This window comes from Odontesthes bonariensis, chromosome 4 (genome assembly GCF_027942865.1).
Source record: "Odontesthes bonariensis isolate fOdoBon6 chromosome 4, fOdoBon6.hap1, whole genome shotgun sequence".
Lineage (NCBI taxonomy): Eukaryota > Metazoa > Chordata > Actinopteri > Atheriniformes > Atherinopsidae > Odontesthes > Odontesthes bonariensis.
Window position 1 is genome coordinate 24076914 of NC_134509.1, and position 69938 is coordinate 24146851.

Below are 69938 nucleotides of genomic sequence, written 5' to 3' on the forward strand. Positions count from 1 at the left end.
TTTGCTGTGTGAACAACTTACAAGGTGCTAGATTTACAACCTTGTTCATGAGTTAATTTGGGTTTAATCAAAGCATTTTGATTATTAATCAATACAGGAAAATGAGTGCTGAGAGCAGTGAAGAGGGAACCAGACAAAAAAAACAAAAAAAAACCAAACTAAAACGATCAGAGAAAAATGCACAAACTGAAAGAAAGTGCAGAGTTGGGTTAAAACTACCTTTGGATTTGCAGAGGTGGGACTCATTTATCAGTAGAAAATAATTTGGTTGATTTGTGATTGATAAATATTGATAACAGCAGCTCTAAAGATGTGTTTTGCTTGAAAAAAGCAGCAACAGAACACAGCAACAACTATATTAATTGAATATGTTTTAATTATAATCTATCATTAAATATTACATACAAATTATACAGTGCATTGTCATAATAGATTTCATGTCATAGATCAGATCAGTACAGCAGGAGGTTACTTCTTTGTTTACTCGGGTCCACCCAGGAGCCAGAAAATGAACAGAAATCAACATGGCCAAAAAAAGAAAAAACGGTAGCTGGTGGGAGCCTCCTCTGCTTAGTTTCAGATGCAGAGGTTTTTGTCTTCTGAACCCACGACAAAAAAACTCTTCTATGGGCGAAGACAAAATTTGGTGAACTACTCATACGTTTTTTATTTTAAAAGCTTTGACCAAAAGTACCTCAGGCTTTGCAGTTTATTCACAAATGACTTGTAGATCCTAATCTTTAGAAGGGCAATGAATAACGTGAAACCAGTTCACATGGCTTGTGTTCGATGTGCGACGACATACATGCCACTCAGGGCTCACTTCCTAAATTTGTAACACGAAACCAGAATAAACACTTCTCACAAAATGCTGATCTGGTGGCACTGCTTTCACCAGCCTGTTGTTTTTTTTTACTGTGTGAGGGAATATGCATGTGAGTATTAAAAAAGGCAAAGAGGTGTGACAAAAGAAAACAAAATAAAACAAAATATGGAATGCAAACCCCCGCCCATCGTTAAACAAACATATGAGAGGCCTCTGACTGGCACGCATGTGTACGTGAATGAACAATATGCACCCAGGGGTGCACAGAAATGTCATCCCACCGATATCCCTCTCAGGAGAGCACAGAATCTTCATCACCTAAATTTATCAATCATATTCACACAAGGCACAGAAGCAAACAGGGAGGATATGCTGTGAAATCCTTCCTCTTTTAGCCTCATCTCTGCACCCACTAACTCGCCCTCTGTACCAAAATATCCATGAGGAGGGGAGATGGGGTGAGGATCATTTCCAGGACAAAAACCTGTGCTCTCAGATTCTGTCTTCTCCTCTATTCGCACACAGATGCTCCAGCTTCCTGCTGTTTCTCGCCTTCTGCTTCGCTGCTCCTCTTCCTACCACCAGGTGAAGAAGGGTCTTCTGCTCTGGAAACTCTGCGTATAGGACTCGCTGTTTGCTCTCTGAGGTGCTCTAGCCGTTTCGACGATGACTGGGGGCATCTGAACCAACTGGAGGGGTGTTTTACCGTCCTTCACGGCTTGGCACAAGTTCAAAATCTTTTCACAGAAAGGGAGAGGTTTGTCAGAACACAATCATTCATCTGAGGGTGAATCAGGAAGAACAGTTGCATGATAAACTGCTGAAAGAAAACGGAAGACACTCTCTTTCAGTGTGTAGCTTTAAGATTTCAGGTAAAGAATTTTAGCAAGGAATAAACTTACCTGCCCCCTCATAACAGCTACTTGTTTGTGAAACTGTCCCCTGTCGAAACCGGGATCTTTCTGTGAGATGCAGCAGAAAATAAAAAATACATGCATGTTGTTTATGTTTATAGAAACAAGACATTGTCCTCGTATTGGCATTTTCCCTTGTTTCAACCTCTGATGGTCTATTCCTCCCATTCACATGACTCCTCATCACTCTCCACCTCTATGTCAATGATGAAGCTTTCCTTGCCTTAAATAGCTCGTAGAGGTCCTCTTCTAGGTCTTTGATGAAGTTTGGGTCCGACAGTTTTGGTATGACTAGCTCTCTGATTTCCTGGGAGAAAGGAACTTTGGCTTGAGGCAGCCATGCCCAGTAGAAGGGGTCTGGTGATCATACAACATAATCATTCCTTAAAAGTTATGTTTATTACTTTTTAAATACCTGGGCAGCTATAAACACTGACTGAATGCATTAAAAAAAAAAACTAAAAAAAAAAAAAAAAAAAAACTGTTTTTGTTGCAGAAAAGAAGTGAAACGCAAGGAACAGAAACAGACATTTTGCTGGATGCAAAAAAACAGAAGCTGTTTTTCTCTTTAAATGCAATCTCGATCCGAGCACTGATTATTCATAAATTCAAGAGTGCAAGTGCTTACAAGCTCTCCAGGAGTCAGGGTGCTTAAGGGGAAAGGCGAGGCCGTTGTCTATAGCTGCCAACTTAATGATGGGATCCTTTACTACCACCCAGTCAGTGTCCTGGAGAGATACACGACGTAAAAATAACACAAAAACAATAAGTTTCCCAATTAATCATGAAACAGCATGCATGATACCGTATGTATGAAGCCAACATTAATTAGAGCCTAACTCATTTCTTAATTAGCTTGTAACGTAGTGGTATGTCTGTGTTTTAACATTACATTACACTGAAAAAGAAACTTCCTTGTTAACACACTTGGTACAATCTGCAGCACATGTAGCGGAGTAGGCATCAGACCGTGGAGCTGAAGCAATTAAAGGGGACAATATACACTTTGGTGCATGTACTTTGGATTCATAAGACATGACTTACTCCTAACTTAGAAAAAACACAACCTTGGCACTTCGTCAGAGATGAACATTTACCTACATATCTTTATTTCCACCCAACTTCCAAGTTTAAATCAAGCTGCACTGACTGGCTTTCAAGTGGGACGTTGAGGGTATTTTGCTTTCTTTTTCTTCAGCAGTTATATAACCAGCTTAACTTAAAAATAGATAACCTATCAATGCCTTATCCTTACTCTGCTTTATATCAGCAACATTGCCTAACATTAGCTTCTACAAACTTTAAAAAAAAAAAACAGCAATGGACAGACAGCGAAACCCAGGGTTTATGGAACAGAGATATGACAGAGGAGTTACTATGGGATTTTTCAGTGATTAACCAGCTGGACGGTTGGGGAGCTGTGTTTTAACAAGCTGGGCCAGTTGAAATATTGACACGTGACCGTGCCTAAAAGATGGATCAGCATCAACTGTGAGTAGCCAAACTGCAACTGGCAGTCAATTGTTTTAGTTTAATTGTGGTAGTCTGAGCTTGGTTTACTGTCATAAGATATGTGACGGGGCAAGCCGTTGCACATCAGTCTGAATACACAAGTACCTAAGACTATTATTTCACCTACGTGTGAGTGTGTACCACTACTGGTGGCAACAGGTTTGAAGGTTCAGACTGACAAACAGGAAGTGGATAGCACAAACACAATAGTTGACCTACAGAGTGGACCATTTTGATGGGAATATAGGGGAAATTGTCATGGTTTCAGTGAGTTGTTTTCTGAACCCTTGCACAAAGGAATTGTAAACATTTCTATGTCAGAGCAATTGCAATGATTGGATTTGTTGTGATGTTGGGCAGATAAATATTAATTTCACAGTTTGATCAATAATTCTCACGGTTTGTTCTTGTAGGAGGAGTATATAAGGACTGGAAAAGAGGTCCTCTGAAAGTTCAGTTCAGAGTCGTGTTTCATGGATGGATGAATGTTGCCTGCAATTCTACTTATGTTCTTTTGCCATTTGTTTTTCAAGTTATTTGTTCTTTTACACCCCAACCCACTGAAAATTAAACATACACCAGAAGGAAATTACTCCACACTTTGTGTGTGCGTACTCCACCTCTTGGCCAATTGTGACATGATAATAATATGCTTATTGGTTATTGAGTATTGCTGATCTCATTAGAGGCAGACCCTATGGAAGAGAGGGGTGGAGTGTAGTGAGCGGGTCACTACATGCCTAAAACATGTCAATGTGAATAGAAGTGTAAATACATGGATGAAAAGGGAGCGACTATACCGTCCTTCTGTGGTATTCTGACCAAAGGATGTTATAGAAATTACAGAAAAGTGTGTCATGGGATCAGCATTTAAACCAAATAAAGTTAAAGACAATTATGTAGCTTTCTCACCTTATTTCCAACAGCATCCATTGGATAGTCATATTTCAGCAACCAGTTGTCATTTCCTCTGTCTAGATAATAAAAGAAGACACAAATCCAGACTAAATCTATCCAATCAGACCAATAAATAAAAATAAAAAAAACAAGTCTGCAAAAAGCACAAGAGCTTTATACAGAAGCAATACTCGTTGTGTGGCTACCTGTGTTCCTGATGATGTAATCGAGGACAACAAGCCGCTCAAACTGCAGCTGGAGCTGACGGTTGGTGTTCTCAGGCAAAGGCTCTGCTTCAAACCTCCGCAGCCAGAAATCTGCATCTTTGTATCCATCAACGAAGATCTGAAAGGAGCCAACCTGTTGGCAGAGAAACAGAAGTCCCAACTAGGCACGGGCCGGTATGAGATTTTGACGGTATGATAACCTTAGGCAAAAATATCACGGTTTCACTGTATTATGATTACAGCTCTAAAATGTGTATTTTGAATGTCTGTATTTAAAAAACAGAAGAAAAAATAAATAAATTCCATTCGTTATGAATTAGTGTGCTTCAGTGGACACACTTGGGAATTATCTTATTACTTTCAGGATGCAATAATGATATTAATAGATCAGTTTTATTTAGCGCTTTTCATAATACTCAAAGCCACTTCCAGTGAATGAAACAACAGCAAATTCCCCAAAGTTCTGCCAATCTCCGTCAACGAGTTCTGGGAGTTAACGTGGTCACTATTAGGGATGTCCCGATCCGATCACGTGGTTTCAGACTTGATCGAAATCGGACGTTACATCCCGATCAGGGATCGAATATATAGCCTATCTATATATGTATATTTATTCTCATTATTTTATTTTTTAATCAGAACTATAGTATTTCAAAACAAATAGGAAAAAATAAGTCAGACCATCTCAACCATAGACAAAATATACGCAGATGCCTCATAGACTGACGCTGCCTGTTGGAGCTGACGTATCAGCGCGGCCGCCATCTTGGATGGGTCTCCAATGCCTCCACATTGCATTTATTTCGACTGAGAAAGGTGTATATCCCCAACTACAACAATCATAACTCCCCGAATGTGAATTTTATGTCTATGGTCTCAACTGTACACAGAAACAACGCACATGGCATGACGTCACTTTGCTGCGTGCCATAAAGCGAAGCAGAACACGGCAGCAGCTTGAAGGCCTCGGTATGCTTCTCCGTCGCTATGCGTCAATCCGACTCCGTGGTCACGCAGAGGCTATTAAACCTTTCGAAGTTCTCCGTGCTCTTTTGATGCTTAGCAGTTTGAGAAAATATGCAACAGCTTGGTGTATTTCTGGTATTTATCTGGAGTATTTTTGGCATTGCTAAGCTAAATATAGATTTGTGTTAGCAGATCTGTTCATTTCCACTTCATCTAAAAAGCGCATTTGAGACAAAGGTAATTAACAGTGAATAAGACAATTAAACCCTTTTATAGATTAACTTAACAGGGGTAAATTAATGAAATAATATATCAAATAACAGACTTAAATGAACATCTAGAAACAATAAAAGTGAAGTCTATTTTTTCAGGACTTTTAAGGGCGAATATTCCTTTACCATTCAATTGTACTATATGTAAATAATTTGAATTAAAATGACTTCTGTAGTAAAAACTTATCAGTTTACCTTGGGCGGCAGTCCAATCCTGTGGAAGCGTTGACCCACTTTGGGGACCTTCTCCAGAGCTAGCCTTTTTCCTCGAGACTTGACCCTGTCTATGGCACTGTAGTTGAATGTTTCGCTCGCCAAATACACCACCTGAAGCGGGAATGTCGATTAAGAGGGACTGTTTGCAAAATGGCTTCTTTCTTTGTGGACATTCCATGTCAACTTTACCGTATGTAAGTCTTTTTTTTCTTCTTTGTGTTGGTTAAAGACCAAATATTGGAGTTACAGGGCAACTTTCAGTTACGTTAGAGCCACTTTTAAACACATTTAAAACTGTGACCTAAATTAGACAAAAAAAGTTAGAGGTGGAACTTTGAGATTTGAAGTCATTTTGCTGCTACAAAAAAATCCTGACAATTCCTTTTTTTTTTTTTTTAATTCATCCCACAGCTTTTGAACTTGAAACTGCACCAATTCTCTAAAGATATCACTACAAAGTACCAGCTTGAATATAAGGTGGATATCTGAAAGAGCTGTTGAGTGGACGGATATATTCTCTGCTGTAGTCCATGAGGCTGTACACTAAGTGGGAGGAAGGCCAGTGAGTGTCAGAGCCACTATCTGCTGAGTGAGTGCCACGGGCAGCTGAAATCCAATGAAGAAGAGAAAGAACCATCAAAGATGGACAGGCTCCTGCACAGAATGCCTCACCAAAAGATTCAAGAAGTGGCTGTTATCGAGAAGTCTTACCAGTGGCGTTGAGGTCACAATCATGGCGAGGATGAGATTTTAGTACACAATTATTTGCCAAACAAATGATTGCAATTAACAGTTACCCTAACCCTGGAAAAAGCTGGTCGGAAAGCCGGCAAGGAGGCAAGAATCATGACTGCACAAGAACAGGTGCTTAGTACAAGAGCAAAACAGGCCATCATCTGACACACTAGACAGAACCCCGGGTACAAGCTGTGCAAAGAGGCCTCCGAGACACTCCAGCGCATAGTAGCGGGGATGTAAGATGCAGGCAGGTACAGCTACATGGACCAACATTATCAAGTACCAGGGAAATTCGTGCAAAGTATCGTTAGGAAGTCCCAAAATCGAAGTGAGAGATACTAGTAAAGGTGGTGGAGAATGACAGAGCTGATGCAGACTGATAAACAGGTGTTGGTTAACTAAGAAGGCAGTAATGACAGATGAAGCAATCCCATGTTACAGCAAGATAAAAAAAATAAGGAACACAAGAAGCTCAAAAAATAGCTTCAAAGGCTGTTAGCCCACATGTGGGAAAATTTTAGTAGTAGTAACCCTCCCACTTTAACAGTGACTCCAACTTAAAAATAGTTCCCTTTGGGCTCTAATACATAGCATGCAGATTCATTTTCAACCAGCACAAAAAACGTATTAAGGAATTTATTTTAAAAATCACAAGTCTGTAAGTGGTAAACTTTAAAAAAAAAAAAAAAACATGGTAGAGATGACATGGAATAGCCCTTTTGTAATGTTGATGCAGCATGGTGTGATTATACCTTCGTCCTGGGGACAATATTGAGCTCCAGCTTCTGATCGACCAGGCTGGCCCCGGCCTCTGAAAGGTAACCTTGGTTCAAAACCAAACAGTCTCGGCCAAAACAACAGGGACAACACAGTTTCTGGAGCCACTTAGTCCATTTAGGATTCAGCTGGCCGTAGGGCTCTTCATTTTTAGGTTTGAACACTCCGATGATCTTCTGCGAAGGGAGAAGAAGTGGAAGAAAGTGAGAAACAAAGGCTCACAGAAGGTTCACAGAAGAAAAAGCTCAGGAAGGTGTGGTTGCATACAAGTTGAATATTTTTTTTATTTAATGATAACATCATCTTTTAATAGCCTGAAAATACCACTGAATCCTACAGCACTCAAAGGAGAGCAATAGAAAGTGGGATTAGAATACAAGAGTGCTTTCAATTACACTTCTAATAGAGTTAAAACCTACACATGCACTTGAACTGAAATGGATTAAACTTACACTCATTCACCATGTTCTCCACTAAAACTTTTCCTTAAACCCAACAGCCATAGAGTTTGATAAAGAAGAAGACAGATATTGGGTGTGGTGCCATTTCACAGTTGTATACAGAAATCACATGTCACGTTACGCTAGTATCACACACACACTCCCACACACACACCGATTACAACGTGAAACTTGGTCATTGAGGAGAATTATGTCCTCAGAGAAGTAGCACATGACTACTTAGCACAGTGGTGACTAACCTAAAAAACTGGAGAGGTGGGGGGAGTCAAAAAAAAACTCAACTATTCCACCCAGAATAGCTCTTTTTGTTTCAAACACCAGTAAGTGGTAACGAAAGAGGCACATAAGAGGCTTGAGCTTTCCTGTGGTGAACAGATAGAAAGTGAAAACTGCGAGGATCCAAGCCAAAGTCCACACAATCACTTCCTTTTTTCCCTGTCACACAGCTCAAGATACATTGTCAAAGCTGGATCCAGTGGTGCCGATCAAACTTTACTGTCATTAAGCTGGAAGGAACCTTTTACAACTACCCCATGTTGGTTCCCTGCTTTATTTGAGTCACTGCGTATCAATTTGTAAACCAAATTAGAAGCGTGCGCTCAACATCTTCTATTTTATTACATATTTAACGGTTTGTTTTTAGCACAGTCGACTAACAGGCGTTTTATCTCTAAGTCTGTGCTGATGTCAAACATCACTGTGACAGCAGGCCTGCACAGACGGCTGCTGACATGATACCTTCCTCAGCAGATGGATCCACAATGATGGACACCTGCCTGCACAGCTGTAGTCACATTGGTGACTAAAGCATTTTAGTGGAGGAGCTAAGCAACCTGAGCTAACTGGGTCAAAAGAAAAAACCAACATACAAAAATGTGACTTGTACTGTTGTTTACTTTAAAATCTATTTGTTTACTCAGCTGTTTTTTTTGTTTTGTTTTTTGTCGAAGCCTTTAAAGGGTCACAGACCTATTTCATGACTCTTTGTAAACAGAAGATGAAGAAGTGTGGGAAGAGGAGCTCTAAAAGGAAACAATCCAGCAAAACAGCAATTGTTCTGCTTATATTATGGACTTTTTTTGTTTAAATCAAACTTTATGCGTTGTTCTTTCGTTAAGTGAAAGACTCATAGGGGCTACCAGATGGCAGACAGCTTTCATCTTGGCTGACATATTTGTAGTGTTTTATATTTGTTTGAAAAAAATAGCCGCTTAAATGTTTATCTGGGTCAAAGCAGGCACATGTTGTGTTTCATCGTGTACCTTACAGTTTATCTGCCAAGTCATCACAGGCTAGTTAGATAAGGCCTCTCCTACTACAAGCGACTAACACTACCAAAACACTTGTGCGTCAGTCTTTCAGACATGCCATCTCCCACAACACATCAGATTTTCATATTTGTGGCGAGACAGCTAACCATACCAGTAAGTAATGGGTGGATGTTGGTTAGTAGCAGCTCCTCTTACCCCTTGTGAGTCTTTGACAAAGTAGCTTCCACTGGAGCCCTGGTAGATCCTCTCCGGGTATATGCCCTCCTCTATGGCTCGCTCGGCCTTTCGGATGATCTCTCTGAACTCGGGATCTTCTGGGAATTCGTTCCTGTGCGGTTCCCGAGGCGTGTTTCCACGGTCGCGATCCAGGAGCGGCTGTCTCTCCCGGTTGCGTCCCGGACTGCCCGCCGGGATGCGCACCACAGAGCCCGGTGTGCTTCCAAACGCACCCCGGGGGCTGGTGGGCTCTGTGGGGCAGTAGCTAAAATCACCGGAATCCCGGAGCGGAGAGACAAGCGGACTCGTCTCGTCCATGACTTCGGAGGTAGACGATTAGTTATTTTATCCTCTGTGACGAAATGAAGAAAAAGGAAATCATTAAAAATGGGGAAAACAGAAGGTGGGACGGTTGTTTTGTTGGCTAGCAGTGACGCTGGCTATCAAACAAACACGGGAAAAAAAGAAAATCAGATGACTGTCAGCTTCCGGGAAAAGGCGGAAACTGTTGAGTGTTTTGCTCTGTAACCAATCTGCGTCCAGATCTCCCTGTCAGCAACCCAATCTCCTGCGCTGATTGGACATAATCATCCCGCCCACGGATGACACGTGAGAGTGAGGTTAACCCAATCAATTAACTACACAAAACAGCTTTTGATAAACATTTTGAGTTTATAGGGAGTACATTATGAAACTGAAGACATTTTATTTATCATCAGATGGCAGAGGGGTAAATCTAGTCCATTTATTCTCATCCAATTTACATGTTCTAGAAAGCTATATCAAGCAGCACATTACACGGAGCACATACATTTAGAAAAATCCAAGGCAGGAATTTCACGACTTTGGCCTTGTGCCCTTGGAAATTATATCTGCCATAAGGCCACAGTGGCCTTGATGCTCTCTCTGACTAAGTTTTGCGGTTTAGCAGTCTGCCTCTTTTCTGACACGGCTTCAATGATCAATCTGGCATCTGGTGGAGAAAAAAAAAATCAGCGGTGCGCTTGATTCGAGCCTGGAATACACCGCTCGGACGGTCTATGATGACAGTTGACATCAGTCTATCTCCGCCCACCCCCTCACGCGTCCGTGTGCGTAGCCAGCTGATTCTCCGCTCAAGAAAAGGCTGAGGTGAGGTAAGGTTTTGTGATGATCCTGTTTGCCGTTAAGTTTTTCATTTGTCCAGCTTTAACCCTTTGATGCGCAACATATGCACACCCCCTCTAATGCACAACATGGGTCAAAAATGACCCGCATTCATTTCCAAGGTAATTTCATGCTGGCTGAGTTTCTCTTTGTTCTATCTTTTGAAATCAATTTAATTTATGATTGAATATTCCAAGTATTCTTTAAATATCTTGTTTTTGATCACCACTGATCATTATTTTCATTTTTACTTTCATACTTTATAAGCAAAAGTAGTTTTTATATTATTATCGAATTTACACACATGGGTCAAAAATGACCCATTCATCCAAGTGTGACATAAAATAAAGTAACTTAATACTATTTAATTCTTTTCAAGTAGTTACTTTAGTAGTGAGTGGGGCCAAACAATTATTTAGTATTTGCAACATGTTTGTAATTTTTTCACACGTAGGCCTACATACTGTCAGGTTATTGGGGTGGCAAAGCAGGTGGACCCGAATGCAGACACTGCAGGCTGAGGGACTTTGAACAAAGCATCTTTAATATAACCAAAAAGGGTTATAGGCAAGATCCAAAAACAGAAAATGGAAGAACAAGGCAAATAGGGAAAACATGACTATGACTATGACTTTTGACTATGACGACTACAATACAAATACAACTACCAGACAAAGACCAGAACGGCAAGACTTACTTTGGAAGACTAATGACGCAACAACAAAATAAATAACTTAAATACAAAGGAGAAGAAGAACAGGTGAAGAGAGGGAGGAGAAGCTCAGGTGAGGGGAGTGAGCAGAACATGGATTGGTGGGGAAAACACTAGCAGGCAGGGATGAACAAACAATACAACAAGACAGAGGTGTGAGCAATCAAAAACAAGCAGGAAAAAGACAAAGACAGTAAGTGAATTTGGAACAGAACACAAGAGGACAACCACTACAAAAATAAAACAGGAACTAAATAACAGAACCAAGACAGGAAATAACACATGATAACAGATAACACATAACACATAACCCTACCCTAACCCTAACTAAAATAGAATATGTCAACAGCTAGCTAATAATAATTATTTGTAACTTTCTGACAATGTACTCACTCTCAAGGTAACCTAAACTTAATCATCATATAATGTAATGTAATGTTATCTTTCACTACTGTCATCACGAAATCTCTAAAGTAATAATTGAAAAACAAAACTTAGTGTACTTAGATGTCTGATGGGAGCTGTGCTGAGCTGTGAAATGGTAAATGCATGCGGGTCCTGTCTGACCCATGTGTGTAAACTAGATGTAGAAATACCAAAGCTGTGCTTCTTCATAAAATAAGAGAGGAAAATAAAAATAAAGATTTGTGCTGAACAAAAACAAGATATTTACTGCATACTTGGAATAGAAAATGATTAATTTATTTCAGAGATATATCATAGAAACCCTCAGCCATACATGAAGTAACATAGAAAATGAATGCGGGTCATTTTTGACCCATGTTGCGCATTATTGGATACTGTTTTTCCTAGATTGTACGTTCTAGAGGCCACTAAAACTTTTCATATTTGTGTCAAAACTTTTAATTAATTGGTTGCAATGGGGGTCCATCCATCCATCCATCCATTATCTTCCGCTGGTCCGGGGATCGGGTCGCGGGGGCAGCAGCTTGAGCAAAGAGACCCAGACGTCCCTGTCCCCGGCCACTTCCTCCAGCTCTTCTGGGGGGACCCCGAGGCGTTCCCAGGCCAGCCGAGAGACATAGTCTCTCCAACGTGTCCTGGGTCTTCCCCGGGGCCTCCTCCCAGTGGGACGGGCCCGGAACACCTCACCGGGGAGGCGTCCAGGAGGCATTCTCACCAGATGCCCGAGCCACCTCATCTGACTCCTCTCGATGCGGAGGAGCAGCGGTTCTACTCCGAGCCCCTCCCGGATGACCGAGCTTCTCACCCTATCTCTAAGGGAGAGCCCAGACACCCTGCGGAGGAAACTCATTTCGGCCGCTTGTATTCGCGATCTCGTTCTTTCGGTCACTACCCACAGCTCGTGACCATAGGTGAGGGTAGGAACATAGATTGACCGGTAAATCGAGAGCTTCGCCTTCTGGCTCAGCTCCTTCTTCACCACGACGGGCCGGTGCAGAGCCCGCATCACTGCAGACGCCGCACCGATCCGCCTGTCAATCTCCTGCTCCATTCGTCCCTCACTCGTGAACAAGACCCCGAGATACTTGAACTCCTCCACTTGGGGAAGGATCTCAATGGGGGTGTGAAGAGTATTTCAAGCAATATGTAAAAAAATGTTCCAGAAAAAGATCCCCTACCCCGCCTTTAATTACTCTCCAAGTTGAGATGATTTCAAACAGTAAATATTTTCAATTATCACACAAGCACATCCTTCAGGTTTAGTAAATCCAGTGATCAAACTTTAATTTTAATGTGTAATAATACACACGTTTACTTAAAGGGATATGCCACCCCCAGGCCAAATTAAGTGTGTCCCCGCATTCCCGAGACATAAATAAGTGTGTGGGAGCGTTTTCCTGGCGACCCAGGCATTGTCCCAATCCCACAGCACTGACCACTGCTTGGTTGCGGGTAATACATACATGCTAGCGTCGCCAGCGTCGCCAATCGAAATATTTCGCCCAACGTGAATTAATTTACTTGATGTACCTTCTAATTACTGTGTGAGTGGTGTACTTTCACATCGAGTGCAAATGACTGTGTAAATCTACACGGAAGGTTTGGTTTGCTCATGTCGGTTTGGGAACTAGTTTCCGGTGCGGAAAACACAGCCGAAGCACACTCCCCGCTACGTCATTGGGAATCCCCACCCCCGACTTCCTCAAACAAAACAGCGTGAAGCAGCCAGGGGGGGGGGGTTCCCAATGACAATGCAAATACTTTTATATCTATATAGATGCTCATTACTTACATATTTACATCTATTTTGACAAAAACTTGGAAATTTGCTTTTACTGCAACTTAAAAATGTGATCAAGCTTCTATGTTAAATTAAAAAAAAAAAAAAAACAACAACTTAGAGCTCAGACAGAATCAGATCCTAAATAAGAGTAGTTTTTTAAAGCAAGAAGTCAATTCTTAAAGGTTGGGTAGGGGATCTTTTTCTGGAACATTTTTTTACATATTGCTTGAAATACTCTTCACACCCCCATTGCAACCAATTAATTAAAAGCTTTGACACAAATATGAAAAGTTTTAGTGGCCTCTAGAACGTACAATCTAGGAAAAACAGTATCCAATCATTGTGAACGGACCGTTCACAATGATTGGATACTGATGCCGTCTATCAAACTGCAATCTGCTCCTCCCTCCCCCTCCCCCTCCTTCCCCCTGTGCGCGTACCCTGCTCCGTGAACGAAGCTTGGCAGGAAGCTAAACTAGAGCCAGCTTGGCTAGCACCTAGCATTATTAAACGTATAGTTAGCATAAACTAAATACTAAATACGGCAACGATCGATGCTTGCTGTCAGAACAGCGCTCGTGCACCTTCGTGCTCGTGCGCGTTCATGTACTCTAGAGGCGTGCCTTCGGGGGAAAAGTGAAGAAAAGGGTTGGGACTTTTTACCTGTGTATTTTCAAAATGCAGCTTCGCTGGACTCAAAATCCAGGATCTCCTACCCTACCTTTAAACATAAAGCTATATAAAAACTTGATCTTATTAATAAATTAAGGTATGGTCCTAACGAGCTCTTAAAATGAGGTAGATATAACCTCAGATGAACAGCAACACATAATATACACTGCTTACATAGGAATTAATGGGGTAAGTAGCAGCCAGGTGCTGCGAATCAAATGTACTAGATCAACTGACCATCAGCAACTCATTAAAAGCAGAAGTTTTTTTCCATCTGTTGCTCTGGAGCATTCAGGTGTGTAGTAACACAATGCCAAGGAGGAAAGACGTCAGCAATGATCATAGAGAAGCAACTGTTGCTGCCCATCAATCTGAGATGGGTTATAAGGCCATTTCAAAACAATTTGGAGTCCATCCTTCTACAGAGAGAAAAATTATTAACAAGTGGAAAACATTCAGGACAGCTGTCAATCTTCTCAGGAGTGGACGTCCCAGCAAGTTCACCCCAAGGTCAAAACCCAAGAGCTACATCTCAGACTCTACAGGCCTCAGGTAGCATGTTAAATGTTAAAGTTCATGACGGCACAATTAGAAAAAGACTGAACAAGGATGGCTTGTTTTGAAGAGTTGCAGGAGAAAGCCTCTTCTCTCTAAAAAGAACATGGCTGCACAGCTTAGGTTTGTAAAGTTTAATCTGAACAAACCACAAGACTTCTGGAACAATGTCCTTTGGACAGAGCAGACCAAAGTGGAGATGTTTGCTCATAATGCACAGCAGCACGTTTGGAGAAAACCAAACACAGCATATCAGCATAAACACCTCATACCAGCTGTCAAGCACGGTGAAGTGATCCATGGTCAAAGAGATGGAGGTGAACCCAAAATCAGACTGGTGAACTAAAGAAGTCTTTATTAAATCAAACTAAGGGGGCTTTAGAACAGACATGACAAAAACTCCCAACTCCAAATGAACAAAAGTGAAGGATGAAGATGACGCAGGACTGGAAACCCATGAGGCTGAAACAACAGAATGCTGGCAAACATTGAGATAATCAGAGAGTTATTTATATTCGGACGGTTGATGAGTAGAGTTATTAATGGGAAACAAGTGTGCATGGAGACCTGGGAACAAGGCCAACCCAACTGAGGACCTCCAGAGATAATGACAGAAATAGAGGGAAAACTACACTAAACCAAACATCGAAAGTAACCAGAAACTAAACAGAACACAAACAGAATACAAACTCTTCTGGCAAAAAAAAGACTAAAACAGGAACACAAAGAATAAAGCTCGAACAAAATACCAAAACTTAAACAGGATCTGAACCAAAATATGGAACAGACTAAATGAAGCCACTAAGAATAACTAAAGCACAGCATAGAACAAAAAACAAAGCAATTATGATATTCAGATAATTGAAATGAACATAAAATGGGAAAGCAAGAGCCTAAACGGCCAAGATTCCTTCAGCACGATGTGACAGACTGATAACATCAAACAAAAAAACAGTAGGATAGGATGGGGTAAAAGTAGAAAAGTTATCGAGTACATTTACTTTCATTCAGACCCTGTGACTGATATTTCAGTATACAGTACGTGTACCGCCATGCTTAAATGCCTGTGGTGATTATCTATGATATTTTTAGGCATTTTGACCGGTCTCTCCATGTGAAGCACCAAGGCCAGCCCGCAGGACGCACAGCTGCGGGGTGTGTGGACGTGCCGCTGTGCGCATCCTCCTGCCTCCCTCCTCCTCCGGCGCGTGCAGCTCTTCCTCTGATTGGTGGAAACCAGCAGAAAGAGAGGAAGGAAACTCGCTCCTAGACCTGTCAAAAACACGACCAGAGTAACCAACTCTTCAATCCTCTCCCGCAACAGACTCCCCATCACTACAGAATATCAAAAATACCGCGCCCATTTCTTTATAGCCGTCTGTGCGGTTTCGGCGCAGTCAGGTCTAATCAGAAAGCGTCGCTGCCGCCTTCCTGGAAGAATCCCTCAGCTCAAAGTTACCGGAAATACAGCGCAGAGGGCATTAGTGTGAGGATGGCTGCATATAAACTGGTGCTGATCCGCCATGGAGAGAGCTGCTGGAACCAGGAGAACCGCTTCTGCGGCTGGTTCGACGCGGACCTGAGTGAGACCGGGGAGCACGAGGCAAAGCGGGGAGGACAGGCCCTGAAAGGTACGCCGGCAGACAATGTCACCGGGCCTAATCGGGCTTTCTTTCTCGGGTGTTGTTTTAAGCCGCTGAAAGACAGTGCTTATGCAACTCTGACGGGTGGGGAAACAAGTAGCCCATAGCCCTCTGAGGCACGAAAAGGCTCAGTAGCACGAGACGCACGGAAGTGTCTGTATGATAGTATAACCGTCTGGCCAATCGGTTGCTGTTTCAAATAAAACTATATAGGGACCGTAAGAGATGTTGCAAATAGTATGAAATGTTTAGCTAATCCAGCCCAGATAAAGTCCTTATTTATAGATGTTCCACTTCCCTCTATCATTTCCCAATAGCCTAAGTAGATCAGTACATATTTGTGTTTTCCAAATGAATAGCTTTACACCTCCATTTGTGACACCAGTGGATGAAGTTTGTTCCTTCTGCCTCTGATTTCCATTAAGATTTTAAGAGGAAATTCTGAGATGCACACATGAACACGTAAAGCTGTCTCAAAAATTGTAATCCTCTAAATAAAGCCTGTCTGGTTGTGTTTTTAATTTAGCACCTAATAACTCAGCTTCAAGGGAGAAGGCAGACTGTCAAGCACAAAAAAAACTCAGTTTACTGGGATTTACAAGTGAAGTCTTCTGATGCCTCATGCTGAATTTTCTAGCATTGTATTTGGGCACACGTGCACACACTCCTCTTGGTTTTCTGTGACCCAGAAATCCCCCACTGGTCCTACATCCTGCAGAGCTCATAGTCAGCTAGTGCTATGTGGCTGATGACTAAACAGAAGTAAATGTTAGTAGGGGTGAAATATATCCTGCAGATAACTATTTTGTTATGTGAAGCGTACAACAAGGGTAATTATGCTTCCTATATCACAAAACTAATTCAATATGTCACCTTCTGTGCATTTATATATTAATGACATTACAATTTGATGAAATTTTTTTTTTTTTTTTTCTTTGTCATCTCTCTGATTTACCTCAGATGCTGGCTATGAGTTTGATATTTGCTACACCTCTGTCCTAAAGAGGGCCATCCGTACCCTGTGGTATGTCCTGGACAGCATTGACCAGATGTGGCTGCCCGTCCACCGAACCTGGCGACTCAATGAGCGTCACTACGGTGGCCTGACTGGACTGAACAAGGCTGAGACCGCTGCCAAGCACGGCGAGGCACAGGTCAAGATCTGGAGGCGTTCCTTTGATATTCCTCCCCCATCCATGGATGAAGGGCATGACTTCTACGAGAACATAAGCAAGGTGACAGCTCAGCAAAACTCTGACACATTGAGTCTTTTTCTCCAACAAGTGCCAGCATCTCTGTTACATCAGAGTTGGTCTACATGACTGAGATGCAGCTGACGTCAATGATCTTTCTTTTTTTTGGTAGGATCGGCGTTACGCTGACCTGACAGAGGACCAGCTTCCCAGCTGTGAAAGTCTCAAGGACACCATTGCCAGGGCACTTCCCTTCTGGAACGAAGAGATTGTTCCGCAGATCAAAGATGGAAAGCGGGTTCTGATTGCTGCCCATGGCAACAGCCTGCGGGGCATTGTGAAGCATCTTGAAGGTAAGAAAAAATGCACTTATTTAAATCTAACCAAGTGGTGAAAAATCTATGTCCTTTGTTTAAATCTGGAAAACTTGAATTGTCATTGTCCTGATAAAACTCAGCTCTAATTTCTTTTACTGTGGTGTTTTAACATAGCTTCTTGTCTGCACCAAAGAGTTCTGCTTCCTGTATAATGAATTTTCTCAACCAATGCGAACGGTGGCACGTGCCAAAATTGATGTCACAGCACCTCTCGTGCCAGACGCTTTGGTGTCGTTTCAGTCTGTGATGGACCTCCCTATTTTTTTTTTAACGTGTCACTCGCTGCATGAGAGGCGCGTCTGGGGCAAAACAAGAATGCATATTGTGCTACCAGTATGTGTCACGCCCACAGGACTCTGCCAATGTTTTATGTTTTAGGTTACGTTTTGGTTTTCAGTTCATGTCTTGGTTTTGAGTTTGAGTCCTGTCATTGTTTTTCCCCTCACTCTGGTCATTAGTTCATTCACATCATTAGTTCATTCACTGCACCTGTTAGTTATTGTCACCAGCTGCACCCTGTCTCCAATCACTCCCAGCACTCTATTTAGGGCACATTTACACATAGCCGGGTATTTAGAGAAACTAATACCCCCCCCCCCCCCCCCCCCCCCCTCCGTTTTCAATAATAACATCGTGCACACAACATCGTTTTCAAAAAACTTGTCATTTACATCAACCCGCATAAATACGCCGTCAAGCGCCATAATAACTATGCCAAACCTATTGGCGGCAGTGTAGGGAAAGGAATAAAGCCAAATTAGTAGAACTTTAACATCATCCATGATAATCCTGATCAGTAGCCAAACAAACTGTAAACATAAGGCGCTCGCATGACGTTAAGCATTTTCTGGCGCATAATGTGACGTTTAAGAACCTAAAACGCAGTTTCTCCCAGTTGACACGGCAACACATAACCGGCGTTATCAGAAATCTCCACTTTGGCCGGAGGTTTTAGAAATAATCGTTTTCTGTGATTAAAAACGGGGTTTTGGTGTAAATGAGAGGCCAAACCGCAGGAAAATATCTGCGTCTTCGTTTTGTTTTGTGAAATAAACCCAGTTTTCTTTTGAAAGTCCGCATCCGTGTCCTACCTCTCCACCCCACCCTGACAGTATGACTCCTGCTGTGCAATTATGTAATAATCTTAGGAACAACGCCTACTGCTTACTATAAAGGCTGCAGGGCATCCAGCATGCTTAAAGCATCAGTTTAAAGGGCACTTTATGGCGCTATGATGTTACAATTTGCTCGAGCAATGGCCGATTTAAAAATATATATATATAAATAAATAAATGCTTTACACTCAACCCAACATGTATGATAACCAGCAATCAGAGACTTTCAGTGACGGCATAACACTCAAATTATTACATTTTCAATCATTAATTTCCTGTTTTTTATATATATATATATATATATATATAAGATAAATTGATTACAAGCTCTTTACGTCTGTTTCTGTTTCCAAGGTATGTCAGAGGAAGCCATCATGGAGCTGAACCTGCCCACCGGCATCCCCATTGTGTACGAGCTGGACAAGAACCTGAAGCCTTTAGGACCCATGCAGTTCCTGGGAGATGAGGAGACTGTCAAGAAGGCCATGGAAGCTGTGGCTGCTCAGGGCAAAGCCAAGAAATAGACTTGTCCTTTGCCCGGAGGCTAGAGTACAGATCAATCATGTGCGGTTCTTTCATCAAGTTTAAAAAAAAAAAAAAAAAAAAAAAAAGGTTATTTAATGGATGTGTCATCACAGACTTGCACACACAGACACACAATGTGCACTTTATGAGTAGTACCCAGCTTTTACACAAACATGCAATCTGAAGTTTGATTTGATTGATCTCTCCTCTGTGATACACTGAAACAGGCATTTCATTATTAGACTATGGAGTACTGTTTAAACACTGACCAAAATGAAAATTAGGGACCAGAGAACAGAAGCAAACGTAGGCTACCGATGCAGAGCTGTCCTAAGAATTCCTTCTCATTTACAATCCCTGTATGTGAAGCTCAGTGGGAACAGTATTAGTACAAAGTAACACTGGCTGCTGTTAAAAGGCAGGTTGATATGTCCTGCACTGCTGAATTTTGTTTGCTGTGGCATTGTGAGAAAATAAATAAATGTTGTGTGACATTATTTGATGAAAGCTCTTTGTTCTTCTCTCAGCACAGTTGTCCTTTCTGTCTCACGAAGAATAAGCGATACAAGTAAAAATGTAGAATAACGATTAAAACAAAGTCAATCGCAAATACAGAGCATATTCATTTAAAAAGGAGTGGGAATTTAACCCATTTTCAAAATAACTTGGTCACGTATAATTAATAAAAACAGAATTATTTGCAAATTATTTCAAATTTGTTTTGAACTGACAATAGTACAAAGACAACTTGTCAAATGTCAAAACTTAAAGATTTTAGATATACTCTTCAATCTGATACCAACAACACACTTAAAGTCAGAACATGGTCAACAAAAGCCTGGAAAGTTAGTGTAATGCTTGCCTCACAGAACCGTCTGGGATGAGACCAGTGGAAAGTATTTGAAAAGAACAGTCACAAAGTAGACTCGGCTAAATCAAAACCTTTCCCAAAGTCAACTGGGGAAAGAGGGAAAACCTCTTTTCCACTAAGAAATGCTAACAAAATGCTCTTCACTGCTAATGTAAGTGATGCTATAGCAGTATGTATGCAAATATCTTTGGAAGCCGCTTCTGTTCATCACATGAAGCTGCCAGTTTACTGACCAGCTCAAATCATTCTGCTTTAGCCTCAAAAATCTCATTTGAAGCCTGTCCAGTGAATTCTCTCATAGTCACTATTATCTTGTGAAATTCTTTAGAATCCAGCTGCCACTAAAGTCTGAAAACCAATACAGAAAGGCTACCTTTTTAAGGACACTAAATGATCCTAGTACCACTTCAGAAAACCAGTGTCAGTGAACACAGTTTGTTGCTGCATCCTGTGAAAACACCATGAGTGGCTGAAGTTGGCAGGTGTTGGAGAGAAATATGTTGACATGTAGACATTTTTCCATAAGAGGCCTTGCAAGATGATACCAAAGCACACTCATGATGCAGGGGCCGTGTCTTTTCAAAGAATGGGTGCTAAACTGACCTGCCTGCAGTCCAAACCTCTCATTTAATAAAAAAATTAAAAAAAACTGTCAAGAAGCCATTCTTAAGGAAGGGAAACAAAGAGAAAAGGTTCTGCTATGCCAAATGACACAAGAAGTGGACTGAAAATCTGTGGCAACAGGTCTTATGGAGGGATGAATCCTCCCCAGAGCCCGGACCTCAACATTATTGAAGCAGTGTGGGATCATCTTGACAGAGACAGAGAAGAGAAAGGCAGCCAACATCCAAAGCTTTGGGGTGTCCTTCAAGAAGCCTGGAGAGCTATTCCTGAAGACTCCTTAGAGAAATGACAGAAAGCTTGTCTAAGAGGGTTCAGGCTGTTTTGAAGAACAAAGGTGCTCAAACCTAATACTCACTTTCAAGCTTGAACGTATCATTCAAACTCTGTTTTTTGCCATACATACTGTTTTATGTCTATATTTTCACATATCAATATTCAATAAATCTGCATTTTTTGAATCAATGATTTTTGTGCAGCACTCTATCTATCTATCTATCTATCTATCTATCTATCTATCTATCTATCTATCTATCTATCTATCTCATTAATAGGAGGGGAGGGGGGGGTAACTTGCAGTTGTAGCACACACTATATACTTTTAAATATCGTGTAAACTTCACGTGCTTCAACAATAATGGCGGAAGGACCCATCCCTCTTTTTCTTCCGGTCTCCTCAGACAAGCCAATCAGAATCGATTCTAGTCGTTCATCACAGCCAATGGGCTGGCTAACTTCTCTTCTGGAAAACATGTCGCCCATGAAGTTGTGTGTTCCAGGTGAGTTCCTTAAATTTACAGTCTCTGGGATGTATCACAGCAGATTAAAGCCGTGCTGTAGGTATTCTGCTCATTTTGTTGCGTGTGGTCGTCACCGTGTCGTTAAACCGTGTGGTTAAAACGCAGCGTTGACTCTTAAAAACGCTGTCACTGACACGCGTGGACTGGGCTTTTATTTCCAGTGCACTATATAATTCAGTCTAGTTTAAATCAGTGGCTACTTGCTTTAGCTCTGTATCAAACAGAAAATTGGCCTTAAAGTGTATCTTATTGCATAGTTTTATCGCATTTGCGCCGTTGTTTTGCTCTGCAGGGCTCCGAAACTGCCCTGCCCATCGCCTCGAGCAGGGTAGTACATTCTTGTGAAGTGAACTTGAGTTTTGTCCCACCCACTGCGAATCCGCAGCTTTATATTGCGTGTACCAGTAGCAGAAAAGGTCAATCCAGTGTTTAAGTTACTTGGAAACATATCCAACAGTCTTTTGAAAGATCATGAAGGGTCGGTATTTTGTCACGTGAAATGGCTCAAAGTGCAAAAAAAATAAGTAAATCTCAAGAACTTGTAATCAAGCAAAGAGTAGTTTTGAACAAAAGTGTTATTAGAGGTTAATTATATGTGCCTGTTTTAATGTTGTATGTGTTCCGCCATCAAAAATACTCTGGTGTAGACATGAGGTGGTCTGCTTTCCCATCCTGAACGTTAATGCATGTTTGGTGCTTCCTTTTCTGACCCATGTCTCCTCCTGTTTGTACTCAGGTGACAAACTATGCAGTGTAGAAGACTGTATTCCGGGCACAGGAGTGTATCTCCGACACGGCTACATATACTCTTCACTTGCAGGCTACGTGCTCAAGAAAAACGAGGGAGAGGAGGTGAGGGGCGTGGTGGTTGCAGGGAGGATAGAGGTGGAGAACGCCTCTGAAGCTGCTTGTAGGAGTGGCGGGGTGTTGCACAATGTTTGTGAGGGTGACTGAGTCAAAGCAACAAAAGTGATTGCACCTCTGTGCATTATTGCTTTACAGTGATTGCATTGTTTTTAACTTAAACAATGAGGTATTTACTGTATAAATGTAGTTTATGAAAAACACCTCCCCCACATTTGGGACTATATGCAAGAAAAGTCGGTACACGTTTTGTTTTGTTTTTCTTTAATCTTTTCTTTAAATGTGAATTTTGAGGCTTCTCTCAGCTGGAGGGGTTCCAAGGTGCTCCACCTTTCTTTTTTTTTTTTTATATTCCTCAAAGGTGTTCTGTTGCATTCAGGTTCGGTGACATACTTAGCTGCCAAACCTTTGAAGACTAATAGTCATATTCTCAGCCAATTTTGCTGGCTTATATACATTTAATCTCCCCAGCACCATTTTATTTCATGCAGCAACTAATCATGACGCTCCCGCCTCTGTGCTCCACTGTTGGGACTCTGGTGATCCAATGCATGCTAATGCCAAACATGGCGGATCCTATCTGATCCACTCATTTATTTATTTTTTCAAATTGGCCCTGATCAGCATTTTTTATTTTTATTTTTTTCACAGCAGAGCGAAGCTACTTGGTATGTTTGGTGATAATGTGACATAAACTGATATCTTTTAATTGTTCAAGTTTCATTATCAGATTTTTTTCTTCTCAGTTAATTTTATTGTGTTGCTATGACGAACATGGAGATGGACACAGCCCATCTTCCCCAAACTACTGAAGTTCTGATGTCCACTGATCAGTTATACCAATAACTTATGTCAGTGATCACATTTGTTTTCTTTTTTTTGTTGCACTGACTTTCTACTTTAGTTGTATTTTCACTAGTCTTTGTAAAGTACACGTACGAGAAAACTTAGAAATTATGCAATTCTGAGATGAGGTACAACTTTGAATAATTTGACCTTTAAGTGATATTGCACAGGGTGGCTCTCACCTTTGATGGTTTGTTCGGTGCTTTTATTCAAATGTGCGCATTACTGACTTTCTTTCTGATATAACAGAACATTTTGTTTGGTGACCTGTCTGCACATTTGTGCATTTATTTTTATTTCTTTTGTAGTTACCTGTGATCTCAGTGGTGCGTGAAACAGAAGCGCAGTTACTACCTGATGTCGGAGCAATAGTCACCTGTAAGGTATGTAACTTCTTCTGTAACGAGAGGTTTTAATGAACTGATTGTACACTGTTTACATTCGGATCTAAAGTGGGTTTGTCTTTTTTTTTCTTTTTTTAATTTGACAGGTGACCAGCATCAACCCCAGGTTTGCCAAAGTCCACATCCTTTATGTCGGCTCCACGCCGCTGAAGGACCGCTTCAGAGGGACTATAAGGTAACCCCAGAATCTGCCTCCACAGTGTGAAGCAGGTTATTTTACTCTGTTTCCTAAACGTGAGCTCACTTTCTCTGTTTTGGCAGAAAAGAAGACGTACGCGCAACAGAGAAAGACAAGGTGGGTTAGAATTGATGTGTCCACTCGGATCATTCAGTGGTTTTCTCTACACATCCTGTTCACTCACGGAATCAAGAAGACACCCAAATATGAACAGTTTTTCTAATCTTTGCAGGTGGAGACGTACAAAAGCTTCAGACCTGGTGACATTGTCTTGGCAAAAGTTGTATCCTTCACCTGACTTTGAGTCAGACACGTGGGAAGCATTCACAACAAGTGGTTTTTTTGGGGGTTTTTTTGAAAGGATGTGCAGATTACAGGTGTGACAATCAGCACGTTTGGCACCGTTTCCACTAAATTAGTCGTGTGTGCTCTTTCCTGGTCTAATCTATCTGAAAAATAGATATTTTTTAAGATCTGTTTTGATTATATTTACACAGAATTAGTTTATCAGAACCTTGACCTGTGGTGTCAGATTTCTCTCGGGGATGTTCAGTCTAACTACCTTTTGACAACGGCAGAGAATGAACTGGGAGTGGTGGTGGCACACAGTGAAGCAGGTAAGTCGCACTTCCAGATGTTTTTCTGTAAGGCTGCACAGGTTGATAGTATCCTGAATGAACACAAGGTGGTGCAAAAGGGTGGAGAATTTATCCATAGGATTTTTTTTTTAAGTTTGTTGACACTTGATCACAAATCATTGGCATAGTAAGTCTCACTAATTATTCTTCTAATACCATAATCTGTCATAAATATCAGTTTGTTCAAGCCTTTGATTTCTGATCATATCCTCCAAAGTTGACCATCAGCTCTACTTTGAATTTTATCCTTGTGCTCATCAGCAAATAGTCATATGAAAAAAAGAAAGAAGACCCTCATTCAGTTTTTAGGTTCTAAGTGTCATGACATAAAAAAAAAAGTCACCATGTCCTCACTTGGTTTTAAATTGAGGTAAATACAACCTAAGGGCTGAATGCGGCAGAGCAGCAAACTGACAAAACCTCTGCTTTTATAGCTGTGATAACACTGGATGATGATCATTTAATAAATACACGACACGTGGCAGCTGCTTATCCTCTTTGATCAGGTGGAGGCATACAGGGTGAACTTAGCTTCTCACACTCCGTTTCTGCAACCTTTCTTGGCTTTTGTTGAATAAATACTGACATGGTACAACAGCTTCTGTATAATACATTACATTACATTACATTATGGTCATTTTTCAGACGCTTTTATCCAAAGCGACTTACAATAAGTGTGTTCCACATCGGTAGGCAAAAGAACTTCAGGTCACAAGAAATCACAAGTGCATTTCCTTCCAAAACCAAACCGCAAAGAGCAAAACTAGTGCTAGGGTAAGTGTGGTAAGTTAGGTACCTAGACAAATGGGAAGACAATTTAGAAAACAAATAACTGCGTAAGGAGCTAGGACAAAACAGGCGATGTCCTAAGAGGGCGGATCAGGGTAGTGTTTCCTGAAGAGATGGGTTTTCAGCCTGCGGCGAAAGATGGGCAGCGACTCAGCTGTCCTGATATCAGTCGGGAGATCGTTCCACCATCGGGGTGCCAGAACAGAGAAAAGCCGTGACCATGTCGAACGTGCGCAGGGACCCCTGAGTGAGGGGGCAGCCAGGCGCCTGGAGGCCGCAGAGCGAAGTGGTCGGACGGGGGTGTAGGGCTTGACCATAGCCTGGAGGTATAAAGGAGCTGTTCCTTCCACTGCCCTGTAGGCCAGCACCAGAGTCTTAAACTGGATGCAAGCAGCTACAGGGAGCCAGTGTAGAGAGCAGAGAAGGGGAATCGTGTGGGAGAACTCGCGGTCCGAGTTAACGTCACCACGGAGTCATCCATGGTGATGGCCAGATCTCGGAACGGGCAGCCCTTCCCTGGGAGAAACACCAGCTCAGTCTTGTCCAGGTTGAGCTTAAGGTGGTGCATCGACATCCACCCCGAGATGTCTGCCAGGCACGCAGCAATGTGTGCCTGGCAGACATCCTCCTCAGACAGCAATGCGTGCCTGGCAGCAATGCGTGCCTCCATTTGGGTGTCAAAAGGGGGAAAAGACAGAATCAGCTGGGTGTCATCTGCATAGCAGTGGTAGGAAAAGTTATGGGAGTGGATGACAGAACCAAGAGTAATTAGAAGGTAAATCAAGTAAATTAATTCACGTTGGGCGAAATATTTCGATTGGCGACGCTAGCATGTATGTATTACGCGCAACCAAGCAGTGGTCAGTGCTGTGAGATTCGGACTATGCCTGGGTCGCCAGGAAAACGCTCCCACACACTTATTTATGTCTCGGGAATGCGGGGATACACTTAATTTGGCCTGGGGGTGGCATATCCCTTTAAAACCTTGAGTTGGAAGAGGATCTACTTTCACACTGAACCATGCTGAACTGTAGTGGTAAACATGATGTCATCATCAATATGCGCCTGCCAATTTTAGCATTTATCTGAAAATCCTGTTGTACCTACCGAACTGCTAACAGGGCTGCTAAACAGGTCTTTTTTTTTTTTTTAATTTTCCATTGTATTGTTGGTAAAATAGTTTCAATAAAGATCACATCTTAACAAATAACTCATATTTTTTTGTGAACCAGATGCCCAGATGGTTCCCATCAGCTGGTGTGAAATGCAGTGCCCACGGACTCACGCCAAAGAGTTCCGCAAAGTGGCGCGAGTGCAGCCAGAGTATCTAGAAGCATGAGAGCCTTGGAACTTCTCCCATCCCCATCAAGTAGCCTCCCAGCTTTTTCAGATGTTTTCTGGGTGACATGATTCACCGGCTACTTCTGTCGTCATGTCTTCTAAGTTTCCCTCTGCACAATTCCTCAGCTTTCGTTGTGCTGGTTGAAAACAAAGAGACCAAACTGCAAACATTTTTAGGCTATATATTTCATTATGTTGCAGCATTTTCTAAAACAAAATTCCACAGACCAGCAACATCGGTGTTAAAGGTTGCCTTTAGAACTCTTGATCATAACCGAGTCAGTTGTCTTGCAGATGCCAAAATATCAGAAATATTCAAAATGTCCACGTAGGGAAGAAAGAGTTCTTTCACAGAGCCAGGATTCAGTGTTTTTTTTAGTTCTTGTGGCATCGAGGAATACGGCAGAACATCAGGTTGCTTGAATGATGAAGGGACGTTCAGCTCATCCAGGGCTCCCAACTCAGATGTTTTTGTGAGTTATTTTTCTTCCTGTTGGAAGTTGAATTGGTTTGGTGGAGAGAAACAAAACATTTAAGCCAAATATCAAGTTGCAGCCACTTTTACACAAAGAGGCTCAGATTTAGTTTCTGTGCACCTGTCTTTCAGCTCATGGAGACAGATCTGCCTGTCAGTGTGGCTGTAACTTTCTTTAAAAAAATGGTAGTCTCTACCTACACGTTTGCCCAGGCTGAGTTAGAAAAAAAAATCTCCCCAAATCCAGATCAACACCTGAGGTTATTGCTTCTTCGTGGGGCACTGCTGCTCCTCAGGTCAAATATCCATGCAAATCTGTCCGTAGGTTTTTGATGAATTGTGCTGAAAGACAAACTGAACCACAGACCTTTATTAATTATTTAAGGTTTCCTCCATTAGAAAGCAAAATTAGCAAGATAGAAAAAAAAATGTAGGTGCATTTAGCCTTGAAGCAGTTGGTGCGGATGTTTAAAGTAATGGCTCAGGATCTCAAATCCAAAAATGAACATTAAGTATTTTGTATTTGGAGAAAACTGCACAGGGTCAATGACTGATTTGACCAGAAATGCAGCAGATGGAACACTGTGTTTTTCTTCATAAAGTCATGTGTGCAGCTGATCTGTTTTGTTGGGCCTTCTGCTTGAAGCCCATTTAAAAGTGATTCACATGAAAGACATTTTTCAATCTCCTACGGCTCATAGGAGAGCAGTATTAGAGCCCAGTACTGAATCAGATTTCATCGCAGCTACTGTGCACGGAATATTGAAGTACAACATATGATAGTCAAATACTTACTTTCCAGCACATTATCAGAACAAAGTGTTTATGAGCCAATAGCTGGTAAGTTACATTGCATGTCTTTGGTAAAGTGAATGTTTACTTTTCTTACTCCTCTCTTTAATGGAAATGTGCAAGAATGAAATTAAATGACTATCAACACATTAAAGTTTCCTCTTTGTTTGAATAACTAATTACCGCTTCTCCACTGGTTACCTCGACTATGGGTAAGTTGCAGTTTACATTGTGTGGAGGGAGTTTTCAGGCTCATTTCATATTCCAAAGATTTTTCCCTCTTATTTGTAATTATTATTTTTTTTTTTTGTAGGAAGGAAAACTAAAGTTTCTTTTTGTGAATAAAAAACACGGGACCAGAATATCTTTGTCAAGCTTCTCCAGCCGTAGACAGTTTAAAGTAAATTATATACAAATGGAGGTTTTTTTTTCTTTTTACAGGGGAAAATTAAAGTTAAAACAAGGTACAAAAATAGGCAAAACGTTTCTACAAACATTTCACGTATCCCAAAAATCAATCATCAAAGCGGACTGATCGACACACACTGGCATCGATAGAGAACTTCTTATTGGATGGTGCTGCAAACCCAAGTCCCGCCCCTCTGTTACTGAAGTCCATTCTGCGCGAGTGTGCTCGCTCAAACTCTCCCAGAAGACCTTGCTTCAGCTGCTGCTGTGCATTCTTCCCCATTGCCATATTGCCTCCTCCGGTGCTTGCATCAGCTGGTTGAAAACCCTTTTTGAAGCCGCCCATCAACCGTAGGAACTTTTTCTGCTGTTCGGAGTTGTCAAATTGAGCAGTACTCCACTGGCCCAAACCCTGTCACACAAAAATGGGGGAGAAATACTCAAAATTAGGCACAGTTCAAAATTCTGTATATGATGTAAACTTCCTTTGGCCTGTGTTACAAAATATCACACAAGCAGCAACCTACATGAAATATTGTTTAAACTGACCACTGGAAAAGAGCATCACGAGTGTTACCGACACCTACGCAGTGATGTCTAGCTACGCAAATCTGATGTGAACATTTAGAAGGCAACAGTGTAAAAAGTCTAAAATGTTCATTCAAATTAAAAATGTCGTTTGGGTTGGAGTGCTTCCTGGATTCCGGTTGGAGTTGTTAAAGATGCTCTATGGATGTGCAAAGAATAGACGTTCACGTAAAAAAATTCAAATAAAATGCTTTATTTTCATGGCAAACGATGAGGTGTGTTGTGCCAGTCAAGCTCTGCACAATTACTTTTATAATGACTAATAACTTGGCCAAATGATTATCCATTTTGGTGTTAAAGTATTTGACATATTTAAACCAAAAAAGGCACCAATACAGACCGTAGGTTTGGCTGTTTTCTCAGGTTGAGAAGCCTCGTCGACCTCCATCTGTAAAGCCTGTCTTCTTTCCTATGACAAACACACAGACCAATTCATGAGAAATCGTGCGTGTGTTTTAAATTCTTCTGTTAGGGAAACTTAAGTGATGCCACTTTTGTGTCTTTTCATAACATATTAGACACAAACCCTTTAGCTGATTAAAAAAAAAAAAAAACTTAAACTAAACTACTGGCCTTTAACGTGTTAATATCAACTCAATTTTATTTACCATTTCTTACAAATCTATTCAATAATTTAACATGTTCTCTGAGAGTATAGATCTCAGCTTGATTGACTCCTTTAACTCATTAGTTACTACAGAACACAAAAGACAGTGAACCGAGGCATCCTTTCACATCCAACTCATTTGGTTCAGACTAAGTTTTCAGCTTGATCCAGACAAAAACTTCATACATGAAACCTCTTCTGCGACATATTTTGGACCACACAATCAAATCTTGAGCCAGTGAAAACACAACTTTTTGTTAGGATGGAACTGAAGGATGGTCTGGTTTCAACGTTCAGTCCAACTACAGGAAGTCACAGCCACATGTGGTCAGCGCCAAACAAAAACACAAGTGGTATCAATGTGTTTATTTCCCGATGAGTTGAATTTATGCTAAAAACAAACAAACAAAAACACATTTCAAAGGTGGAGAGGGGTCGGTTTACCTGGTTTATGGTGATCTCATTGGTGTTTCCACTCTTCTCCGACAGGAAAACTACATCCACTTGGGGAAACTCCTACAACACAAACCAAGTTCACCAACCATGCTACGAAATTAAATTATAAACATGTGACGTCACTCACCTGTTGGTCCTCCGGCTCGACTTTGATTTTTTTCTTCTTCTTTGCATCAGCGTCGAGCGTCTGCTTTACCTTTAAAGAGCTCTTTTTCTGTCTTTTTTTCTTGCTTTGCACCTCAACCTCCTCACAGCTTACAAACACCTCTTCCTCCCCCCCCTCTTTTTGCTGCTTCTTCTTCTTCTTCTTCTTTGGCTCAGTCTCTTCAATGTGAACTTCCTCCACAGAGGCTTTTCTACCTTCCTTTTTGTTTATCCTTTTTTTCCTCTCCTCTGCCTTTCCTTCGTCTGTGACAGTCTCACTCTTTGTGAATTTATCTTTTTTAACGTTGAGAATTTTGTCGCCTTGCACCTCTCTCTTCTTCTTGCCCTTTATCTCAGTTACCTCAAGCCCATTCTCACATTCTTCGGATTTGGCTTCTTTCTTTGTCTTCTTTTTCAGTTTTACTTTCTCAGTTTTAGTCTCTGATATTTCTAACTTTAATCCATTTTCTGCTACGTTAGTTTTCTTTTCTGATTCTTCATCTGTAGGAGGGCTTTCCTTTTTTTTCTTTTTCTTTTCTTTAACATGCTCAGTCTGCTCCAGGCTTACAACTGAAATACTCTTTTTTACTTTGACTTTCTTTGCTATTTGCTGTTCCTCCTCTTCTTTCTTTATATTTTCAGGTTTGCTCTGAACCGACTTATTCTTTGTTTTCTTCTCTTTCTGTTTCTTTTCCACTGACGTCTGCACCATCTCTGCTTGATTTTCACTGTCATCCAGCTGCTTCTTCTTCTTTTTAATCACTCTTTTGTCTTCTTCATCCACAACATGACCATTGGTCTCAGTCAAGGAGTTACTGTCAATTTTCCTCTTCTTTTTCTTCTTCTTTTTCCCATCCTTCTCACCACTTCCATCCAAACACTCCTCTTTTACAGCTTCATTGTCAATCTGTTTACCTTTCTTCTCCTTTTTCACATACGTTTGGCTCCCATCTTCCCCGGTATAGTTTGTATTTTCAGGTAGAGACACTTTTCCTTTCTTGGGCTTCCGCTCCTTCTTTACAAGCTTGTCCTCACCTTTTTCCTCCTCCATCTTTGTTTTCACTGGCCTCTCTACAGCCACAGATTTCTGGGTTATCTTGGAAAAAAAAAAAAAAAAAAATGATAGTTATAATTTTAGACAAAAACAACAACATTAAAGTGTAAAAATATATATTTTTTTTATGTGTAAACGTGCCGGTGAACTAACAGTAACACACACTAACCAAAGCTTTGTCTGGTAGCGGCTGGGATTCCTGATCTATTTGTCTTTGCAGGGCCAATCGCTTCACCTGCAGCAAACCAAGCAAAATTGAGCCAATTATTTTATTATGAAAACACTGGAATAATTACATGCAATGCATTCATGTAACATATGATAAATGGTTTCATTCAATTTCATTGCAGTTTACGTTAACATGCTCACTGATCGGTATGAACCATGAATTGATATTAAAAAAAAACTTCTACAGTATGTTAGAGGAGACAGAGAAAATGTTACAAGCGCATATATATATATATATATATATATATATATATATATATATATACATACATACATACACACACACACACACACACACGACAGCTCATCAATCTACAAGAATATCTACTAATGATGAACATTTAGGACTCTTTCTGCTCTCTCTGGTAGGGGCATCCTGCAAATATCACATCATGACAACAGCCTCTCCTGGGAAAAAAAGTGAAAAAGATGCGCACATATATCAATGGTGATGTATAAGAACATGGTGGTGGGAGCAACATGCTTTGGGGTTGCTTTGCCACTTCAGTGCATGGACGCTTTGCAATCACTGAGGGGCCAACGAATGCAGAGTTGGCCATATTAGAGGAACGGGACATGAGCCAAAGCTTTGGAGAGGATTTTTTAAACCTGCACTTCCAGTGACCACTGTGTGCTTTGTGGGTTACTGGTTTAGTATGACCGAGACTGTCAAGGCTTTGTTTAAGAGTTCCCAAATGTTTTCTTGCGTCTCTGCACACTCCATGTAAACATTCTCTGCTAAAATGAGACTTTGCCAGGTATTCTTCCACCACAATACTCAAATGCACTAAATTTAGCTATGAAAAATTCAGTCAGACTTGTTTTATAGCAATTATCTGGCTTGTGGCATTCAACCTATGCAACATCAATCCTGGATTATTATATTCCCAGGGAATATAATAATCAATAAGGGAATAATTCCCTTATTGTTTTCACTAAGCAAGATAAAATTATCATGAATGAGTATCTGGTAGAATGATACATCACCTGGTCAATTTTAATCTCAATCGACTTGGTTACGGACTTCTCAGAAACAAAAATTACGTCCTCATCGGAATCCGTCTGAAACACATTAAACAAATGGGCATGTTTTCAGTCCAGCACGTTCATACTTCTTAACGTTATAGTCGTTTGAAAACAGAGTTACAAACTTTCTTTAACCCCAGGTGTTAGGTCGAGACACCAAGATTAAATGACAGGATAACATGTAAGAGAAAATACAGAGATAAATGAACAATAGTACCTTAAATACAGAATAAACTGACCAGGTCATTCATGAGATAGCTCTAACGAACGAGCTATGCTAGCTAGCCAACAGCACCTAAAACCCGTAAACTATTAAGACATAAATAAGCCAGTTAGTCTGGAAGTCGAGCTATAAGCATAAATGCATATCGTGCTACCAACTACTAACTTAAGGGCGATTTACTTACTTTGCAGACTTTGATAATTCACGTGGGATAGGAGTTTACGCTCCTGACCCGGAAGTTATTTTCCCCTCTTCCTGTTAGCGACGAGACGGGCGTCCGTGGAAACAGCTTATATTTGTAATGCCATTTTTTCCACTGTTCGTTTAATTTAATTTTTATTTAGCAACAGACTGCGTCCGTTTTAAAAAAAAAAACTCCTAAAAATGTGTATATATATATATATATATATATATATATATATATATATATATATATACACACACACACATTTTATTTAAAAGCGCTTTTCTAAGACACTTTACATAAAAACAACATAAAATCAGCAAAACAATATAAAATAGTACACTAAAAACACATTAGACTGAGGTTAAACATTAAAAGCAATTTTAAAAAGGTGTTTTTTGAGTAAAAAACAACTCAAGTATATACAGTATATAAATATATATATGTACTTGAGTTGTTTAGAAGTTCTGGCATTACACACGTATATTTGTTTGTTAAGTGAACATTTCATGACTCATTTGAAAAAGCCATATTGCAGATTCATTACTGAATTTATGAAAGTGAGCAGTTAACTTGGCCACTGTGATGCTAAAGATAGGTTTATGAACTGTCATTTTGAGTTATCAAATTTGGCCTTAAGCTTTCATCAACTCTAATCCTTTTTGGATGTAAAGTGACCATATTTGAAAAAGAGGATTAGTGCTGAAGAATGACACCTAATTTGACTGAAAAAATACACATCTGTGAGACCTTTTATTCAGTTATGGAATTAATTTTCAAAATGACCGCTTATTCCTAAGTAGTGAATTTAGAAAATGACACTAGCAATGTCCAAATACAGTCTGTTCTTTATGTGGTGGTGAGGCAACACCTCCTTCAAGCTAGTTTATTAAAAGCACACTTTAACCTTTTATCTGTTTTCTTCCTGTCTCAGCCTCAGCCATGATTTTTAGTCTCAAACAAAGTCAAACAGTCAGCCACTCACCTCTGACACCTTCATGTGCGCTTTGCAAATTCAGTTGACACCCGTTACTATTGCAAGTCAGAATCCTCTCACAGCCTCTGACAGCCAGTGTAGACTCAACCTCTTTATGGTTCCATATTTAAAAGATACACCTCTAGTACTAGCTGCACAGTAGTACAGCTACTGGCAGTTTTCACTTGGGCCTCAACCTCAAAAACTGACTTTGATAAATCCACCAACTTGTCTGGCTTCCGGCAGACAGTTGCAGTCCCAAGTTCTATCTAGAGCATCCAACAGCCCACGCACCTACAAGCTAATGTTGTATTTAATGCCAGGGGGTTACTTTTAAAATACGCCCACATACAGTGAAGGATTTGGTTATTTTTTCAAATTTATGTATGATGTAAATTGGCTCAAAAAGTCAACACAACACAGATATTGTCCATGGTTTTGCTTGGCTTTTAAGTCTGCTTAACACCATGCATTTTGAACTAATGACTCAGCTATTCTTTGAAAATACACTGTTCTTTTAGAGTTCTTTAGTTAAAATAACTAGGACTGATTTATTGCTGTAGGGTATTTACAGTTTTCATAGAATGAACGTTGTTTGGATTAAAAATGGACTCAGTAATGTCCTGTTTCCATTCTGGGGCCCTTTTCAAGCACAACTTCACAGAAAATCACAATTCATTTTTGATATTCAGTTACAGAGCCATCATAGATATATCTATACTATATACCTAGAAAGGTCTACGCTTTTGTCTTTGTGGACAAAATAGAGGAAAATAATCTGCAGGTCTTAAAATTAGGTAAAGCTCAGATGAGCAACAGCCCATCACACACACATGTAATTAGTTATTTAACAAAAACTAATCCAAAATGCAGAAGAAGTGCGTTAAAAGCTAAGTTCACCCCATGACTCAGCAGCTTCTACAACCACCTTCAGCAACAATAACTTAATGGTTTTCTATGTGACGTTATCAGTCTCTCACGTCATTGTGGAGGAATTTTGTCCCACTCTTCTTTACACTGGTTCAGCTCATTGAGTAACATGATTGTGTTGACATGATTAGTATTGGATATATGGAAGCAGGAGTACTTAGTTTTTCACACACTGCTTCAACATTTTAGCTTAGTTTCTGCTAAATAAATAATGACACAAGTCACAGGCTGTTGTTCACCTGGGGTTTCTTTACCTAATCTGGAGAATTGATAAATACCAGAGGATTTTTCATGTTCTGAGACATAAAACCTTTAGAATTGAAACAGGGAGTACTTTCTTTTAAACTTTAGTTGATTTTATAGCTTCATACAAACAGGCAGGTCCCCTATAGGAAAGACAACAAGGCCAGAAAATATTTAACAGAAAATGTGCACTGATGTTTTCGCGACTTTGTGCAAATCACATTACAGACATTCATTTTACGCTGCCATAAAACAGTGACAGTGCTATCATCATAAAAGCATCTCAAAAGTGCTCTTTCACATCTGGAATATCTACAGTATACATTCAAAAATCAGTTATACAGGGTTATTAGCTATTTTCATTGTACAAATTCAGAGCATGGACTTGGACACAAAAACAAAATATTGACAATTTACTTTAGTTTTACTGCAGAATAAAACAGTCACCACATGAATATGATTCATTGCACTGGCATTTTATCTGAATACATTGTCCTGACATTAATGCACTGTTGTTCAGGAGACTGAAATAGAAAAATTCAAGCTAAATATGAGGGAATGCTTATCAGCTGTATCGAGATAGAATCCATTTGGGACTTCAGGGTAATAAAAACATTAAATGCTTCTCATTAAATTCACATTCAGAATATATTCCAAATATTTTCTTTGTTTTTGATAAATTAAAAGTGATCTTGAATGCCAGAAGGGGGAGGGATAATTAAGTGAACCCTTGGAATTATCTGCATTTAGAGTACAAGGCAAAATGAGTGGGTGTATTCTGAGTTTTGTCTAAACATTTGATGCTTCAGGAGAGTCTGGTGGTTAAAGCAGAGTGTGAAGCTCCAGTGTCCTGGAGAATTATTTTTAAAAGGCAAGCCCTTAAATGGAGATGAACAAACAGACAGATAACAGTATTACAGTGTATTCAGTTACTTTCACTTAGGTTCAGTACTAAACTGAGGTACCTTTATTTCACCTTACTTCATTCTAACTCAGTTTTTTTTAAGAAGAAAATATTGTACCCTTTATCTTATATTTTACAGTTTAAATTACCAGATACTTTAAAAATGCTTGTGTTTTGACCTTTAAAATTTATGGTGCTCATGAAATATTTTTCAGCATGTTGAAAGGAAAATAGAAGTAAAGGTAAACACGTTGGTTTAAATTCACTTTACTAGTACATATCTTTTACAACTGTTTGAGTATTTTTTAATTCCTGGCCAGGGAGTAGGAATCCTGCTGGTTGCTTCCCTTTGGAGGTTTTCTGGACAGACCGAGAACTTGCTGGAGGGATTATATAATTTCTAGCCTGGGAACTTCTCGGGATCCCCCAGGAGGAGATGGGGAGTGTCACAGGGGAGAGAGTCTCCCTCCTGGACCTGTGCACCCCACAACCTGGTATATAATAGATGGATGGATGGATTTTTTAAAATGCAAAAATACAAAAACGATAAAATCACATCTATTCAAATGTCTGAATTTAATTTTGGGTTTGTAGGATTTTCCCTTTGAGATATATTCTAACATTGTGTCCTTAGTTCCTTTGCCTCATGTTGAGTTCAAGTGGCAATCAATAACTTATTTTGTTGTGTAAGAGATGAGAACAGATGGCCACAAGTCATCCAGTGTACTACCACTCAGGGCAACAAATGCCATATTGCCTTCTGAAAATGCACTGGTTCAATTATCACTTCAGTTAAGACTAAATGCCTCGTTTTATTTTAATCTAGACTGAATGTTTAAAGACCAAGTGATAGATGCCTATAAAATGTTTAAAAAACATCAAATTTCTCACTTGTGATCAACTCAAAAGATTTAATGATTGATCTCAAGTGAACCAATTAAATCTACCGTCCCCTTCTATGCAGTTCAGATAAAATAGTCCAAAATTCCTCCTAAATTTCAGACTGAGGTGCTTGTTTGAGATCATTTCTGTCAATAGATGTTCAGTTGGCTATTTGCTCTAATTTCCTGCTGTTTTTGACTGTGATTGTTGAATGCGTGTGTTCAACAAACACATAAAACATAGTTTGTGGACAGTATGGCCTCTAATAAGGTATTCAGGTAATTCCAAAGGGTTCACATACTTTTTTCTTACCATTGTCTTTAGGATGCTGCCATGTGTATGTGCACAGCAAAATTCTGATTCTTGACGCTTTTATATTCCGATTATGCTGTTTACATGAGTTGCAGATTGAATATTCGCCTCATTTTCCTACAGAGGATAGTTAGGTTAATGGTTAATGACTAACTCCCAGTTTATGTCCCCTACTTCACCACAATAACTGCGCTTATTTGAAGCTGTCGGTATAATTCACATCCCTCAAAAGACAGAGCATCGTCTTCCTAGGGTTTCCGCCTGCATACCAGAAGTGTGCCTTCTTTTAACCACAGCCTTCCAGCCCTGCTCTGGACTCCGTCTGAATTGTTGTTGCCAGATCATGTGACAAAAAGCCACCTGGTCAATGAAAACAAGCCTGGAAGCTTGTCCAGGCTTAGTAAATGTGGAAACATGGACATGTGCCATCGACAGACTGTTCCTGTGAAATTGTTGTAGCTACCTGTGATACATTTCTTAAACTGTATATAGCAGTTTACACATAAAGTATCTTGTTTGTAAAATGTGTTGTTTAATGTTTGACTAAATGTGCATTTGTACAAGTCAAAATTATATATTTTAAGAGCATCAGTGTATATCACATGATAAACTTTGGTAGGACTTAGTAGTGCTATCCGGATGTGTTACTTGTCTAGATAATACGACAAATCTCAATGATGAAATCCTAAATATGAATTATTCAGGTTAAAGTGCTCAGAAAAGTCTGTTTTTCGTTGCAGTGTCTTATTCAGACTCCCAATTAGTTTCTTATCAGAATTTTGCTGTGCATGTAAATGTGGTCACTGTCGGATCAGCAGCATGACTCAATCCAGGATGACCTTTAAAAAAGATGAGTGAAACACCTTGGAGCTAGTTGTTGTAGCAAAACAGTGTGAACACAGGCTGTTTATTCAGCGCTCTGGAGTCATCTGACGTGTTTTCAACAGCTAGGGTTAGCTCAGCTCTTACACGTTTAAATTAAAGTTTTTCGGACTATGAGGCCCTTTTTACTGGGTTGGCATGAAAGGGGTGAGACTGTTTTGTTGAACGCTGTGGTCAATGTGAAGACTAAACTTTGAAACTCAAATCTGCAGCTGCTAATTTCCCTCAATATATATATATATATATATATTTATATATATATAAATACAGTGCCTTGCGAAAGTATTCGGCCCCTTTGAACTTTTCAACCTTTTGCCACATTTCAGGCTTCAAACATAAAGGTATAAAATTTAAATTTTTTGTGAAGAATCAACAACAAGTGGGACACAATCGTGAAGTGGAATGAAATATATTGGATGTGTCAAACTTTTTTAACAAATAAAAAACTGAAAAGTGGGGCGTGCAATATTATTCGGCCCCCTTACTTTCAGAGGATCTCTGAAAAATCCAATGTTGTCCCAAATGACTGATGAATCCACCTGTGTGTAATCAAGTCTCCGTATAAATGCACCTGCTCTGTGATAGTCTCGGGGTTCTGTTCAAAGCGCAGAGAGCATCATGAAGACCAAGGAACACACCAGGCAGGTCCGAGTTACTGTTGTGGAGAAGTTTAAAGCCGGATTTGGATAAAAAAGATTTCCCAAGCTTTAAACATTCCAAGGAGCACTGTGCAAGCAATCATATTGAAATGGAAGGAGTATCAGACCACTTCAAGTCTACCAAGACCCGGCTGTCCCTCTAAACTTTCATCTCGAACAAGGAGAAGACTGATCAGAGATGCAGCCAAGAGGCCCATGATCACTCTGGATGAACTGCAGAGATCTACAGCTGAGGTGGGAGAGTCTGTCCATAGGACAACAATCAGTTGTTCACTGCACAAATCTGGCCCTTTATGGGCAAGAAGAAAGCCATTTCTCAAAGATATCCATAAAAAGTCTTGTTTAAAGTTTGCCACAAGCCACCTGGGAGACACACCAAACATGTGGAAGAAGGTGCTCTGATCAGATGAAACCAAAATCGAACTGTTTGGCCACAATGCAAAACGATCATCACAAGCTCATCACCCTGAACACACCATCCCCACTGTCAAACATGGTGGTGGCAGCATCATGGCTTGGGCCTGCTTTTCATCAGCAGGGACAGGGAAGATGGTCAAAATTGATGGGAAGATGGATGGGGCCAAATACAGGACCATTCTGGAAGAAAACCTGTTGGAGTCTGCAAGAGACCTGAGACTGGGACGGAGATTTATCTTCCAACAAGACAATGATCCAAAACATAAAGCCAAATCTACAATGGAATGGTTCACAAATAAACGCATCCAGGTGTTGGAATGGCCAAGTCAAAGTCCAGACCTGAATCCAATCTAAACTGTGGAAAGAGCTGAAGACTGCTGTTCACAAACGCTCTCCATCCAACCTCACTGAGCTCGAGCTGTTTTGCAAGGAAGAATGGTCAAGAATTTCAGTTTCTGATGTGCGAAACTGATAGAGACATACCCCAAGCGACTTGCAGCTGTAATTGCAGCAAAAGGCGGCGCTACAAAGTATTAACGCAAGGGGGGTAATATTGCACGCCCCACTTTTCAGTTTTTTATTTGTTAAAGACACATCCAATAAATTTCATTCCACTTCACGATTGTGTTCCACTCGTTGATTCTTCACAAAAAAATTTAATTTTATATCTTTATGTTTGAACCCTGAAATGTGGCAAAAGGTTGAAAAGTTCAAGGGGGGCGAATACTTTGACAAGGCACTGTATAGATATATATAAACACAAACACATATTTGAAAAATATAGAAAACACTGACATTTTGATCAAATGCTTTACCTCTTAACTGTGCTTTGACATGCAACTCAAACAATCTTGAATTTCACAACTCTGAACTTCACTGATAAAGTGAAAAAATCCCTACAGTAAACACGGCAGAAATAGTATTGCAGTATTAAATGGCTTAACATATGCTTATTCAAAGACTGTCCACGAGGTGTGGACCTTTAATTCACCCTTTGAAGCCATCTGATATTCCAACCTCTGCTGAATGTATGGCATTTATTGTGAACACATATAGGAAAATTTGCCAAACTGATCAGCAGCACTGATACTGGAATAAAGATAGATCGAAAATCACTATGAGAAACCCCGGAATACAGAGGACAAGCAAGCTTTGTTGGTATGTGCTGGTAATTTACATTAAAATCCTAAAGACTGAGTTTAAGGAAAGAGCAGTTTTATGAAGTAACATCACTGATGAGCAAAGCCAAATACGTAATACGGCTGCTTGTGTTTACTTCACTAATTGGAAATCCTCTTTGTAGCTCAACTTTCTCATGGTCCTCTCCTTCAATACTAATATAAGTCATATTTTAAATGACATCAGCATTCCTTATGTGTTCATCACGTTGTTTACATCTTGAAATGCATGTGCTGATCGGAGTAATGCACAGTAATAATTGTCACTTAGCTTTTCAGCTTTCTCTTCCATCTGTTGTGATTTTACTTCAAGTCTGCAAGTAAGGAGGCATCCAAGTAAAGGTAATCAAAAATACTATACGTTTGTTTTTAAAATGTAAAAGTTATAAATGTGCGCAGAAACACAAACACATTAAAATACTTTCTGCTTCTTAGGCAACGGGAAATTCTTCTAATTCACCACAAATGGAGTGTATCCTGTTGACGACTTGCTCCCCGTTACCATAATCTTCGCCCAGTGTAGTTAATTGGGGCGGTGGGCATCTGCAACGGATAAAAAGAATATTGAGAAGGTGCAATCACTTATTTACTGATTTAGAGACTCTCAAACTTCCAGAGTGTGTATTTCTGTCATACTTACTGTACCACCATTCATGACTAAAGCCATTTCGGTGGGTTGGTAGACATGACCTCTGAAGGCGATGCCAGGACGGGCAGTCCCATGGTTGCTGTGGTACGGTCCGCTTCGAAGGGCTGACGGATCAATCAATGCAAAACACACATGCACACACACAAGTTACAGGTGTAATTCAAGCTAACAGATGTGACATTAAATCATACCTCTTCTATCATTAGGAGGCACAAAAAGTAAACAAAGATCACCCAAATAAAAGAATGAAAAAAGTACAGTATTATAGGCTTATTTATTGCTAAAAAATTAATAATGACTGCAACTTAACGGCTTCATTAACTATTGTCTAGGAAGGAATGGCAGAAAACAGGTTTTGTCTTTGTCAACATGAATATATAGTTTTCTGATACCTGACTGTGTCTAGATTTTCCATGAGACTAGGCTGAACTAATACAACTGCAGGAGAAAAAATATACAATTTTGGTTCTGTAGTTTAGTTATTTCAATACTTCTGTTTTGCATGTTTTTGTTCATTTGTGGGAGCATAGTGATATTGAACACAGAGTCAATATAGCAGCCTTTCACTCAAATATCACAGGGTTACAAAACTCTTTCTCTCAAAAGATTTCTCTTGAACTTAAAGGTGGGGTCTGAGATCTTGGAAAAACGGTTCCTGCAAGCTATATTTTTGAAAATACACAACCTTGCCTCTCCCTTCAGCCCACCCCTCGAAACCATGCCTTCAAAACACATGAACGAGTCACGAGTCTGTGAACGCGCAGGGGGGAGGGGGGAGGGGGGCTGACGGTTGATTGGCGTGTCAGAATCCAATAGAAGTAACTCTCATCATTACTTCTATTGGTCAGACATTTCCTCTTGCTACAGCCTCTACAATGGACTAAAATATTTCGTTTTTTTTCCAAACATTCTATTTTAGTGGGTACAATGGGGTCGTGAGGAGGTTTTCAGACAATATGATAAAAAATGCTCCAGAAAACATCACAGACCCCACCTTTAATATGTTGATGGGGTTGTGTTGAGGTGGCAGAGGGAGTCGTTTGTTTTAAAACACTAAGGTGCTGTTTACACATACCCGGGTATTTTGATAAACGAAGACCTTTCCCTTCGTTTGTGCCTTTCGTTTACACACAAACGGAGTTTTTTCCTCCGAAAACGAAGCTAAAAAAAAACTCCAGCAAAAGTGGAGATTTTTTAAAAACTCCGTTTAGCGTTTGTGTGTAAACTGGTTGAAAGAGACAAAAACGGAGTTTTGGGAATGGAATGAGGAGTTGTCGTCATAGTACAGAGCCCCGCCCCTATCCGCCATGTTGGCAGGATGCTAGCGTGAAAACGCCATTCTCTCCGTCCATTGTTTATCTGGCAAGCATGGAGGTACTAGCAGCATTTCTGTTGTTGAGAGCTATACTCGCTTGTGTGATTTTGAAAATTGCAGTCATACAATGTATTGAACAACAAAGACATTTTTCACGGCTTTAGCAGTTTTATAGTCCAGCGCAACGTGTAAAAGTAGCTCAGTCTCGCTATCAGTCCACACACATGAGCCTGGCGCCATATTTTCTTCTTGAAAAGGATCCGGAAGTTCTTCCTGTCAGCGGTTCTCTATTAGGCTTCTGATTGGCTTGTGTGGAATTCTCATTGTTCTAACACTGCCACCGTCAGGCTTGGCGTAATTTAACAGCTCTTGATAGCGTATTTATGCAGATCAATGTAGACGTGTTTTTTTTTAAAAACGGGGCTGTGTGCACCTAGTTTTTTTTTGCAAACGAAGGTTAGAAAATATGCGTTTATCAAAATACCCGGGTATGTGTAAACAGCACCTAAATGAAGCAAAATAATAGAATTACTCTACATCTTTGCCATTTTATGGCATGAGGTGAGTAATTTTATGTAAAATAACATCTAGATATACTGTATAATGTGAAGAACAGAGAGTTGTTTTTATGGCTTAAAATCAATGGTGGGAGAAAGACTTTAAAATCCAAGGAATGGCGACATGTTTTTCCCTTTTTTGTGCTTATTTCAGCAAAACGATGTTAAACCACATTCTGCATGTATTACAAGAGGATGGCTCTGTCACGAAAGAGTCCATGTGGTAAACTGTCCTGTCTGCAGTCCAAACCCCTTCAAAACATTACAAAGCACTTTTTTTTAAAAAAAGAAGGTATTTAACTGATAAGCAGCTGAAATCTTATATCAAGTAAGAAAGGGAAAAGACTTTGGTGATAAACATATTCTGTTACAATTTTTAACAGGTTGCTGACAACAAGTTAAAAATGAACAAGATTGTATATGCCTTTACTTAATTACTTAAATGTTTAATTTATCTTCAGATACCAACTGACTTGTGAAAATTCATGTGAAGAATACTTCGTGTCAGCTGTTCGGTGCCTCTTTCGGTTAAATCTGGGGATTTGACAAACCTGCACGCATGGCTGTAGTGCTTAGTGAGGTTTCTTTTTGTCATCCTGCTGAAAAGAATCACTAATTTTTGTTAAGTTTTGTGGTTTTGTTAGATGTGGGGAGGATAAACATTAGTCTACTTGAGATGAATAAGCTTGTCTCGACAGTAGTTGAAAAAATATTACTACAATTTGATATGACAGACGGGGGGAGTTCTAAGTGTAACGTATGGTACATCATCTGTTAGGGGAACCAACAGATCCATAAACCCAAACTATATAAATCCTTTTGAGTCTTGTGTAAAGCTTGTGATATGACTTTCTTCTCAATGTGACCTGTTATCATCAGCCATACAGTGAAGTTTGTATGTTTGCTTCTGCTGCCTTCATTCTTTGTTTTTCCTGGTTCATCAAATCTTAGCTCTTCATCTGCGCATCTGGCTTCAAATAGAAATAGAGCAATCAAAGTGAAATGACTCATGATTCTCCCTGTCGAGCAGCCGGGTGGATAATCAGGCATTTCATGAGGTGTAACTGGCTTTTGGATAAGGAGCTAAATGGTAGCCACGCTTTCAGTAAACAAGCCTATCTAGTGTTCAGGGTGGTTTATTCATTTGAATTAAACTGCATTTGTAATTCTATTTAGAAATGCATTTTAATTATTTATCTTCTTAATAATACATTTATATAATTAATTAAAGTCATGTTAGTTTTATCAATCCATCGTTTTTATACATTTGTGCTTAAATGTTTCAAATTAAAGGTTAAAATGACTTACAGCCATGTGTAAGAGAGAGTATATCCTATGTTACTTCTAAGGTTTTAGGTTTAAGGATGATTTTTTTAAATCTAAATAATCAAGTCCTTATTAGATCTTAAAATCAGATGAATGCAATCTCCATTTAACAACAACACGTATTATATCACATGATTATTTGATTATTTACTGATTGAAAACTAAGCCAAAATGCAGAAACAGTGTGGGAAAAAACAAGTACACCCTGACTGCTCCCATAAGTATTTAGCGGGTAAGTAGCAGCCATAAATTATGTGTTATCACATCTATAACAGCAGTTTGCTGTTCTGAAACATTCAGGTGCGTGTTAACACAATGCCAAGGAGGAAAGACATCAGCAATGATCTTAGAGAAGCAATTGTTGCTGCCCATCAATCTGGGAAGGGTTATAAGGCCATTTCCAAACTATTTGGAGTCAATAATTCTACAGAGAGAAAGATTATTCACAAGTGGAAAACATTCAGGACAGCTGTCAGTCTTCCCAGGAGAGGACATCCCAGCAAGTTCACCCCAAGGTCAAAACCCAAGCTACATCTCAGACTCTACAGGCCTCAGGTAGCATGTTAAAGGTTAAAGTTCACGATTAGAAAAAGACTGAAGTATGGCTTGTTTGGAAAGGTTACAAGAGAAAAGCATCTTCTCACTAAAAATAAGATGGCAGCACAGCTTAGGTTTGTAAAGTTTCATCTGAACAAACCACAAGACTTCTGGAACAATGTCTTTTGGACAGACCAGACCAAAGTGGAGATGTTTGCGCATAATGCACAGCAGCACGTTTGGAGAAAACCAAACACAGCATATCAGCACAAACACCTCATACCAACTGTCAAGCACGGTGGTGGAGGGCCTATGATTTGGGCTTGTTTTGCACTAACAAGACACTTTGGTTCATGGTTAAACCCAATTAAAATGCTGTGGTGGGACATCAAGAGAGCTGTGCATAAAGAAATGCTGCAAACCTCAATTAGCTGAAGCAATGTTGTAAAGAAGAGTGGGCCAAAATTCCTCCACCATGTTGTTTTAATTTGTATGATAATCTGTATGATAATGACAGGGAAAACACATTACATCAACACCTTTTGAATTATGGGATGTACTTAGTTTTTCACATTTTGCTTTTGACACACATTTCAAGTTAGTTTTGTTCAGTGAATTATGACACGATGTAATATGTCATAAATTGTTTTCCATCTGAGGTTGGGATTACCCAATTTTCAAACCTTGCAAGGGTAGTGATTTATATATTCTTTTTTTTTAATTTTGTTAAACATTAGAATTAAAAGAGGATGCACTTTCTTCTTCACTTGACTGTAACTGAAGATTTGAAATGTAATTCAGTTAAATTATTAGAGCACTCCTCTGCACTTTAGAGAAGGGGAGAGTGAAGACTTCCCGGAAGTGACCGGAAGTGAAGACTTCCCGGTCACCAGTGAAGTCTGTTGCAGATAACACAACATCAGATTACCTGACATACTCAAGACAGAGCTTAGTCATGATCGCAGTGTTGATTTGACAATGGCAGGCATTATAAAAGTTATTTTTGTTATCTGTTCCATTTCCATACTTCTGCTTGACATATGAAGTAGAGACACTCACCATTTTTAGAGTGTGGTGCCCCTTTTATGTTGCCCGTTGCCTAGCAACACTGAACTTAAATGCCAAGAATATTTTGTCTCAACTTAATATGTTGAAAACATTATGATATTAGTTCTGACTTACAAATGAAATTAAGATTTGTTTTACTCTGCATTCCATAATCATGCATACACACACACACACACACACACACACACATCACATAGGCCTACTTGCACTGCGCTCCTCCATTGAAAAGGCCTGGTTTTCTTGGAAGGGTTGGTGAGTATGTGCAGGGAGCTCATCTCCAAAGTGTGGTGCAGAAGAAGTGTTACTGGTGTCGAAGAAATCATCCGTGTTGGATTGTGGAGGGTTCCTCAGACATAGGTGAGACTCTGGAATTGCATGGAACAGCAGCAGAATCCAGCCCTGAATTACCAAGGCCACAGCCAGCGCCGGCTCATCCAACACTTTCAGGTCCTTTTTTCCTCCACCTGCCCTATCCCTGCTCCCCTTTACCCTCAATGTTTGGCTGCCATAAAGATAAAAGCCCAACCAAGCTACCCATAGCAATGCTGATGCCAGACTGGACAAAAAGACCCAGATGGCGTTACACTTCCATCTTCGTTTTTCACTCTCCCCTTCTCTGTCATCTTCACTGCCATCGCCTCCATCTCCTGCCAGGTCTCCGCCACATAGCACCACCCCAAGAGAGAGACCCATGGCTATGAGGAGCAAGCCAAGAGTGTAGCTGCAGGTCAGAGCAAAGTCTAAAGGTGGATATTCACAGGCTGGGTGACCCTCTCTGACTACAGTCAGCAGAACCCATTCAGCAGAGATTATCCCCTGAACCAAAGCCAAGGCCAAACCGAGTGCTGCCAGGGTGCTCCCTGATGGGCTCGTCTTTCCAGCCACCAGCCTCCTGAGCCTGACACCCTGCACCAGCAAGCTCGAGAAGCAGAGAGCGAAAAGCGGTCCCCAGAAGGCCCTGCGTACCACACAGAGCACCTGGGTCTTCCCCACAAGGAAAGCCAGAGAGATAGTAAAAAGCCCCAAGAGCGTGCCAAGGAGAAGGAGTAGAGGGCCCAGACCAGAGCGCCTGGCGGGGTCAGAAATAATGCGGAGCTTGACTATCAGGAGCACAGCGAGGACTAGAGAGGTGAGGCCACCGCTGCAGGCCACAGCCTCCAGAACAACACCCCAGACCGCCTCCAGGTCACACAGCACTCTGTAGGGGGGTTCCACATCCACACTGCATCCCCGGGGTGGAGGAGGGGAGGGATGGGATGAGCCATAGCCAATCAGTGACAGGACGCAGATGATGATAGGGCTGACGGCCATCTTTGAGAGACAAACAGAAAATAACAAAGAGAGGAGAAACAGAGAAATTAAGTAATAAAGAGAAATATAGAGGAGGCAGGAAGGGGAATGTGGGGTAAATGACTGTATATTAGTGGTTGCAGCTTCCCCATGATTCAGAACAGACTATAGAAACAGCAGCCAGCTTCTGTTAAGATCCAATAAACCTGTTGCATAATATGTTCATCTTTCAGATGCACAAAAACACACACTCACTGCACAGAATAGACCTGCTTTTAGCACTGGGTAATAGTTTCCATGGAAACGGGAAACAGCGTGGGTTGGCTACATTGCATACTGGGCTTTTGAGAAGTCGAGTTCAGCACCCTTAAATCATAGAAAACACAAAACGGTGCGCACATAAATGTATACGCGTTTGTACTTATTTGTGAGGAACCCTCATTAACCTAATGTACTCCTCAGACTCGCCCCAGCCTTTACATAACCCTAATTTGGATCTTTTCTCCAATGCAAAAAAAAGGAATACCCCAAAACAGTGGATAATTGAGGCACAAATGTGTTTTCTTATGCTATGAAATTTAAAAGAATCCTAAAGGAGAGAGATTCAAGACCACACATGTAAAAGAACACAAGCCCACGTAAAATAAAAAAACCCTAATGTAACAACACAATTTCACAAATGATGTCAAACTCACCTCAGTTAGATTCTTCACTCAAATTCTTGGTTATTGACTGTGCAGGGGTATCATAGTTTTCCTTACATAATTTTTTGGCATCACGTTAGTTATTTAAAGTGTTTTGTTTTTCCAGTTAATTAAATCCTTGAGGCAGCAGAAAAAAATTGGTTTCCATTTTGTCGCTGTCTGTACTCACAGCTCCCACTGCTTCAAAGTAGAAGATAACACACTTGGAAAAAACGTCCTGCTGAGGCAGTGACTTGTCCGGCTGCTCTAAGAAGAAGCCACAATCATGATGCATGCCTTGATACTTCACACACCCACACAATCAAATATATCTTCGGTCTCTTTCACTCTTCTCTCTCCCTCCCTCTGTCCTCCTCTTTCTATTCACTCTGTCTGCATTTCTGTGTTTCTCTCCTCGCTCCACACTGATTCTGCGGAGGTGTCAACAGAGATGCAATCCCAGCTTACTTCTGCTCACCCACACACGGGCAGTATGATTAGCTGTTGCACCTGTCTAACCAGGAAGGAGATAGGAAGTAAGCTCAGTATATAAGCATGGCAATTCACAGTCTGTCCAGTATTAGTCACTTTCTCGTCTTGGTGTAATTTCATGCTCCCACATCTTTCTGTAAATTTTTCCCTCATGCTCATAACAGTGTCTTCAGAAGTAAGTGGGGTGTCTGTTAATGATCTGAAGACGGGATTTGTTTCACAGAATGAGAAAATGGGATTTGGAAAGAGAAGGCGCAGATGATTGGTCTAAACACAGGTGAGCCTTGTGGCCATGTGACCATCCTAGTAGAGTGTTGCATAATACCTTGGAAGACATGATTCAGCTAAGAATCCCTTTAGAGAGGAATAATCTCCACCCCCTGCATGCGGGATTGCAGAGGACACAGCATGAAGAAAATCATGACAAGCAAACCCTGACAGCTAATCGAGTCAGCCTGGATCAGCGTGTGAAGCATTGGTGCTGGCAGATTCTGGTGAGCTGAGAGACTGACAGGAGGCAAAGATGGGAGAGGTCAAAGCTGGTTTGTAGCACACAATTGAAACAAAAACATATGTAGTTAAAGGAGACTATGCCTGTACCCTTCTGTGGCAGTCAAGACTACCTAATCCAAGTTATGAATTCTCACATGTATGTAAGAAATATTGACTTGGATTAAGTGGGAATAGAAAATAGATGGAATTCAGCATTGTTTGTTCTCTCATTAAAACCCTCTCTGATCACATGTTGAAGTGAAAAATCAAAACTAACTATTCACCAACATCCTGTTTAAGCCTTGATGGTGGAACTTCTTCAGGAGCTCCTTCTTGTCCAAGGTTTGACTCCTGGTCAAACTGATGGTTGCAAACTTTTTTCTCTTCGACTTCTCTCAGTAGTTCCCATAGTGAGGACAAGCCGCCTGATCTAAGGACTGCTGTGAAAATAGGGTTGAGAAGACAGCTGCTGACCTTAAGCGAAGTGATATGTTGACCAAATCATGTCACACACTTTCTAAAAAGACCACAGGAAATTGTGCCAACTTGTTAAAAAAAAAAAAGAAGGGCAGAATATGTCTCCTTTAATACATGCATGATTCTTCATCTTCTTCCTCATCCATATTCATATATCTATGAATATGGTAATGAGCTCCACCCACATCTCCACCTCTCAGTACTTTCTCAAAGCCTCCTCCATATCTGCAAAATTCACTCTGCTGCTCTCATATTGTGAAGAACGAACAGCAGTAATGATCAGGGCTGCTAACTCTCACTCATTAAGTGTCAGAATCATGAGTGTTCCACAGCGGCAGCAACTGCTTGAACTTAGTTCATTTTCAGCGACATGCAGGACTCAATGACTTTCTGCTAAGGTAAGAGAGACCGTCTGCCCCAGACTTATCACTCAAAAGGCAGCTGTGTGAGGAGTCTGACCCTCTGTGCAGCTGCTTCCCTGTGAAAAGTGTGCTTCTCTGGAGGATTTTTTAAATTTGAACACAAATGTAGTTTGTTTTCCCAGGGAAATGGCAAACAGCAGCATGTCTGCTGATGTTGCTTGTGAGTTTTTCCCTAGTAGCATGAATTGTAAAGAAGTGTTAAACAGAGAGGAAAACACTTCTAAACTTACCGACCCTTTTTCCTCTCAAACTTGTGTTGACTTCCAGGTAATTGCCTGGAATAACATCAGCCTTCATAACAAGTTTAGTGGCAAACACAGCCGTTTCTTGTTTTTGTGTCAAATTCAAGAGCAGGGGAGTGATGAGTGACTGCCCACACGAGAGCATTTTCTTCCAGGGGAGGCATCGCTTTGCCCCGGTCAGCAGGAACTAACAGTCGCGGCAGAGAACCTCAACTGGGGGAGGGTGATCTACCCCAGCACATGGACACATGAAAAGAAATTGACTCATCAGACAACCAAGCTGTTTATGTCTGTGAAACAGCTTTCTAAAAAATGAAGACTGCAGACCAGATTTCTCTCTGTTATTTTTGATAGGTCATTGCAATATCTCCATATGAACTGGATTTATTTCTGTTGTAGTTTAACATCTTTCCATGAGACATGAAGGCTTACAGACTCTAATTTCATGCCATCACAGTCATAATCAGAATATGTCTCGTCTGCCATTTTAGCAACCAGAGGAGGAAGCGGTAATCCTCAGTCATAGTGTTGATGAGTGATTTTGAGTCTTATATGAAAAAGAAACAAAGCAAATGAAAAGAAACAGAAAAAAACAACCAAATAGATATGTTAACAAGGTGAAAAAGTTCATTTTTAGCAGAAGGAGACTTTAATACGGAGCCCTAAAAACAGACTTATAAATCTTTTATGTCTGGTGTTTGTTTCTGCTATTTTTTCTGTTGTGTATTACGTCTGAAGGAGACAAAAGAAGACAGTGACAGAAGACAACAGGGACAAGACGTGTGAGTAACTCATGATATAAGTCCAAACCTGGGTGATATAGTTGCTTTATATGGTACAGTGACTATGGTACAGTGCTGGAAAAGACCTGGTGCTTGTCCACTCTACAGGATTGTGACTCGTGTCATGTCTTGGTGCAGTTGGTTGAGGTCTCTTAAGACTGCTTGTATCAACATATAACACACTGCACATATCAAACAGACCCCTACCTCAGTGCGCTGTCTGGTTGAACATCTGAACATGCAAGTCTGATTTCCAAGGGTTCTTATATCCTATGGTCTTTAGTCAAGTAAGCCATCCCCGTTATGTTGTATTCAAAATAAAAAGCTGTTAAAGCCCAGATTTAAATGGATGCAAACTGCACACCAACAGCAAACCTGATTGTCTTTCTTTCCATACTACAATAGTGCGAAAACACAACGAGGCAGAAACAGGTTGGTTCGTTAGTCAGCTGACAGTACAGGTAGGTAACCATAAAAACAAATAGAAGATGTAAACGAAAAAATGACATCATTATATGACAACAAGCAAGGCCAAGATTGTTATAGTGAGGATTGAAGTGAGGACCCAAATGCAGGAAAACTTGGAAGGCTGCCTAATGAAGAACCAAATGACTTTTATTCTTTGTTCTTAAATGGTTTTACTCCTATCTCACAGATCGACAGTTTTTCATAAGTATGGATACATGCTCCTCAAGAATTCATAAAATCAAGTGTGGGGTTCCCCAAGGATCAATTTTAGACCCATTGCTTTTTAATCTGTACATGTTGCCACTTGGGGATGTCATCAGGAGACATGGCATTGGTTTTCACAGCTATGCTGATGATACACAGCTTTACATCGCAGTGTCTCCTGATGACCTAGAACCAGTTAACGTTCTTTTAAACTGTATTTTAGATATAAAGTCATTGATGGCAGAGAATTTCTTACAGCTCAACCAGGGCAAGACGGAAGTTTTAATTATTGGTCCTGAAGACAAGAGAGAAATAATTTTACCCAAACTACAAAACTTTAAATTTTCTCAACATGTAAAAAATCTGGGTGTTCTTTTTTACTCTGAGCTGGATTTTATCACACATATTAGAAATGTAACAAAGACAGGATTTTATCATCTTAAAAATATTGCCAGAGTCCGCCCATTTCTCTCTCTTGCCAGCACGGAGGTGCTGATGCATGCTTTTATTTCTAGTAGAATAGATTATTGTAATGCCCTGCTCTCTGGTCTTCCCAAAAAAAGTATTTATTACCAGCCGCGGCCGCTGTATTTGGGCAGGATGGGCAGAGCCCCGCCTTCCACACCCCAACCTTTCTTTTATAGATAAAATATAGATAATTATAAATTATAGATAAAATATTTATTTCAACTTCAATCACAGTGAGAATCGTATTACACCATATTGTGGCTTGTGACGGACTTTGCGAGTGGAATCTGTTTTTATTTTCGCTGAAATATAGCCTACCTCCAGTGTGGCTGCTTAACGTTAGATCTATGGCCACTGGCCAGGGCAGATGCCTGGTCTGCTCTCAGCTAAGCCCGGCCCCGCCGAACTCTCTAGCACATTGTAGCGTTACCGGGTATTTATATACCTATTAAATATAAGGATTTATGAGATGTTCTTACAGTCTCAAATAAACCTTACCTCGAATTCAGGGGCACCACCAACCTAGGTTTTGACTTAATTTTCAGTCACAGTCAGGTAGGAAAACTGTTCGAAATCTTACGATCCTGGTGTTAAATTAATATTCAATTAATAGCCTAATCAGTCTCATATCTCGCTACTTTTGTGAAGTTCTCGTTTGGTTGGACAGACATTACGTAAAGAAAGCATACGACACAATCTGTGATTATAACATATATATAGATATATGAGCTGTTTATTACAATGATATGATCTTAGACATGAACCTTTAAACAAACAGGAGATGCATGGAATATGGGTGATTATATACAACGCTTAGTGAATATAAAATAAAATATGGGGATGGAGAGATATTGGATTTATTCAAATAGTTCAGGTTGGCTGACTATTTGACGCTAAATACTGACATTTCGGATTAATTTATCATTCTGTGAAAGCCTCGAGACATCCATCAAACCCACTTTAAGGTGAAAACGGGTCGGTCTTACTGTGCTGAAGTTCTGTTCAGTCGGTTCGGACCATGGTAGCGGCCACGCGGGGTCCGAGGGGACTTCTCTTCCGCTCTCTGGGCCTTCCTGGCTGTGGTGGCTGACTTTAGCGGACTTCTCAGTTGCTTCTTTCACCGGGAAACGGGGACGATGATGTCGAGGGCTTTACTGTGGGATGATCAAATCCATCGTTGTGTCAGAGTTGGTCCGTTGCTGCTTTCTCTGATGAAGTGAACTTAAGTTCACAGAAGATTAATAAAAGGTTGCTTGGAGTTGGCTTTCTTGGTAGGAAAAGGTGATGATGGCGTGAAACAGCGGAGGTTAGGACGTGCGACGTAGAAGGACGTGGATGGCGAGGGACGAACACAAACACGTAAAACGTGCATCTTCAGAGTATTTCAATCTGTTTCTTTGTTCGGATCTTTCTTTCTCGTCTCCGGGGTCTCACTGGGTTCTGGAGGGTCTCCTCCGGTCGTCCGCTGCATCGTTATCCACACGTCCTTCCGCTCTCTCCTGAGATTATGGAAAACTCCCAAACTCCGGCGAGCTCTTCTCTTCTGCTTAAACCATCTCTAAAAGTCTATGAGCAGCTGTTTTCTGCTCAAATCTCCTTCTGAAACTCTGGGTTGGAACCCTTCTGGAACAAGAGCCAGAGCACAAGAGCGCAAGAGCAGACGCCTCAAGCGAGCCAGCAAACGAGCACAAGAGACAAGAAGGCAAGAGGGCAAGAGGCCTGTGTTTTCCGCTGTTCCGGGTTTTGACTCTCGGAGGCGGGGCTTACACTACTTTTTCAGCCAATGACATGCTTGAACTGTGTGCATGTCTCTGTAAGGTGATCTGTGCTAGGGGGATTTCTGGATGAGACAAAGAACTCTGTGTTTCTCCATTACTCCCATCTCATAGAACATTTGTCTCGGTGATTCTGAAAACACCACATCTTGTTAAGATATGCAGATTAAAGATATAACATAGACTTGTAATATAAAGACATCAAAATAACACACATGATAAAGACAATTATGACTTTCAAAATTCAGATGAATATCTATGAAATCGTGACAAATGAATAGTGAATTACACGATGCTAATTTCTGTGTTAACAATGGGGACACTAAACAAATACCAAATAGATACCGAAGGGACATCGTTAGAAGTTACTAGTTGCATATATTGTCCATTCCATATCCATTTTACTGAGTCCTTTGGGATTTAAATGTTCAACTAATCACACTGCAGACCACTAGGGGGCAATGTGGTTCCATCAGGCAGGTTGGGCATTTTCCACCAAAATCAGTTCTTTGTCAATATTTAAGCCAGAATCGTACAAATTGTCTCTATATGCGTCTTGTGATCAAGCGGGAAACCTGAAAGAAATTGTACACGGTTATCAAACACATTTAATATAGTTTTAAGATTCGACTAAAAGTGAGTCTTCTCAGTTCATGTGTAGCCATCTGGTCTCTTTCTCTGGTGGGAGAGGGTGTTAAAATGTCAATTCGATTCATGGTGAAGATAAGATAGTGAGGTCTCCAACAGAAAGATCCTTTGTTCATTCGAGTTTTCCAATTTTTATGGCAAGTGTCTGTTGCGAGTTCGACTCCCCAAAAACTCTAAAGAGGGTAGAAGATCAACGTAAATTAGGCAGTTTCTGTCTCTTTTTCCTTTGTGGAAAGAAAATGAAGATCTGGTTTATATCCACATACGTAAACATCCCCCACAGGAATGTTGGTTTTGTCAAAGTTTGAAAAACTCTTAATCCACACGGCACTGTGACTGCTACAACATTCTACCAATCAGAATCACTGTAGGCCCCTACGTAGCATAATATCATGAAACATTTAGCGCGCCTGTATAGATGCTATTGGGGCAGGTGTATGATCTGCCCTGGACATGGAAAGGACTCAAAGGGTTTAAGAAATATTACTCCGCCCATCTAGCCAGTGGGAACTTCAGTGCCGCCAAATTCCCCTACAAACTTGTTGGATAAAACGGATAACTATGTCGGATTTGATGAAGGATATTGGCTGTTTAATCCGGATTCACGTTTGTGGCAGGTAAAGATTTTACTTTATAGTTGCTATCTTACAAAGTTTAAGTGATTGTGAACGAAGTCTTTGCAAAATGGGAAACTGGGAGTGATTTAATGAAATATCTTAGCTTGATGAGCAAAGCAATGTTGAGACAGTAAACAATGTGTTGACAGCTTCGTACATGTACAGTAGGTTACTTGTCTGCTAGCTTAGGTTGGAGCACTGTCGGTGTGTGTGACATGAAGCATTTTTCGGAAAAGGCAAAAAAACACGAGTCCAGCAAGGCGCATCTGAATTGTGCCATGAAATTAGCCATGCAATGCTTTGCGACAAGTTTCCCTCTAATTGAAACGTAGGCATAATTAATTCCTTTCACAAACTTTCTCTTCGCTCATTTTCATGGGGCTTTTGTGTTTGTTGTATGGCAGACTTTTATGCGAGTGCGCCAACCCCCCACCCGCGTATGGTTGCATAGACTATTGGCCTATTGCGTATGCTCCATAAAAGCTTGCATTTTGATAACGCAGATCATCTGCCCCGCCTATTTTCCAGACCATGAGCCGCTACTGTTTATTACCTACAATTAAAGGGATAATCCGGAGTAAAATGCACTTTAGATCAATTTACGGGATGTTGGGAGTACATACGTTGAGTTGACATCAAAATCATGTCATTCGGATGTGTTTTGAGAATTTCGATTTGATCGTTTTTAGCCAAAAGTCGTTAGCCTGGAGGTGACGGGGGCATATCATGTCACCGCTACAAAACGCTATTTTTATACCTCTTCTACAGCTCCAAACAACATAACACTTACGTGGTAGTGAGTAGAGGGTCCCTAAAGCCAAACCGAAGTGTCCAGAGGTCTTCATGTGGTCGGATATAGAGTCCAGAATGAATTTAATCAAGCCAGTACCTGCTCTCAATCGGAGCCTCTTCCGTCAACAAGAGGCTATCTCACGCGAGACATCACGTCACGTGAGTCCGTAGTTGATTGCCGAGTGTGGAGTAACTCGCTCTGGAAAGTCACAATTTCGTTGCCGTTTTTTTTACAAACATAGTCCAGTATTTCTTTCGAAAGTGAAATGAAGTTGTTTGCAACAGCAAAGCCTAGCTTACTAACAGGTTGGAATTTTGAAATATCACGTGACGTGATGTCTCGCGTTAGGTAGCCTCATGTTAATGGAAGAGGCTCTGATTGAGAGCAGGTACTGGGTTGATTAAATTCATTCTGGACTCCTAAAGTTCGAACAAAAACTTATGGTGAGACGTCGTTCCACTATTATGGACCTCATTTGTGGAACAGCCTGCCAGAGAACCTCAGGGCTGCAGAGAATGTTGATGTTTTTAAAAAGAGGCTCAAGACCTACCTTTTTAGTTTAGCTTACAGCTGAATTTTGTTTAATTTATTTATTATTTTATATATATATATATATATATTTGTTTGTTTTGTTTTGTTTTGGTTTACTTTTATCTATTCATCCATTATTTAAAATATTTATTTATTTATTTATAATTATTTTATTATATACTTATTATACACTTATTTATCCAGTGTTTTTCCTCATGGGGATCTTCCACACCGGGGACTATGCCTACTCGGTCTGTGGGGTCATTTCTGTGGGGATCGCCCTGGTTCGGGGTGGCTGGGGGATCCTGTACTGCAGCCCTGGCTGTGGTGTGGCTGCCAACCTGCCTTGATCTGGGCGGTTCCCCGTGGTGGCGGCCTGTGTGGTCATTGGTGGGCTGGCTCCTGGTGTGGACAGATCCCCAAGATACTGTTTCCTCACTTCAGCGTCAAGCCAGATTTTAATGTTGATTGTTGTTGATATTGATGTTGCTCATGTTGAGGGGTGGTGGGGGGGTGGTATGTGTGCAGTGGGGTTGTCGGTGTGCTGTTGTGTGTGAGTTTATGCATGAATTGATTTGATTATTGATTTTATTATGTAAAGCACTTTGTGCTGCTTTTTAGTATGAAAAGTGCTATATAAATAAAGTTTGATTTGATTTGATTATATACTGACAAACTGAACAAAAACATAGGGTGCTGCAAGCTAAACAGCCCAGAGGAAAAGAACCATAAAAAACATCCAAAGCAACAGTCAGGAACAACAACAGGGCTGTATTAAATGGGTAAGACACAGAATGCACACTGTATGACTAACACAGCCATGATTTTTGCCATTGCTAACACTGTAGCTATCAGGGGAGTGGTGACAATGAACAGAAACCTGGTGTGCAGCAAGAACAGGAAGCAGAGCAGAAGCAGACTTCTACTCTGTGACAAAAGCTACTTTTATTATGTCTGGCTGAACAATATGCTTTTAAAAAGAAAGCAGAGTGCACAACCATATAAGGCTTGGGGTGCTGAAAAAAACATACATCATATAGAAATAAATATAACCATCTAATTAGAATTGCCAAAAAACAATATTACACCACCAAATTTAACGAGGCCTCAGATAATATTAAAGAAACATGGAGAGTCATCAATCAGCTTCTGCATAGAAAAAAGACATCAGCCACTTTCCCCTCTCAGTTTGTTGATGAAAATAGAGTTTATACAGATTCATCGTATATTGCACATGCGTTTAACCACTATTTTGTCAACATGGGTTCAGTTCTGTCAGAGAGGATGTATTCAACCGGGTCTCCATCTGAGTACCTTAAGGGTTGCTTCCCTTCCCTCTTGAGTTTTGACCCTCCTACTGAGAAGGAGATCATGGACATTGTTGTCAATATGAAGGATTCCGCTGCTGGTCATGATGAGATAAGGGCATGTGCGATCAAAAAATTTATTCCCTCATTTATCAAGCCTTTGACATATATATCTGCTAAATCTTTAGAGTCTGGAACATTACCAAGAGACCTAAAAATAGCCAAAGTAACCCCTGTATTTAAATCCGGTGACAAAGGCTCTTTTAACAACTATTCTGGAGAAATTGGTTTACAATAGAATGATGATCCATCTGCAGAGGTTTAACATCCTCTATGAACATCAGTATGGATTCAGGAAAAAAATTTTCAACAGAAATGGCTGTGCTCCAACTAGTTGACAAAATCCACACTGCGTTAAATAACAACGAATATGTTTTGGGAGTTTTTCTTGATTTATCCAAGGCCATTGACACTGTTAATCATAATATTTTATTATCAAAATTGTTACACTATGGCTTCACTGGAAGCACCTACAAATGGTTTTACAATTATATTCATAATCGACAACAATTTGTTAATATTAATGGATCGACATCTGACAGGGCGACTATAACATGTGGGGTCCCTCAGGGATCTATTTTAGGACCACACTTATTCCTTATTTACATCAACGACCTGACCGCAGCGTTATCCTCCATATTCCCTATTCTTTTTGCTGATGATACCAGTTTAGTTGTTTTACATTCTGATTTTTCTGTACTGATGGCCAAAGCAAAGTCTGACTTAGAAAAAATCTTCAAATGGTTTCAATCAAACAAATTATCTTTAAACTTCAAAAAATCTAATTTCATTGATTTTCTTCAAGGAACAAAAAATACTGCAAATCCAACTCCTGTCTCTCCATTGGAAATAATCCCATCTCTCAGGTCTCATCTACACATTTCCTTGGAGTTCTAATCGATGAAACCTTAAGTTGGAAGACTGAGACTCACATCCAGTCTGTCTGTCTGTAATAAAATATCCAGATCTATTGGTATCATTGGAAAAATTAAAAGTTTGGTTAATCAGAAGTGCCTACTAACCCTTTATTATAACCTAATTTATCCTTACCTCATATATTGTAATGTCATCTGGGGAGCTACCTATCCCACTCACCTACATAAGCTCTATATCTTGCAAAAAAAAAATCTGTATAATTGCTACCAATAGCAACCAAACAGAACCCTCTGCCCCTCTCTTTAATCAGCCCAATGTTTTATCAATCTTTAAAATAAATATATATCAAACTTGTATTTTCATCTATAAAATTATTTATATGCCTGTATCATTTTCCATGCCTTGTAAAGATTTTTTTTTGATTAATAGTTATGTTCATAAATACAATACTAGACGGGCCAAAGATTTACACCTTCCAATGTTTCATACCAGGCTTTGTCAGTTGTCTATTCGATATAAAGGAGCCCAGCTTTGGAACAGTCATATTCAAATTGCATTCCAGTTCAGCTCTTTACAGAATTTCAAACAAAGGCTTCGGTCCTATCTGATGAACCAAACTCTTACCTGACTAAAACTGTCTATTCTCCCTTCACTATAAGGACTTGACTGAACTGAAGTATGCCTTGGAATGCGTCACGTGTAGCCTACAGTTGCTTGTTTTCATGTTCGCTAGACACCTTCATGCACACGCACGTGTGCACGCACACACATGCACACACACACGTACACATAAGCATGCATCACACTAACATATACTCACTTTTAAATTTAGCTCTGTTCTATATTGTATTTTTTTTCTTGATTTTATGCCTTTTAAGATAGCTTGTTTTGTCTTGTTTATTGTTGTGGCTTGTAATTTTTTTTTTGTTTGTTTCCATGAGGTGAGATATACTTATAAACCTCTCTGGGTTTTTTTAATCTCATCTGCACATCTGGTTTGCTGTATTTTAACTGTTTGTTTGTTATATTTGTGCAAATAAATAAATTAAAAAAAAAAAAAAAAAAAACCTGCAAGTGGAACATGAGACAAACGTCAGCTTTACTTTGGGAATGCAGAGTAAGCAGAGTAACTGGTTTGCTGTGCTGGCAAAACAACCTTTTAAAAAATGTTTAAAGATGGCATTTGTTCCTGGAACCTTACACCTCAAGCACTGCAGACATGCAGACATGGTGATGGTTTCAACTCCATCAGCAAACTTTCTCTTTGTTTGTTTTAAACTGTATATTACAAATCACACCTTGTAAACAAATGTAAATAAAGGAATATTTTAATACCTCTTTAACAATAATTACAACATGGAAATAAAAAAAAAGACACTGATTGTCACAGTCATGCTTGGCTGTGTTGTTTTGATGTGGTTTCTGAGTCTTAGGTGGGGCTGGGCAGGTTTCTTGGCAGCCCGGGGCGGAGTCTGGATTGCTCATCTGCCCTCGTCAGGACACTCTTTTAGGAGCAACAGGAGCAACCAGTCTTCACTAGATTGTCTCACCACTTTAGTGGTAATTAGGCTGACTTCTGTGTTGTATTGCAAGTTAAACTCCCAGCTCTGACCTTGCCTTCTTTTTTCCTTCAGCGCCTTTTCCTTTGTCCACTCTCCAAGCCCAAGATTCCAATGCCCGGACTGGCATCTATTGTTACCCTCTTCCTGCCAACCTGTCCCCATACCTGCCGCTCGTCCCACCGCCAACTCAGAACCTCTTCATCACACCCAACACCCTCCCCTCCACTATGGATTCCCTCCTGTATCAAACATACCCATTTTCTGGACAAATTCCTTATTTGAAACCTCTTAAACCTCAAATTATTTCAATGACTTAAAAGTAAAGATAAGGATCAAAATTACATTTTAATGATGATTAATTGCAGCGGCGGACCTGGCTAGATTTACGCCCTGGGCGAACCATCCTTACGTCACTCACTTCACGTTGCGTCACGTTATAGAAATCTGCATACCTTTATCTTTTGCCCGTTTCTCCTCTTCTTCTTTTCTTCTCTTTCTAAACTGGGCACCTGATGGCTTCTTTGGTCTTTTACCATGATGATGATCCATGATGACTCGACATTATTACCTTTGCTTTTCCCATTAACACCGTCCGTTCACCCGTCAATCAACCGGAGTCACGTGATTTTATTTTTATTTTTTTACAATTTTTCACATAACCCAATTAATTACATGAAGGTATATGGGTCTATGTTAATTTTAGGAATGAAATACAGTTTATTTGGATTGGAAGCACATTGCCCATAGCAAAAACCGGCCCTCATTTATTGATTTATTAATTGATCATTTCATGATACAAGTAGTAATTTGGTTATTAGTGTCATGAAAGTAATATCAAGAGATGACGCACCTATATGATTATAACATGATTTATACTAACAAGAGTAATTGATAACAAAATTTTGTTTTTTCATGGCTGGAATATTTTTGCAAAAGAAAGAAAAGCTTATTAACTACTGCTCAACAAATTCCAATTTTTGTTCATGTTGGCATATTTTATCTTTATAAAAGAATAGATATCAATATGTCTGCAAAAATATTCCAATTAAAACCTTTAACATGTTAGCAGAGAGATTTACTTTATTTGTACATGTTTTACAAAATATTCTATAAAGAATCTGCTGGACTTATGAAAATAATCACAAACTGTTTGTCACTGATATATATAATATCAAGACAAGATCAATCAGATTGATTTATAGGGGGGGAAAAAGTATGACAAATCATTTTGGTACATTTCCACATGTCAGCTTTTACAGCACAACAGCATGTGTTCATGATCAGATAAAAGACATGGAGGAAGCTAGTTTCATATGGAAACACAAATATACAATACATAGTGATGCAGGATCCAAAGGCACTTTATGCAAGTGAGTGTAAGCTTCAACATGGGGTTTGATGTTTCATCTTCGTTTATAGATGTGGATGACATTGTTACAGGAGGGGCAGGAATGTTCAACATCCTTGCAAGAATTCACAAAGAAAGGGATCAAGCAGCAGGGCCAGCACCTGGTGAGGGGCATCAGAATAGATCATAATTAAAATGCACATAACTGTGACATATTGTTTAAACTGGTTTTGTATTGGACGAGGAACTAAATTCCATACCAAACCTCTTTGTGGCTTGCATTGTTTTCATGATCATGAAAAGAAACAACTATGACTGAAGCATGAAAGCCTCCAAAGAATCCAACACAGTGTCACAGAAACCGTCACATGATGTAACCTTTATATTTTTGCATTTAACTGGGACTTGTGTCATGGAAAAAACAAAAATAATTGCATACAAGAGAAACAGTCTTAAACAATTTAGTAAAACTTGCTCAAAAACTTGTGTTTCAGTTCAGGCATTTGATTTATATGGTCAGGAAAACCTGAAAATCATCCTCTCACAATGTTTACCCATTCTTCTTCTAGCTCATTTGATGACAAGTGCCACACCTATTTTCAGGGAATCATTCCGAGTTTCACTTTAAAAAAAATTGTGTTTATCTGCCGGAAAGCAATCATTTTTGTTTGTCATTGTGTGTCTGTTTCATGATCACTAACCATCAGGTACAAATGTTTCTTTACAATCTTGAAGGGAAGTTCCAGGATTTTTCTATTTTGGACAGATGTTCCATGTATATCGGTGTGAACAAACAGCAAGCTGACGAGCAACTGCTTTGGAGTTGCAGCGTTATAAAAGTGCTTCTATTTGCAAGTAAGAGGCGCAGATTATTATCATTCTAAAAGTCTGAAGTGTTAGGGTTTGTGGGTTTTCAAGCTCCATCTTATTTTAAAGACTTCAAAGGTAGTTATCAGACCCCTCTCTTGTGGAACCAGCTGTCCGTTTGGGTTCAGGGTTTTCATAAATTGGCATAATATCAATATAATTTAAATGAATAGGATTGCACTGAGTTGGAATTAACTGGATTATGAAAACTTGGGTTTCATTGGACTATAATTGGATTTAACTATTCTGGTTTTTATTGGACTGTTTTGACTTTGAAGTGTCTTAACATTACTCTTCTTTTAAATTGGCACGATACAGATAAGCTGTATCCAGTAGAATAAGAACTCCTCCCTGCCTGTGTAAACAGCACAGGTATTGAGGGTGATGGCTCAGCTCAGACCAGGAGTGAAATATAAACTAAAAAATAACTCCGATGTCAGACACTTTCACTAATGATCTGAAAACAGTTGGTTGAAATTAAATCTGAGATTATAATTGTGTTTATGTTGTAGTGTCTACTTACAATAAAAATCCAAGTATGAGGCAGATCGTCCATGTGAGCATACCGATTTTGTACCCAACTCTAGTCACAACGGTGTTTTGACAGTGAGGACATAACATCTGTCCAGGAACTTCTTTTGGCAGCTGCTGCCCCACTATCACCTGTTTCTCTGTGAGCATTGAACAAAACTTTACTGATAAATATATCCCTCATTTCCTCACCCACACATCACCACAACCAAAAACTCTGTTACATTGTTCACGTTTAAATTGATCTCACTCATCATGACAGACAGTTCGAGAAAGACACTCACCAGAATTTGAAATCTGCACAATCTGAGTTTGCTGTTGGTTGAAACCCTGTTGTTGACCTAGTCATCAGAACGAGACATTTAACCTTAAAACATGTTAGTGAAACAAACTGACCAAAACATTTCAATTATATGCAGGAAGAGACAAGAATAGATCAAGAAATAAGACTGGTATTACAGTAAAAGAGTGACATTATGCAGGCAAAATGACAAAGATGACCATATTTCATTACTTACTTTGCTGGACAACAGGCTGGAAAATTGGCTGGGCAACGGGCTGAGCAACGGGCTGAGCAAAGGGTTGAGCAAAGGGCTGAGCAACGGGCTGAGCAAAGGGCTGAGCAACGGGCTGAGCAAAGGGTTGAGCAACGGGCTGAGCAACGGGCTGAGCAAAGGGCTGAGCAACGGGCTGAGCAAAGGGCTGAGCAACGGGCTGAGCAAAGGGCTGAGCAACGGGCTGAGCAACGGGCTGAGCAACGGGCTGAGCAACGGGCTGGAAAATTTGCTGGGCAACAGGCTGAGCAACGGGCTGGACAAAGGACTGGGCAACGGGCTGGGCATCAGGCTTGAAAATGGGCTGGGTTGCCACATTGTGGTCCAAAGGTGGACCAGGGTATGGCGGTGCTGGCAAATCTGGAGGAGGTCCTGCACTTTTCTCCATTTTATCTGTCAAAAGGAATATGGAAAAACCATATATTCTCACACATACAGAAACAATAGCAAAGGTTTAAAATATCCTCTGATGCCTTTCAGTGATGACACAGAGTGTACAGGTAAACCCATTGCTAGTCAGGGGGTTTACATGTAGTTGACTTGAGCGTAGACTGAAAACTGGAATTTCCTCTTCCCACAGTGTGGTTCATTTATTGAGCAACACTTTCTTTTATGTTTGCATGCAAGCAGGTTTGGTGGCTTTGCATTTTTGCATGGCAAGTGGGGTATCTGTCAAAAGTAGAACAAGAAACACCACAACCAAAACTGTCTACCTCGATCGAGAACTATGATAAGATTGCTTTTTTAATTTATTTATTTTTTTAAATTGCATACACAAAGAGAGCCGATGATAAAGAAACGTGTTGTGTCAAGCCATCCATGTATTACAAAAGGCTCTGCTCAGGAATGTTGGCATATTGGATTCTGGCACATCAATTGTGCAATCTGTGACATCTGTGCTGAGAAAAACCTTCATTGAGAAAATCAGCAGATTTAAAAGAAAAAGAAAAAAGAAAAAAAGCACAATTTTCAATGTATAAAATAACAACACACAGTTTTCACTGTATAACCTGTCATTTTTCCATGATGAAGGAAATGCTGGTGTGGAATGAAAGTTGTTTCTATTGGTTCATTTCCAATAAGCATTTCTTTGAAACATGCCAGTGTGCGTCTACCCAGTGTATCTGGTTCCCCCACATAGACTGTGGTGGTTTTAGTTTAATTTAGTTATTCTGCTCTTTAAGTGGTGGGACATGCTAAAGTGTCCACAGTTTGAAGTTTCCAAAGGTCACTGAGGGTCACTGATTCCAATAGTGTGTTAGTTAATTAGATCAGTGCACACAAAATAATGTGAGATCAGATTATTTAAGCATCATCTTCCACAGAATCATGACGAAACAACTGAAATGTAAATTTAATTGAAATAAAAAAATGAATCCATAATTAATCTTTTATTTTGTTGTAACATTTTTGTATAAACATTTTCTCCCTTTTGGTCAAACTCCAGCTTGAAATCACACAAATTATCTGAAAGTCTGAAAACTTGTTTTGCATATCTTAGCCCACCTTTTCTAAAGACCCAAATCTTCCTTTTGAAATTCAGATTTCAATCCAAACTTCTCGAGACTCAAATGCTTATTTTGTCCAATGAGTCAAACTGAAGTTGCACTCAACATCTGTTTCATACAGGACAAATCGAAAGCTCAGTTTAGGTTGTAAGCAGGAACAGAGTCATACAAATTCCAGCAACAGGTGAGGTTGCAAGTTTTCATTTCACCAGGACATTACATGTACAGTGCGTACGCAAGTTAAGTTTTTAACCAATTTCTTACGGCTAATGACAGCTAAGTTTAACAGAGATCAACAGACTAAGTCATTACTTATTACATGACTCTTGAATTAAAAAAAATCATAATGCATCATGTTGTGGCAAGAAAATTAATTTGTGGGAGACAGCTGGTTAATTACTTAGAGGGTGCATTCAGTTAAATTCTATTTAGATTTATTTAGCGCTCATCAACAAAAAAAGTCCCCTCAAGGCACTTTACAAACTAAAAATTAATGTAGCAGTTTATAAAAAGTGAGCTTTGCTGAACAGGAAAAAAAAGGCATCTGCCTCTAGTATGTCATTTTGCATTTTATCTGCAAAAAAGTAGAAGAAACCGTCTACACTTGTGGTGGTAGTTGTAGCATTTTCTTTTAATGCAATTACACTTGTATATTTCAAGTTTCTCTCACCTGAGGACGACTCACGCTGATTTCCTTGGTAGGAGGTCAGGAGGGTGTGTGACAGCCTTGCACTGCTTGTTAATCCGATGTTAAAGGACTTTTTAGACAAGACAGCCAAACAAATACTGCTGCGATGTGTCAGGAAAAAGGTGGAGCATCACTGTGCTGTGTTAGGTGTCGGTCACGCCTCATTGGTAGAGTTTAGGAAAATGGTTCTCTTGCTACAAGACACTTGTCACTTTAAGCATATTTTGCAATCCAAATCAACATTTTTGCAAAGAGGGAGATTCACTAAAGGTAAGCTCTTGTTTGCAGAATTTTCACAATGAAAAATACATACTTATGGCGACAGAAATCACAAATGAAAGCAAATAAAGGCTCTTTTCCAAGAAGTATTCCAACTGCAATCTGGAGGATTTATGAAAGGAAACCAACATGTGTATGACTTTTTAAATCTTCAACAGCAAACCTAGGACACTTTCTGCATTATATGTGTTCATTTGCAGCTGGGAAACTAGCATCAAGTGTCCAGTGGTCTGATAAATCAAAGTCTAAAATTTGTTTTGTAAATCATGGACGCTGGCACCGCCAGACTAAAGAGAGGGACCATCTGGCTCGCTCTCAGCATGCAGTTTGAAAGCTAAAGTTTGCTAAACTGGCCAGACTGTAGTCCAGACCCGAGACATGCTGAAAGCATTTGGCATGCTATGAAATAAAAAACACAACAAAGGAGGCTTATCGAGAAATATTGGGAGGAATTGTTCCACAATTGTTTCACATTCCATACCTGCCTCATCCTTTTTAGGGTCATAGGTCACCATTCCATCACGGGGCTGACACAGGGAAAAAACAAACAACCATGCACACTGACACACAGTTCTACAGGGAATTTAGAATCACCAATTAACCTAACATGCATGTTTTCGGATGGATGGAGGAAGCTGTACCTGGGGAAAGTCCATGCTGGTTGATCTTTAAACTGTTTGGTCTCAGTCTGATAAATATATGACCTCACGATGTGGTGGCCATGCAGTAAAATGTTTCCCATTTCTTTTATTGGTATTTTACAGGGTATGTCAACTATTTTTGAAGTGGTGTTGTACATGATAAAAAATCCTGTTGATAAAGATAAAGATAACATGATAAAGATAACTTGCAATCACGCATGTATCTTGTATAAAGTCTTACAGTTATTTTTGATATTTTTGCCATACAGTCATCACATAAGTAAGTTACTGATGTTGTGTCTACATGGTGTTGTGACAGAACACATGCAGTAATCACAGCTAAAGGTGGTCCAACAAAATGCAGTCTTGTAAAAGAAAAATTCTGTCCTGTATCTCTTCCCAAAAGTTTTCCCTTGACCTTGAGGGAAAAGTGCATAAAGGACTGTTAAGGAGGATCTAAAAGGACATAAGATGAAAAGACATTTACATATTTCATATCATGCATTCTGATCTTATTGTGCCTGTCAAGGTCTGGGGTGTCTTTTTAGTCATTAGTATCTCCTTGGTCTGTCTATGTTGTTTGACTGCTCCTGCGCCTGGTGGGCATAGCGGTGGTGTGACCTGATTCCATCACTACCCCCACCTGCGGCTGATCTGCCGCTCTTAAGCTCCAGTCGTTCCTCTGCTCGTCGCCAGGGGGTTAGTTCTCCACCAGTGGTACTATGCCAGCCATTATTCATGAGTTCTTAAGTTTCACGTCAAACTCTTTGTGGATTTTTAGTAAGACTTCTGCTATCTGCCATTCAGAGAGACCGTGAACGAATCCACCTTTGATCAGCCATGATTACAGCAAAGGAGAAGCCACTCTGCACCACCACCTTTACCTTCACCGGACTGGAGGTTCGCAGGAAAGTCATTCTAAGCTTCAATCAATATACTCACCAGGCAGTACTCACATTCAGGAACAAAAATCACTCTGGACTTACAAAAGACCTTTGCTAATTTACCTTTTCTCTCTCTCAGAGCCACAGACCTACTCACAGAAAACACACACACCATCTTTTACCAGTGTCCACCAGGAAGTTCATGTTCATCCTGTTTGCCCTTCTAACTAAAATCACTTACTTTTGACTTATCTGTCCAACTCAGTCATTTATGGATCCTGCTTACCTGAAAACCTCAACAGTTTAAAGCTGGGTATTATGTTTTCACACAGACAAGCTGCTGAAAATTACTGCATGAGTGTCAAGGTTGGCAACAGAAAATAAAGGAAACGATTCACCTTTGTGGCACCCAGCCATACCACAGAGTTTCATACTCATACCACAAGCAGCTTAAGGGATGAAGCAATTTGGAACCTTTTAAAGTAAGAAATACAACATAATTCAGCTGCAACCCTGAACTTCATTTGACCATCAGTTCAATTGCATGTAAGCTGCAAAATCTGTGTTCTTTGTCATTTGGCAGCTTGAATGTTTTACAGTGGTACAGTTGCTGAAAAACTGTATTTTAGATGGGACATTAATACTGTTCTGTTTTCTTGACTTGCTGTTGGAAGTGACTTGTTTGACCAGTCTGGGTAACCTCAAAAGGGGTTCTCTGCCATTTGTCTTGCATTCCTTCCTTTCTCCTTTGGTTTTGTGATCTACAGTTTAGTATTGTCTTAATGTTAGTTTTGTTAGCTCAGAGCTGGCACTTCGTATGGCTCAATACCACGGGCAGCGGGTAATGAAGGCTAGGGTAGGCTGTGCCTTCCCAAATGTTATGCTGGGAATTTTGCAAATTATATGTAATATGTGTGCGCAAGTTATATAGGATATTATATTGTGTGGGGGTGGGTGTTGTCGCTGCAGCCCCCTGATGACAATCAGGTCAAGTGATAATACAACAATGTCGTCACCGACCTGGCCCAGGTGATATGGGTAATGGGCTGGCATTGTAAACATCTGGCTTTTCGAACCGCGCTATTTTGAAAAAAGCATAAATGCTTTAATTTGAATGCTTAATTTGCACTGGGCCAGGTCTATATAGTCTATTAAATTATTGATGAGTGGCTGTGGCTCGCCGTAGCCTTGTGGGTGTGTGTAATGTATGTAAATGTATTTATTTATACAGCCCTTTGGTACATCGTAACGATTGTCTGTAAAGGGCTTTACAGCAGGTAATAAATAAAGAGAAGAATAAGTAAAAACAATAAAAGAACAGTGAAAGCAATAGAATAAAACTAAATCAAATAAGATAAAAGTGTCATCATACTACTGGGTATAAAAAACAATCCTAAATAAGTAGGTTTTTAGCCTAGATTTGAAGAGGCCCAGGTCAGAAATAAGACGCAGCTCAACGGGGAGCTTATTTCAGAGCCTGGGGGCAGCGACAGAAAAGGCTCGGTCACCCCAGTGTTTGTATTCTGACCTGAGGTCCGTTTCACGTAGCAGGTTTAGTGAAAACTCTGAGTTGGTTAACCCTGAAATGAGGGAAACCCTGAGTTTTCCGTTTCACAAAGGGAGGTAACTCAACCCTGAGAAAGAGGGGTAACTCTAGCCCGTTTCACAAAGAGAGGTAACTTAACTTCACGGTCAGTTCCCGGAGTAACAGACTCTCTGAACCTAACCTGGTCGGGACCAGGTTTTATTCAAGAAACCTCGAGTTTCTTTCTGTCTCCGCCCTCTTTCAGCCACACACGCCATTTGATTTCCTCATTCATTCAGTCAGCAGAGCGAGTTATTCTAGAAGTCCATTAGGCACAGTAGGAGGCGACTTTTTTCACGAACGTGTCCTTTTGACAACGATCCCGTGGATGAAGGTGCAGCATTATTGCGCAGAGAAATAAATATTCGTCGGAGATGGTTATCAGACCGCGCATAGATTTTTGCATTTACAGACAATTATCTTTTTGAGCGGCACCATCAGAATGTGTTGGGACAAAAGAAAAAAAAGACATAAAAGACAAATAAATATTTGTATGAATAGGCTTAAAAAAGACATATATAGGCCTATTATATTTTATAAAGGCACTCGTGTCTTGGGGGTGGATTCCCTCAGCCACTGCCCTCCCGTTAGAGGTGGCGGTGCTGGGCACCACCCGTTTTACGGGCATCTGCCTTCTTTCTGTTGGCTCAGTAGAAGTCTGTGTTAGTTTAAATAGGCTGAATTATTTAACAGAACATGATATAGATGATGACTCTAAATTTTCCTTAGGAGTGAGTGTGAGTGTGCATGGTTGTTTGTCTCGTTTGTCTCTGTGTGGCCCTGTGATGGACTGGCGGCCTGTCCAGGGTGTACCCCGCCTCTTGCCCATTGACCGCTGGGATAGGCTTCAGCCCCCCCGCGACCCGACTGACGGATTCAGCGGTGTAGATAATGGATGGATGGATGATATAGATGAGAAGACATAGGTAGTTTATGTGTGTGAAAACAGCATTATGTTGGGAATAAAATAACTGCACAGTCAAATAGCCACTTAATATTTATTTTACAGTGTAAAACATGATCAAAATGAGGTACATGCCGAGGTCTGTTTG

General features: G+C 40.2%; 6 protein-coding genes across 7 annotated transcripts; 2 read left to right on the plus strand and 4 right to left on the minus strand.

The window, feature by feature from the left end:
• Nucleotides 1-358: 358 nt before the first annotated feature.
• Nucleotides 359-9780, minus strand: pi4k2a (phosphatidylinositol 4-kinase type 2 alpha). Its single transcript, XM_075463573.1, has 9 exons — nucleotides 9273-9780; nucleotides 7321-7521; nucleotides 5810-5941; nucleotides 4356-4509; nucleotides 4165-4226; nucleotides 2369-2468; nucleotides 1964-2097; nucleotides 1729-1788; nucleotides 359-1563 (listed from the first exon to the last, which is right to left on the minus strand). The coding sequence occupies exons 1-9, from the start codon at nucleotides 9609-9611 to the stop codon at nucleotides 1402-1404; spliced, it is 1344 nt and encodes a 447-aa protein (XP_075319688.1). The 5' UTR covers nucleotides 9612-9780; the 3' UTR covers nucleotides 359-1401.
• A 6031-nt stretch (nucleotides 9781-15811) lies between these two features.
• On the plus strand, nucleotides 15812-19937 carry pgam1b (phosphoglycerate mutase 1b). Its single transcript, XM_075463556.1, has 4 exons — nucleotides 15812-16218; nucleotides 17191-17465; nucleotides 17596-17776; nucleotides 19270-19937. The coding sequence occupies exons 1-4, from the start codon at nucleotides 16080-16082 to the stop codon at nucleotides 19437-19439; spliced, it is 765 nt and encodes a 254-aa protein (XP_075319671.1). The 5' UTR covers nucleotides 15812-16079; the 3' UTR covers nucleotides 19440-19937.
• Nucleotides 19938-21651: 1714 nt separating this feature from the next.
• On the plus strand, nucleotides 21652-28212 carry exosc1 (exosome component 1). The gene is made up of 8 exons (XM_075463582.1): nucleotides 21652-21711; nucleotides 22469-22584; nucleotides 23751-23825; nucleotides 23933-24021; nucleotides 24108-24141; nucleotides 24257-24307; nucleotides 24557-24641; nucleotides 26684-28212. Exons 1-8 carry the CDS (start codon nucleotides 21654-21656, stop codon nucleotides 26788-26790), a joined length of 615 nt encoding a protein of 204 aa, XP_075319697.1. The 5' UTR covers nucleotides 21652-21653; the 3' UTR covers nucleotides 26791-28212.
• Nucleotides 28213-28423: 211 nt separating this feature from the next.
• On the minus strand, nucleotides 28424-33067 carry knop1 (lysine-rich nucleolar protein 1). The gene is made up of 7 exons (XM_075463572.1): nucleotides 32978-33067; nucleotides 32532-32606; nucleotides 31486-31551; nucleotides 30246-31358; nucleotides 30107-30178; nucleotides 29396-29464; nucleotides 28424-28879 (listed from the first exon to the last, which is right to left on the minus strand). Exons 4-7 carry the CDS (start codon nucleotides 31311-31313, stop codon nucleotides 28574-28576), a joined length of 1515 nt encoding a protein of 504 aa, XP_075319687.1. The 5' UTR covers nucleotides 31314-31358; nucleotides 31486-31551; nucleotides 32532-32606; nucleotides 32978-33067; the 3' UTR covers nucleotides 28424-28573.
• A 5390-nt stretch (nucleotides 33068-38457) lies between these two features.
• On the minus strand, nucleotides 38458-48283 carry gprc5bb (G protein-coupled receptor, class C, group 5, member Bb). Of its 2 annotated transcripts, XM_075463558.1 has the most exons (5): nucleotides 47798-48283; nucleotides 46016-47123; nucleotides 41001-41113; nucleotides 40821-40903; nucleotides 38458-40674 (listed from the first exon to the last, which is right to left on the minus strand). In XM_075463558.1, exons 2-4 carry the CDS (start codon nucleotides 47121-47123, stop codon nucleotides 40859-40861), a joined length of 1266 nt encoding a protein of 421 aa, XP_075319673.1. In that variant the 5' UTR covers nucleotides 47798-48283; the 3' UTR covers nucleotides 38458-40674; nucleotides 40821-40858. The 2 variants fall into 2 exon arrangements, with proteins under 2 accessions (XP_075319673.1, XP_075319672.1); XM_075463557.1 differs by having other exon boundaries at nucleotides 38458-40903.
• Nucleotides 48284-60622: 12339 nt separating this feature from the next.
• On the minus strand, nucleotides 60623-65577 carry LOC142378739 (uncharacterized). The gene is made up of 5 exons (XM_075463581.1): nucleotides 65480-65577; nucleotides 63266-63694; nucleotides 63032-63088; nucleotides 62740-62887; nucleotides 60623-61510 (listed from the first exon to the last, which is right to left on the minus strand). Exons 2-5 carry the CDS (start codon nucleotides 63687-63689, stop codon nucleotides 61405-61407), a joined length of 735 nt encoding a protein of 244 aa, XP_075319696.1. The 5' UTR covers nucleotides 63690-63694; nucleotides 65480-65577; the 3' UTR covers nucleotides 60623-61404.
• Between the last annotated feature and the right edge of the window lie 4361 nt (nucleotides 65578-69938).

What these genes read in the sequence shown, in the direction of transcription:
- LOC142378739 (XM_075463581.1), bottom strand. Translation starts at nt 63,689, where the DNA reads ATGGAGAAAAGTGCAGGACCTCCTCCAGATTTGCCAGCACCGCCATAC. An exon ending in CCAGCCTGTTGTCCAGCAAA is followed by an intron (nt 63,089 to 63,265) that starts GTAAGTAATGAA and finishes TCTGATGACTAG; the next exon opens with GTCAACAACAGGGTTTCAAC. An exon ending in TGTGCAGATTTCAAATTCTG is followed by an intron (nt 62,888 to 63,031) that starts GTGAGTGTCTTT and finishes CAATGCTCACAG; the next exon opens with AGAAACAGGTGATAGTGGGG.
- pgam1b (XM_075463556.1), top strand. Translation starts at nt 16,080, where the DNA reads ATGGCTGCATATAAACTGGTGCTGATCCGCCATGGAGAGAGCTGCTGG. An exon ending in GGGAGGACAGGCCCTGAAAG is followed by an intron (nt 16,219 to 17,190) that starts GTACGCCGGCAG and finishes GATTTACCTCAG; the next exon opens with ATGCTGGCTATGAGTTTGAT. An exon ending in TCTACGAGAACATAAGCAAG is followed by an intron (nt 17,466 to 17,595) that starts GTGACAGCTCAG and finishes TTTTTTTGGTAG; the next exon opens with GATCGGCGTTACGCTGACCT.
- pi4k2a (XM_075463573.1), bottom strand. Translation starts at nt 9,611, where the DNA reads ATGGACGAGACGAGTCCGCTTGTCTCTCCGCTCCGGGATTCCGGTGAT. An exon ending in TTGTCAAAGACTCACAAGGG is followed by an intron (nt 7,522 to 9,272) that starts GTAAGAGGAGCT and finishes CTCCCTTCGCAG; the next exon opens with AAGATCATCGGAGTGTTCAA. An exon ending in CCCTGACTCCTGGAGAGCTT is followed by an intron (nt 2,098 to 2,368) that starts GTAAGCACTTGC and finishes TATGATCACCAG; the next exon opens with ACCCCTTCTACTGGGCATGG.
- exosc1 (XM_075463582.1), top strand. Translation starts at nt 21,654, where the DNA reads ATGGGCTGGCTAACTTCTCTTCTGGAAAACATGTCGCCCATGAAGTTG. An exon ending in CGCTTCAGAGGGACTATAAG is followed by an intron (nt 24,022 to 24,107) that starts GTAACCCCAGAA and finishes CTGTTTTGGCAG; the next exon opens with AAAAGAAGACGTACGCGCAA. An exon ending in GGTGGCACACAGTGAAGCAG is followed by an intron (nt 24,642 to 26,683) that starts GTAAGTCGCACT and finishes TTTGTGAACCAG; the next exon opens with ATGCCCAGATGGTTCCCATC.
- gprc5bb (XM_075463558.1), bottom strand. Translation starts at nt 47,123, where the DNA reads ATGGCCGTCAGCCCTATCATCATCTGCGTCCTGTCACTGATTGGCTAT. An exon ending in AATGGAGGAGCGCAGTGCAA is followed by an intron (nt 41,114 to 46,015) that starts GTAGGCCTATGT and finishes TTGATCCGTCAG; the next exon opens with CCCTTCGAAGCGGACCGTAC. An exon ending in TAGTCATGAATGGTGGTACA is followed by an intron (nt 40,904 to 41,000) that starts GTAAGTATGACA and finishes TATCCGTTGCAG; the next exon opens with ATGCCCACCGCCCCAATTAA.
- knop1 (XM_075463572.1), bottom strand. Translation starts at nt 31,313, where the DNA reads ATGGAGGAGGAAAAAGGTGAGGACAAGCTTGTAAAGAAGGAGCGGAAG. An exon ending in ATGAGATCACCATAAACCAG is followed by an intron (nt 29,465 to 30,106) that starts GTAAACCGACCC and finishes TGTTTGTCATAG; the next exon opens with GAAAGAAGACAGGCTTTACA. An exon ending in AGAAAACAGCCAAACCTACG is followed by an intron (nt 28,880 to 29,395) that starts GTCTGTATTGGT and finishes TTTGTGTGACAG; the next exon opens with GGTTTGGGCCAGTGGAGTAC.